Source organism: Neoarius graeffei, chromosome 4 (assembly GCF_027579695.1).
Source record: "Neoarius graeffei isolate fNeoGra1 chromosome 4, fNeoGra1.pri, whole genome shotgun sequence".
Taxonomy (NCBI): domain Eukaryota; kingdom Metazoa; phylum Chordata; class Actinopteri; order Siluriformes; family Ariidae; genus Neoarius; species Neoarius graeffei.
The window spans coordinates 71,690,489-71,751,436 of record NC_083572.1 but is presented as its reverse complement, the minus strand read 5'-3'; the positions used below and the strand labels follow the sequence as shown (position 1 = coordinate 71,751,436).

The 60,948-nt window shown below is 40.7% G+C and overlaps 2 protein-coding genes across 5 annotated transcripts; one reads left to right on the top strand and one right to left on the bottom strand.

Annotated features, from left to right (window-relative positions):
* The first annotated feature begins 711 nt into the window (after positions 1 to 711).
* Positions 712 to 26,361, top strand: patz1 (POZ/BTB and AT hook containing zinc finger 1). Of its 4 annotated transcripts, none has more exons than XM_060919603.1 (6): positions 712 to 2,211; positions 2,368 to 2,431; positions 2,565 to 2,736; positions 12,002 to 12,163; positions 17,213 to 17,392; positions 24,733 to 26,361. In XM_060919603.1, the coding sequence occupies exons 1-6, from the start codon at positions 1,088 to 1,090 to the stop codon at positions 25,188 to 25,190; spliced, it is 2,160 nt and encodes a 719-aa protein (XP_060775586.1). In that variant the 5' UTR covers positions 712 to 1,087; the 3' UTR covers positions 25,191 to 26,361. The 4 variants fall into 4 exon arrangements, with proteins under 4 accessions (XP_060775586.1, XP_060775585.1, XP_060775587.1 ...); XM_060919602.1 differs by having other exon boundaries at positions 24,697 to 26,361; XM_060919604.1 differs by lacking the exon at positions 12,002 to 12,163 and having other exon boundaries at positions 24,697 to 26,361.
* Positions 26,362 to 36,689: 10,328 nt separating this feature from the next.
* Positions 36,690 to 53,175, bottom strand: slc2a11a (solute carrier family 2 member 11a). Its single transcript, XM_060918313.1, has 12 exons — positions 53,131 to 53,175; positions 49,534 to 49,632; positions 49,225 to 49,385; positions 47,247 to 47,371; positions 47,021 to 47,150; positions 45,645 to 45,793; positions 44,879 to 45,066; positions 44,299 to 44,409; positions 43,901 to 44,002; positions 42,758 to 42,833; positions 41,017 to 41,144; positions 36,690 to 36,908 (listed from the first exon to the last, which is right to left on the bottom strand). Exons 1-12 carry the CDS (start codon positions 53,173 to 53,175, stop codon positions 36,690 to 36,692), a joined length of 1,533 nt encoding a protein of 510 aa, XP_060774296.1.
* Between the last annotated feature and the right edge of the window lie 7,773 nt (positions 53,176 to 60,948).

Here is a 60,948-nt window from a genome sequence, read left to right as displayed (position 1 = left end):
AGAATAGAGGAGCCACAACAATCGGGGATCTTTTTAATGGGCCCCGACTTGTTACAAGTATGAATAGGTGGGCTTTACAGTAGAAATGGTTAAGAACCCCTGCCTTAGTCCATTGTGTCTGGAAAACACTATACAGTAACCACGGTTTTTAGTCAGCAGCTGTTAAAGTGCACCCTTCTCAGACAAAGCTCGTTAAGAGTAAAACATATCCCCCAACTTAATGAGCTCTCATCTCATCTCATCTCATCATCTCTAGCCGCTTTATCCTGTTCTACAGGGTCGCAGGCAAGTTGAATTGGTTGGAAAGAAGCAAGAGGTGATGTACTGAAAACCATCATGTTTGCTTGTGCAGTGACAACACAGATATTTTTCCTAGTTTATATTATACATAACACATTAATGTATCTACCCCAACCCCTCTTTCTCTCACACACACCCTCCGTTTATGGTAGTGTGCGCGTGTCAAGAGGAAAGGGACAGGGCCGAGGTGGGCAAGGTGGGCGGGGCGTGTGGGTTTCTCTCCGCTCCCTTACTACGCATTTATTTGTATTTCTACAATATTGCTGTGTGCAGCGGGAACAAAGCGCTGGGATCTGATCTGATCTGGTCACTGTCGGCTTTTCGTGTTGAAATCGTCTCCGTTTGGGGGAGGGGAATCAGAGGGGGAGGGGGCTCGCTGGAAAACAAGGATGTGAATTCATGACGGGGAGGAGGGGGTTACAAACCAGGAAGACGAACAATATGCAGAATTCACGAGCATGAAAACTGCAATCCGTGAATCCAGTTGACATGTGAGTGCGGTTTAGACGCGTCCAGCCTGAGAGTCAGGAACAACAAGCGATCCGGCTTCTCCAAATATATGAAATAAAGCACGCGCGACCCCCCCTCCTTCCAAAACAAAGGTCAAAGTTCACAGGAAGCTGGGGGGCTGCCATTTTCCCCCTGCTAACATGTTAGATGCTAAAACGAAGAGTAGTGGTCGTTGTTGAGAGCGTGTTTTGTTTATTTTCGTACCGCAGGGATTCTTTTTTTCCTTTCTGTTTATGTTTGTTCGCCTCTCCGTCACATGCGCTAGTCGTCGTGGTTAATGGAAGGCGGCATGGAGAGAACAGAACAGCCGTGGAATTCTTCCTACACGTACCAGGTGAGCGAGCACAGCGCCGAGATGCTACACAACCTCAACAGCCAGAGAAAAGATGGAGGCAGGTTCTGCGACGTGATCCTGCGTGTCGGAGAGGAAAGCTTCCCGGCGCACAAGGCGGTGCTGGCGGCGTGCAGTGAGTACTTCGAGTCGGTGTTTAGCTGTCAGGGCGACGGCGAGGGCAAAGAGCTCGAGATGCACACGATCAGCCCTAAAGTTTTCCGAGACATCCTGGACTTCGCGTACACGTCGAAGATCGTGGTGCGCTTGGAGTGCTTCCCGGAGCTCATGACGGCCGCTAAGTTCTTGCTCATGCGCTCGGTCATTGAGATCTGCCAGGAGGTGATTAAACAGTCCAACGTGCAGATCTTGGTGCCGCCGTCCCGCGGTGGAGAGCTCAGCTACCTGTCAAACGCCATACACGCCGACGTGCCAAACGGCGCCGTGTTTATTAATAGGCACAGCCTCGAGAGTGACGGCACAATAAGCGCTCCTCCTCTGAACAGCAGCTCGCACCCGATCGGCCTCCCGGTCTCTCCTTCAGCCTTAACGACCAACCTGGTAAACGGCGAGGCCTCGCCAAACTCCAAGCGAGCCAGAGGACGGCCCAAGAAGGAAGATCAGCCAGCGCCCGGTGTGTACAATAACGGCACGACTGACGCCAGTGAAAGTCCTTTTCCTGGTGGTATTTGCGGTAAAATGCTGAGCGATTCGGTGCAACTGAGGAACCACGAGGCCCAGCATGGATCCGGTAGCGTAGGGAGAGAGCTGGTGTCCGTGGATATGACTGTAGCGGCTCCTCAGACTCAGAACTGCGTGCAGACGGACGGGAACCGCAAACGAGAGAGGACAAGACGACACGTGGGCTGCGATCTGTGCGGGAAGGTGTTCAGAGACGTGTATCACCTCAATCGACATAAGTTGTCTCACTCCGGGGAAAAGCCATACGCGTGTCCTGTGTGCGGCCTGCGGTTCAAGCGCAAAGACCGGATGTCTTACCATGTGCGCTCTCACGATGGAGCCGTGGGCAAACCGTACGTGTGCCAGAACTGCGGAAAAGGCTTCTCCAGGTGAGTTGTCCCGAGCTTCATTTGCATGGTTGATATTTGGGCAGATGAGACTTCGAGCCACACCCCTTGTCAGAAAACTCTCAGCTGCACAGTACAGGTTAATTAATATGTGTAGGTGGAAGAAAACATCAGAACCTGTTTGTATGTTCTTTACAGGCCAGATCACCTAAATGGACACATCAAGCAGGTGCACACAACAGAGAGACCTCATAAATGTCAGGTGAGGAAGAGAAAGAGCGCCACTTCCTGAGTTTTCAAATATGAACATGTTGAAGCATCTTCTGTACCTGTTCAAAGTCATCATCCAGTCCTTCTCGGTGTCACCGGTCTGGTTTCCCTTGTTGTTTTTGCAGATTTGTAATGCATCGTTTGCAACACGAGATCGTCTGAGATCTCACCTGGCCTGCCATGAGGATAAAATCCCATGCCAAGTGTGCGGCAAGTTCTTAAGGGCTGCTTATATGACAGACCACCTGAAAAAACACAGTGAAGGACCTCACAACTACTGCAGCATATGCAATAAAGGTAATGTTCATACGGACACCTAATATAGTGCATCGCTCGCATGTTACAGATGATTTCTTCGATTCACTGCTCTCTAGAAATGCACTTCTGTGGTCAAGTAAAAAATATGTAAATCCAGTGTTAACGGAGAGCTAGAGACTGGTTGAATTTTTGGGTTACTAACGACAAAATAACGAGGAAAAATGTTAATATTTTACTAGGCCTCGGACTCCATATGGTATTTGGTGGGTGTTGGCAAACAGCAGCCCACAGGCCAGATCCAACTTGTCCAAATAGAAAATATGGAAGTCAGCATGTTAAACTGCATCCTAGATTTCTGACCATTTTCAAGTGCTAAAGTTGAGCTATATACAAATTTGGTGCAAAAACTTTATAAAGTACAGAAAGCCCATAGCACTTTTTTATTTCTTTTTTTTTGAGGTTTTAGGCACATCAGAACGGTCCCTTCGGATACACAATGGAGAAAGTTCCTTTTGTTGCAGTAGCGTGGTAGACATGTTGTTATATAACAAGTGCTTTTGGCAGATTACAGATTGTCAGGAGTATTCTGGGAGTAGATGGTATAATGTCCTACTGTTTTACTTTTTACTATCAATCTCTGTTACTACTAATCATTCCAGCTCAGAGGTGGAAGAAAATGGCACCCCGTTCCATTTTGTGACACAGAAAATCGAGGCAGAAAAAAAGCACAGCGTTCCCACCTTGTACAGACTATGTAGAAGGAGCTTTTGTTAGTTGATTTATCAGATCACTACTTTTGCTAATAACCACTTCTAGGACACTTGGCAAATTCAGCCAACTAGATAACTGACCAGCTTCCTCCAATACACGCTCCCAACATACAACCCCGATTCCAAAAAAGTTGGGACAAAGTACAAATTGTAAATAAAACCGGAATGCAATGATGTGGAAGTTTCAAAATTCCATGTTTTATTCAGAGTAGAACATGGATGACATATCAAATGTTTAAACTGAGAAAATGTATCATTTAAAGAGAAAAATTAGGTGATTTTTTTTTTAAATTTCATGACAACAACACATCTCAGAGTTGGGACAAGGCCATGTTTACCACTGTGAGACATCCCCTTTTCTCTTTACAACAGTCTGTAAACGTCTGGGGACTGAGGAGACAAGTTGCTCAAGTTTAGGGATAGGAATGTTAACCCATTCTTGTGTAATGTAGGATTCTAGTTGCTCAACTGTCTTGGGTCTTTTTTTGTCGTATCTTCTATTTTATGATGCGCCAAATGTTTTCTATGGGTGAAAGATCTGGACTGCAGGCTGGCCAGTTCAGTACCCGGGCCCTTCTTCTACGCAGCCATGATGCTGTAAGTGGTTTGGCATTGTCATGTTGGAAAATCAGGGAAGACCTTGCAAAGAGACATCATCTGGATGGAAGCATATGTTGCTCTAGAACCTGGATATACCTTTCAGCATTGATAGTGTCTTTCCAGATGTGTAAGCTGCCCATGCCACACGCACTAATGCAACCCCATACCATCAGAGATGCAGGCTTCTGAACTGAGCGCTGATAACAACTTGGGTCGTCCTTCTCCTCTTTAGTCCGAATGACACGGCGTCCCTGATTTCCATAAAGAACTTCACATTTTGATTCGTCTGACCACAGAACAGTTTTCCACTTTGCCACAGTCCATTTTAAATGAGCCTTGGCCCAGAGAAGACGTCTGCGCTTCTGGATCATGTTTAGATACGGCTTCTTCTTTGAACTATAGAGTTTTAGCTGACAACGGCGGATGGCACGGTGAACTGTGTTCACAGATAATGTTCTCTGGAAATACTCCTGAGCCCATTTTGTGATTTCCAATACAGAAGCATGCCTGTATGTGATGCAGTGCCGTCTAAAGGCCCGAAGATCATGGGCACCCGGTATGGTTTTCCGGCCTTGACCCTTACGCACAGAGATTCTTCCAGATTCTCTGAATCTTTTGATGATATTATGCACTGTAGATCAGGGGTATTCAAACTGATCCATAAAGGGCCGTGTGGCTGCAGGTTTTCATTCCAGCCATGCAGCAGCACACCTGATTTGGCTTATTCAATCAGCTGACACACCCACCCTTTAATCAAGGGTGGGTGTGGCTGCAAGTATTTGACTGTGTGAAGACAGTTCAATTGATTGAATGAGCTAAGTCAGGTGTGCTGCTGCATGGCTGGAATGAAAACCTGCAGTCACACGGCCCTTTATGGATCAGTTTGGACACCCCTGCTGTAGATGATGATACGTTCAAACTCTTTGCAATTTTACACTGTCGAACTCCTTTCTGATATTGCTCCACTATTTGTCGGCGCAGAATTAGGGGGATTGGTGATCCTCTTCCCATCTTTACTTCTGAGAGCCGCTGCCACTCCAAGATGCTCTTTTTATACCCAGTCATGTTAATGACCTATTGCTAATTGACCTAATGAGTTGCAATTTGGTCCTCCAGCTGTTCCTTTTTTGTACCTTTAACTTTTCCAGCCTCTTATGGCCCTCTTCCACTACCCTTTTTCAGCTCACTTCAGCCCGACACGGCTCGCGTTTCGACTATCTAAGAACAGCACAACTCAGCTCGCTTCAGCCCTGCTTAGCACCCAAAACTCGCACGGTTTTGGAGTGGGGCTGAAGCGAGCCAAAGCGAGCCGAGTGGAGCTAGGGGTGTGAGGAGACACTCCCCTGTGCACTGATTGGTGAGGAGGAGTGTCCTCACATGCCCACACACGCCCCGCGAGCACGCTGGGATCTGTAAACACCGTAAACCCGGAAGAAGGAGAATTACGAATTACGAGAATTTCTGAAGCCTTATGCGCCTCGCCTCATCTATACGCTCTTGCCAGTATCTGTTGGCGTTGTCGGTGACAACAAGCCACAGCACCAAGACCAGCAACACTAACGACTCCATGTCCTCCATGTTTATTGTTTACTATCCGGGTTTTGAGACTACTGCTTAAAAGCTCACTGATGTCACTGTTTGCGCCGCCTAACGACATCACGTAACGTCCACCCACTTTCGCTAACTCCACCCAACGTGTCCACCCACTTCCAGCCAGCACGGTTCAGCGCGGTTGTAGTCGAAATGCAACTCCAACAGTCCCGCTCAGCTCGACTCAGCCCAACTCAGCACGGCACGGCTCAGCCGCGTTGGTAGTGGAAAAGCGGCATTATTGCCCCCGTCCCAACTTTTTTGAGATGTGTTGCTGTCATGAAATTTCAAATGAGCCAATATTTGGCATGAAATTTCAAAATGTCTCACTTTCGACATTTGATATGTTATCTATGTTCTATTGTGAATACAATATCAGTTTTTGAGATTTTGTAAATTATTGCATTCCGTTTTTATTTACAATTTGTACTTTGTCCCAACCTTTTTGGAATCGGGGTTGTACAAAAAATTTATATGTAAGGCTTGATTGAACAATATATATGTGTAATGTCTTCCAGGAACTTGTAATTGTTTTATACTGTGATCTGGAGTCTCCTTCAGGAGCTGTTGCGTGTAGACCTACGGCGATACTATGTTGTCACCATATTTTGAAACACATTTAGTGAACATGATGATTAAAATTTCTCATCTCATTATCTCTAGCCGCTTTATCCTTCTACCGGGTCGCAGGCAAGCTGGAGCCTATCCCAGCTGACTACGGGCGAAAGGCGGGGTACACCCTGGACAAGTCGCCAGGTCATCACAGGGCTGACACATAGACACAGACAACCATTCACACTCACATTCACACTTACGGTCAATTTAGAGTCACCAGTTAACCTAACCTGCATGTCTTTGGACTGTGGGGGAAACCGGAGCACCCGGAGGAAACCCACGGGGAGAACATGCAAACTCCACACAGAAAGGCCCTTGCCGGCCACGGGGCTCGAACCCAGACCTTCTTGCTGTGAGGCGACAGCGCTAACCACTACACCACCGTGCCGCCCCTGATTAAAATTTGAAATAGATAATTTCTCATGAATGGCAGATATTTGTGTTTGTCACATTTGTTAATACGTGCTTAAATCCATATGTTTCCATTTAAAACCGACACTTAATACTTCTGTGGAGAAAAAAGATTCAGGGAGAGTTGCAGTTAGTGATCAGTGATGTTTATTAGGGAATGTTGGGAATGACCTAACTGGAACATTTTAACCAGAGGGACATGAATGCTTAACTCTTTAGCTAGCCAGTTAAGTAATGAGCAAAACTGTGGAAGTTCTGATGTATTTGGACAGATCTGACTATTGGGAATGATTTGTTCAAATAAACTTTGAGGTTTGTGTTTACCAGCGACGGATGGACTTGCTTGCTTGCGTTATGAGGATTTTACCTATCTGCACTTACTATGAGCTAACATTTAAAAAGCAACATTGTTACGTGCACATTCATAACTACGCTTACTGTTCTGTCAGTAGAGCTATGATATTGCCTTACTCTGAGTCAGTCTGAGGTTTACACTTGTAGGTACCCCCCCCCCCCCCCCCCCAATATGACATCCTTCCTTTCTGTAATACATGCATAATAGCATAGCGTAACAAGGGAAGCGGGGGAAGGGTGTGTGGTTGAGATGGTAGGAGTATATAAAGGTGTTTCCAATTTGCATATTCATGTTTATCCATAAATCCTTGCACTTTGAGAGTACAGTTGTGGAGATATTCTTTTTTTTTTATATTGTCTTTGGCATTGAATTATATGAATTATTATTCAGTTACTTTTTATTACCTTTTAATGGTTTAAAAAGGGTTTTTTTTACAGTAATGCTACATTAAATGCTAATGGGCTGTTACCCATTATTGTTTTAATGGTTCTTTTTGGAAAAGTCAGTTATTTGAATATTCCTTATTTAAAAAAAAAAGAGACTCCTTAAAGAAATTAGGAAAAATGTAATAATTCCACTTGGATTTTTTCCCCTTTCAACACGGCAATAGACAATCTTTACTTTAAACATTTATTACTTTGTCAGTACTTGTGAGAAAAAAGCTGATTCAAGAATTGGTGTATGAAGAAAAGTTTGAAGTGGAGAAACAGGATAAAAGTCAGCTTTAGACAGTGCAGTTACAGCAGTTTAAGATCGTCACACTGTACGAGATGCTCTTGGTGGAATTTTATAACCGACTCAGATCACCTGTTCTCTGTCAGATTATACAGTGAACTGAAGAACTGCTTTTAAAGGTAGACTGCTTTTCAGATTTTTCAGCTTTAGGTCTTGAGAATTTTCCCTGACACCCAATTATTTTTGTTCAGTGGACCGAAAGCTACTGAATTCTGATCAGACTTCTAATTTTTTTTAAAAATAGAACAATTAATGAATATAGGGCCATGCAGCCCTAAATTCTCTATTTTTTTCCTGCTTCACCATGACCCAATTTAAAATACTACATCATGCATCACGTGGTGGGTTTCCCCCATTCGTGCAAGGCATTATGGGATACAAATTTGAAATGGGAGAGAAAAATGGACGAGTGTGTGAATGAAAAGCGAAAGACTGACTACAGTAACGGAAAGGGAGAAGAAAAGACGTTATGTTGCAAATGAAAGGAAACACAGGACCAAACTAATAAATATCGGTGGTCAGCGAGCACCTCGGTGTGATCAGCTGTTCATTTAGCAACAGAATGATGCAACTGTCAGAGAATGGTCAAAGGTAAACCTGTAGATAGCAGTCATGCAACACTGTGGATGCCAACAGCTGTGAGACCCAAAAGAAGGAGGTACACCTGCACATGCGCACATGGACTTCCTCTGTCTGCTTGACTGCGTGAAGCAAGCGATTTCATGCGCATTATTTGCTAGAGAATCCCCTCAAATTAAATAACTTCCCAGCCACAGAATGGCTTTTTTTTTTTTAAAGATATTGCAGAAATAAACATGTATCACAACGACCAAATTTCAGAGGGAACTAAATTTCACCAATTTTATGAAATCGAAAGGCCGTCTAGCTTTTAAAGAAAACCACTGCTTACGTTACATTATCGATCAGTACGATCTGGGCTCATGCACAAAATGTTGTCAAAACATAGACACTTAAGCTGTTTTTACACTGGCAGCAGGAACAAGTTGTGCCCGGAACAAGTTGTGCATGCTTTCCTTCGTGTTTACATGCTCTCTCTCTGTCGGTGGAAACTGGAAATTGGACCGGTAAACATAAAAGTGCATATGCGCAAATCATTGATCAGAAATAAGTCTTTTAGCTTGTTTTTAATTTGATTTATTGTCCTCTCCCTGCTCGTTTCTGTTGAAATGCTCGGTGATTCAGTGGGAAATTGGCTCATTGCAGCCCAATTTCTCAAAATCCAACTGGCTATCTACATCTCTCCACAGCTGGATGAGGGTAAGAACTACTTTAGTTCAGTTATCGCTGCGATTGGCTTGGGAATTGCTTGACTCCATCATTTAAAGGTCCCATGGCATGAAATTTTCACTTTCTGAGGTTTTTTAACATTAAAATGAGTTCCTCTGACCTTCTTAAGTCACCCCAGTGGCTAGAAATTTCATAATGTGTAAACCAAACTATGCCCAACATTTGAGAATGGCGCGTCAAAACGGCGCGTTGATGAGCTCTTCCCTTTACTACGTCAGCAAGGGAGATGATCCCCACGCCCCCCCTCTGGATTCCCACCCACTGTATGGATTGCCCCGCCCAGTTGTAGTGAGGAGACCATAGAGGACACAACAACATGGCATCACCTAAGCGAGCGAAACATGGAAATTGCGCTGTACATGGATGTGACAACACAGAAAAGAGTCTGTTTTTACTGCCGACGGGAGAGCCCCTGAAGACGCAGTGGCTTAATTTTATTTACTTCAATAATACGCCGTCGAGTCTACCTAAGACGGTGTATGTTTGTCGGAAGCATTTTCCTGAGGAATGTTTCCACAACTTGGGACAGTACAGGGCAGGTTTTGCACATCAACTGTCACTGAAGCCTGGGTCCGTACCAAGCATCCCTGCCGCATCAGCCACAAACAGCGAACAAGTAAGTGTATAACTGGTCGTTTTGCTGTGTTTTAAAATCGGTGCGTTAGCCTAGCAATGGCTACATTAGCTGTGCAGCTAACCGCTTCCTGCAGTTAGCCAGGTAATCTGCGCTACAAAACTAAAGAGCATGCAGCATGCTCTGTTAAACTGAGTTTAGTCTGGAAATTGACTGTAACTTATGAGCTTATGTTTGACTATTGCTCCGCAATGCATGTCTTCTGTTGGATAAGCGATATGTTGCTGTAGTTGCTGCTTCTATCCTCTTTGGTTATGGAGTGCGTGTTCAAGCCTAGGGTATTATACGTTCGTAAACTACCACTCCGAACACTCTCACTCTCTGTTCTCTGCGTCACGTTGAGTTTACGAAAGGAGTCCGAGGGAGAACGGGGTTTTGTCTTAGCAGCGTGGCTACAGGCGCTGATAGCAGCGAGTATGTGTGTGCGCGCAGCTTGGTCAAGCCCCTCCCCCTCCCCCCAAGGCCCGCCCCCACCCTCTACCCTTCCCCGCCTCCTGCTTCTCATTAGCAAAACGACGCACTGGGAAAAGTGCTGAAATAGGGCTTTCTCCCAGGAGGCTATATTTACGTGCCGAGGGTTCATTTCAAGAAAGGCTGCGGATATAACATCCGGGAACCTCCACGAGCCCGTTTAAAGCATCAACAAGCCACCATGCCATGGGACCTTTAAAGGTGGAGAAATCTGACAAGGGAAAGCAGTCAAGAACAACTGTCCATTGAATTTGCTGTGAAGCGGTCTTGTTCGTATGATAAATGACCCGGATGAACATGATCATACACGCGTAAGCCCTCCTACTTGCCGCAGATTGTGTTTAGACGGTAAGTACGAACAAGTTGCACCCGGAACAAGATGTTCCAGAACAAGTTGTACCACCTTGTAAAGTAGAGGAAGTTGCACACACTGGTGTCAAATTGTTCTGGAACAAGTCGTGTTTAGACAGGCAGTTGCGCCGGGGTAACTTGTTCCGGTGCGAGGGTGTTTAGTAAAAGCAGGTTTAGAATAGGTTTAGAATAGGTTTAGAAGCTCAATTCTTCATAGTGAGCTTGAGGCAATAAAGATTTTTTTTTCTGTTTGTTAGCAAGTTCTTGTTTCACCATTGCCACAACTGTATTTGTAGCTCTCTTGTGCGTTTTGTCATACAGTGGCATCCTCTTATTTATGACACTTAAGCATCATATCAGTGGTCACACTGAGATTTGGTAAAAAAAAAAAAATCTGACACTACCAGACTTAAGTTGTAGACTGTCTTTGGATGCGATGACACTAAATCGGCTGCTGTCGTGTATGTGTAGTGTTGTGCGTTCTAAGACTGGCGACAAAAAAAAAAATCTTTATGCTGTATGATTTTTGCCTGCAGCAGCAAATTCAGATAGAAACTCCTACAGTGTAAAGCCAGCTTAAACCCCTGAGCCTGTTGTTCTCACAAACAAATTATGAGAGGATAATGATGTGGTAAGCAGTAGTTAGTGTCACAGAACCTGCATCCTGTGCTGGACTGCTAACTCGTTGAGCTAATGTTGATTAACAAAGTTGTTTTGATGGGCTGAGCTACTGTGACGAATGTGAACACTGCAAAAAATTGAAAACTGAATATGAGGAGAAAATTACTTAACACTCATGAAATTATCTTGCTGCATGGACAGATATTTTTACTTGACAAGACATCTTGGAATAAGTTGGTTGCAATCTAGAACTAGGTTTAATAATCTCAGAATTGGTGTCTTGTATTCTTCTAATAAGAAATGCTAGATCGTTTCAAATATTTTCAAGATATTTTCACTTGCTAAGACACCATTTTTTTGCAGTGAAGTTGCTCAGGATCAGTTACTTTATTGGTTAGCTATGTGCTAATATTACCTAAAATAAACTACAGTCCGTCATTGCTGTTAGTGTTTTCTTACTATGGTAGCATATTGCAGCGGAGCATCTTATCTAACAATTTATTATTTAAGGTGGGTTTTCAGGAGTACTTTAGGAAAATGGACAGCTCTGCCGTGTCCCCCACAGTGAATTGATCTAAAAAAAAAAAAAAACCTGGCCTGTTGCCAGACTTGATTGCCAGCACCTGCTATATGGATCGCCAGTTCATTCGAGGCCCCGAACATGAACCGTTTAGACTAGAAAGTCTTTGGGTTCAAGGCCTTGCAAGGTTTTTTTTTTTTTCCTTCCTTAATGATGCTAAGAAAACAGGAGATTCTCATCTTATTGTTAAACAAGTCTCTGCTTGTTCTATTTTTCCCTTCTGTTTCTTCTGTTTTGCTTTTTGCTCCTCTTGACGGTCTCAGGTTTTTCCACTGCGTCCTACCTAAAGGTACATGTAAAAACACACCACGGCTCGTCCATGCTCCCTCCCTCCACAGCTCAGCAGTTCCTAGAGCCTCGTGACAACGGGCTGCAGATGCACAACGGTGCCCCCTACCACTCAGGACGCCAATGTACAGTGGAAGGCAAGCACGCCTCTGTGTCCCTGCCACTTGCTTGCTCACTCGCTCGCTCTTTTCACTCTGCTGCTAAATACTGCATCGGCTTGTGTAAACGCACTCACTCGCTCCCTCGGCCCATACTGTTGCACTGATTTATCACTCCAGCTGATTTCCATCATTCTTCTCTCCCATATTATGAGTAGATTTTTCTGAAAAATCAGTCATATTCTTATTTGTTGTGCTTCCTGTAACATATGGTTATAATTACTCACATGCTTTTATTTCAGTGGAATGATGGAAATGGGGTTACTGCTCACATAGTGCTATTCAACCTGAATCAGGCATTTTGGTGGTGCTGATTTTTAAAGTTGTTCTGAATCTGTTTAATTCAGTTGAAATAGGGATTTTAAAAAAAACCCTAATGTTGAAAGCAATCATATGAGAGATTTTCCTTCATGCCTGATTCATAATCCATCACATGGAATGAAATTTTCCTTATGATTTGGATCACGTCGTTCTACAATTCAGATGAATCCAGTCAGTTTTCCACTAGAAGTCTGGCTGGAGCAGATGAAAAGTCTGTGGTATAGGCTTGGAGTTTAAAGTGTAATTTGGTAGGACTCATGATAAAATCTGGCTGATTAGTATGATGGCTGCTGCATGTATGTACAATTTGCTTGTGCTGTATCAGGTGCACATTTCAAGTAAGGCTGCACTGTTCTGTGGTTGGTTGATTGGCCAAAGTATAAAAAAAAAATGATCACACTTGCAGCCCTACCAGCTTTGTCTAGTATGGAAGGATGTCTGGTGTGCTACAAGTTAGCATGGCAAAGTAATCATATCTGTTGCTTTTTGTAATTTCCATCACATGCTGGCTAAGCAAGCGTTTCTTGACTATCAGTGCATGTTGTCCTATGGTATATGTGCAAAGTGTTTGGGAATCACTAGACTTGTTTTTTTTTTCTTCCCTCTCCCCAAGGAATTATTGCCATGGAAATTAGCAGCCTCTTGTTGGGGTGTGTTGAGAGGATGGTTAGATGAGCTCAGTGGGTTCCCTCCCCTTTTTTTTTTTTTTCTTGTTTTTTTTTCTTCCTCCCTCATCAGTGATGCGCTTTGTGCCCTAATTACTACAATTTCCTATTTGGATGTTTTTGTCCAATGTGTAGTGGTGGTAGTTTTACTTCAGTGTTTTATTATTCACTGACCAAATGAACAAAAATTGTCACCAATCTTTATACTGTGACTAAAAGAAGTTATAGCAATAATAATAATCTACCCTTCTCAAACATATGAAAAAAAAAATGTACACTTTTTCTTAAAGAATAAAAATTAGACAAATTCAGAGCTGCTTGATTTAAAAGTAAAATTGGTTTCTCTTCATTTTTGCCTACTTAAACCGCATGGTCAACAGTTTGTGGACACCTGACCATGACACCCATACTGTATGTGGGTCTTCTCCAGGCTGTTGCCAAAAAGTTGGAAGTACACAATTGTATAAAATGTATGCTGTAGCTTTACAGTTTTTCTTCACTGGAATTATATGGCCAAACATGTTCCAACATGACAATACCCCTGGACACAAAGTGAGGTCCATAAAGAGATGATTTGTCAAGGTTGGAGTGAAAGAACTCAAGTGGCCTTGACGGAGCCCTCACCTCAACCACGCTGAACACTTGAGGATGAACTGGAACACTGACCGTACACCAGGCCTCATCAGGCACTGATGTTAAATCAGTGCCTGACCTCACTAATTCTCTTGTGGTTGAATAGGCAAATCTCCACGTTCCAAAGTCTGTGCACACTGCAAAAAATGATATATTGTTAAGAGAAAATATCTTTAAAATGAGTGAATTTATCTAACATTTCTTATTAGAAGATTATTTGGACTCCCATATAAGATTATGTAGCTTACTTTTAGATGCTTTTCTTCATTTCCAGCTTGAAATTTTCTTATTCTATTGGCAGATAATTTTGCTAATTTTAAGTGTTTAATTCTAGAAAGAAGCAAAATTATTTTCCAATAGAATAAGACAATTTAAAGCTTGAAATGAGCAAAAGCATCTAAAAGTAAGCTAAATAAACTGGTATTTGTGTTCTAATAATCTTCTAATCAGAAATATTGGATAAATTCACCTAATAGTAAAGATATTTTCTCTTAACAATATCATTTTTTGCAGTGCAGAAGAGTGCAAGTTATTAAAACCACAAAAAGGGGACTAAATCTGGAATAGAAAGTTCAAAAAACAGAAATGGGTGTGATGTCAGGTGTCCACAAACTTTTGGTGATGGTGAAATTTGATAAGGTCATGCAATTAAGACATGCTTGGACACAGGAAGATGTGCAGTAGATGAATGGTGATGAATGTTACAAGACTGCAGACCGGTTTTCTTTGCAAATGTATGCCACCTCTTCATTTATGAACAAGGATGCTGTTGTACTCAGCACTTTTTGGTAGCATCAGCAGTAGTTTTGCAAATTTTTTTTTTTTTAATTATTATTTTTTATTTTTAGTTTGTCTTGTCCGGCTAATCAGACTAACTTGACATAACTAGCATTCTCACTTACCAGAGCAACAAAACTAATCGTTTAATATGCTGCATACATTTCTAGGAAGTATAGTCGGTGTAATAAATGCACTCATTAGAGCAATACTATTAAACTGACCCCCTTCTTCAGGGCTCGACATTAACTTTTAAACCCACTTGCCCTGGGCGGCAAGTGGGGGTAAATTTCCACCTGCCCCCTATTTTGCAAGTACAACTTTTTATTTATTTATTTTAGGAAAACCATAAAATAGTTGTGAATTGCAACATAAAATGAAGATCACACACTGAGTTGAAGTTTGGTTATTGGTTAAGTTTATTATTAAGTTTGGTTATTGGTGACTTTTTACTTGTAACGGACAATAACAATTTTATCCAAAATAGTTTTTCCTGCCTTGGTCGATTTATTGCCATTTTACATGCATGTAGCTGTTGGAAAGTTCAGTGTGTTTGTGTAGAACTCTCTCAGACTGTAGGTTCATTACTCGATAATGTAGAAATCATAAAATAGAAATCTATAACAAAGTTTGTATGAAGAAAACAATAGGGTACCAATACTTTTGAACAGTACTGTGTTTGAGAATATTTATATATCTGGGTTTTTGTTTGTTTGTTTTTTGGGTGTTATCCACCTCTAGGTTAAAAAAACAAACAAACAAAAAAAAAAACGCGCTGTGTCATGACAGACAGGTTTAAATTTGTTTAGTGTGTAGGTTGAGTGTTTTTTATACAGATCTGGCAACCCATAACTGATTCAGCGCAGCCGGTCTGTCGGGATGCAATGCAGGTTTTTGTTTTTTTTTAATAAACCTAGAGGTGGATGATAACAAAAAAAAAATCTGATATATAAATATTTTGCACAGGACTGTGTTCCTCTGATAACAGAAACAAAGCTCCATCTCTCTCTGCTCTTAATCTGTTCTGTTCTTTCAGGATTTATCGCGCATTTCACTCCTTGTTGTTTTTTTGTTTGTTTGTTTTTTATGTCCGAGTTGTTTGAAACCAATCTGGGTTTTCTGTGTCGAATAAGGAAGCAGCTTCACCTGGAAGAAAATCAAACACTTTCATAAAGGAGCTAACTTGAATGCGAGCATAAAAAAAAGGATTCTTAAGCAAACTCTTCCATACTCACTTCCGACTTTGTTTTTGTAAAATACATTTAAAATATAATCGTGAATTTTTCTGGAGTTTTCAGGCTGAGCTCTTCTCTTCATATTCTTTAACCACTCACTTCCTCATTGTTCTTGAAGCATTTACTTCTATTTAACATTTTTCTTGATAGCAGGGAGACGGTAATGCCTTTTATCTATTTCTCTGTTTGAACAAGCAAAAATTAACCATATTGAAGACAGATTAAGCCTTGCTTGCATGAAAGACAGTGTCTGTCTGACCCCAGCTGTAGTTATCACGTGATGCATGACGTCATGCGCAAGGGGTCTAACAGTATGCGTACCATACAACAGCGGGGGTATATAAAATAACTTGCAAAGCAGTGAATGAAACCGAGACTAAGAAAACAGCCAAGACGTAATGGTAGATACATAGTGAGGGACGCTTTTAGGAACTGAAATAAAAGATCAAAAACCTTAATTTTTGTGATGCTAGTTCGTAATATATGCTTATTCCAACTTGCCCGGTCGGGCATGTCAGGGACATATCCCAGTTGCCCGAATGCAGGTTTCACCTGCCCCTGGCAATCGGGCAGTCCTAAACGTCGAGCCCTGTTCTTTATAAAAGATCTACTCCATTTCATATTTTCACACGAGCATATTTTGACCATTGCAGAACTTTCATTTAACTAATGCACATCAGAGAAGGAGAAAGGCTTTTGTGAGGCTGTAATGGCAGTGTGCATTTGTGAAATGATCTGGTGTTCCACTTGTTAAAAACAACAAGAAAAAGACTAAAAATGTAGGTTCAGGTTTAGTTGACTAATTCAAGACTAAAAACAGCAGTAATGATATTCCCAAAATATGACACACATCTATTATGAATTTTTGGCAAAAGATGAAAACCAAGCCTAAATTAGCTGTTAAAATGAACTGTTTTATTCCAGAGACCTTTTGCTCAAATAAAATATAATTAGTCTTATATATTAAGTTATTTTTATTTATAATTTCATGATGCAGTTTTTTTCTTTTTCTGATTATGTATATTTTTGTGACAACAGTCTGTTTCAGGAGTTAATCTTTAGAGACCATGTAGTGTCCATAAGAAAGGAAATTAAAAAAAGTCTAAACTGAGTGATTACTGCAGTAATCATTTGATTAGTTATCGATAAGCTCCAACAAGAAGTCTGCAGGCTTGGCAAGTAAATCAAGGGGGGGGAAAAAAAAGATTAATTCAGTAGAAACACCCAGATGGTGCATCAATCAAGCCACAGTCTGTAAATGAACCCATTTGAAATTGATGTCAGTCTGACTGTATTGACAGTAAGTGTCCACCCTGGAATCTGTGTCTCTCCTTCTGTTTGTACCCCTCATGTCTTTCTACTCTCCTCCTTCATTGGGGTGGTCTGTGATGGTATAGACCTTTGCACCAGTCGCCGGATTCTGATGCCCTTTCCTGAGGCAGAGGGGTGTTTTCGGGGGTTTTCAGGGCCTGCAATTCTCGCTCAACCAGGCCCTCCTGCCCTTGGTGTGCAGCCTGAGCTGTGGGAGCGGCACTGTGGCGGAGCACCAGGCCTCCCATTGCACGCACCTCTCGCAGGTCAGTATGGGCCAGCCAGAGAGGAGCGTAGAGCGAGCCTAATTCAGCTCACACAACACAGGACAAGAACTGCTACGCCTCACAGCTCAGTAAATGGCAGGTTCTTTGCACTTTTCAAAAACGGTTGTTCTTACAAACACACAACCAGACAGGCAGAGATGGACACAGAGACAGAAGGACGTGCAAGGAGAGAGCGAGAAACGGCCACACACTTGGAGAGAGACAGATGGGCATGTGGACAGGGAGACAGAAGAATGTATGGATAGAGACAGATGGATGTACTGACACACAGACATTGATGCCGAGAGATAGATGGATACAAGGAGACAGACATGCGGACAGAGCGACGGACAGGAAGACTGATAGATAAGGGCACTGACAGACATGCTGATGGAGAGACGGACTTTATAAAGTCATTATGTGGAATGACCTGACATGGTGTTCATAGGTGCAGTGCAGGTGCATTAATATATCACTGGAGCTGCTTCTCTGCTTAGCTGATGTGGCAGACCGAGAGTGTGAGTTGTCCATTATGGCTACTAGTTTGAGTATTCTTTGTTCTGCCACAGTTTGCAAAGAGTCCAGATTGATTCATAAGACAGACCCAACATTTTCAGTCACTGTTTTATAAACAAGACACTAATGCCATTGCACCAGCATACAACATGGAAAAATAGCCCCCCAAACATAACTACGTCATCACTTGTTTACTGCAATGCATTGTGGGGATAGCCGGGGTTGGTAGTTGAGTGATATGACTGATGTCAGATTAATTTTACGTGAGCGGAGCAATTTTTGCTGTGCTCTGTCGTAGAAGACAATGAAATTAGTGATTTAAAGAGGTGGATATCATGTCAAAGGTTTACAGCAGGAAAATCAGAATCCAAATCAAGCTTGGTGAGAAGGTAAGAGTCTAGATCGAGTTTACCACGCTGTACAACAACAACATCAAATCTCAGAATGTCTTATTTCTGAGGACATGTATTGGATCATGAACCAATTTTATCTAGATCGAGTTTACCACGCTGTACAACAACATCAAATCTCAGAATGTTTTATTTCTGAGGACATGTATTGGATCATGAACCAATCTTAGACTTCAGTCTAAATTTGTTTATTTTAATCTTCAGTTATTCCTTACTGTTTTCTAAGAAGCTTTGTTCTAATGAAATCTTAGTCTTGTACTTAGTCTTGATCGAGCACAATGAAAGTTACAGATGCAGTAAGGGAAACTATTATGAGAATCTACTTTTTGATTTAAGTCTAAGATTGCTTTGTGATCCCGGGCCCAGATGAACAGCATCAAAACATTTATACGCTGCAAAAAATTGAAAACTGAGACCCCGTCCACACGTAGCCGGGTATCTGCTAAATCAAAGATATTTTTCTACATTTTGGCCTGTCATCCACATGAAAACGCATCAAAAACGAATATTTAAAAAAACTCCGGGCAAAGTGAAGATTTTTGAAAACTCCGTGTATGCCTTTTCGTGTAGACAGAGATAACCGGAGTTTTGCGTTTTAGAACGTCACAATCTGCGCCAAAAAATGACAACAAATCTGCCCTGACGTCAAACGTGCGACCTTTGTTTACTGCAGAAGCCAGATTAAGCATGGACAAAGAGTAATGGATCGGAGTAGTGCCTTGAAAGCGTTAATTATTGTGCAGGTGCTATTTACATGTTTAATTTTTGAAGCCCAACTACTGACAAGATTCCCAATCAACGTTTTCTTGCGTCTTTTGAAGTTTATACTCCAAAATTGTGTTTAGAAGCAATTCTGTCTCCGAGTCTGTCCAGACGAACGAGCTTGGCGCCATGTTTTATGTTTAGGCGGAAGTGACGCCAACAGAGGGCTATTCTGATGTGATTAGGGGGTAGGATTTGGGGAAATAATGCCATCTACAGGTTTGGAATGCTTATGAATGTGATTGAAAACGCAGATGTTCGGTTATGTGTGGAAGGGATTTTTTTCGAAGACGAGGTGGTGTGGATAAAACGGAGGGGGGGAAAATGTTCGGTTTTAAAAATACCCGGCTACGTGTGTACATGGCCTGAATTTGAGGAGCAAATTACTTAATACTAGTGAAATTATCTTGCTGCATGGACAGAGATTTTTACTTGATAAGACATCTTCGAATAAGTTGGTTGCAATCTAGAACTAGGTTTAATAATCTCAGAATCGGTGTCTTGTATTCTTCTAATAGGAAATGCTAGATTGTTTCAACTATTTTCAAGATATTTTCACTTGCTAAGATATAATTTTTTTGCAGTGTAAATGAGTGATTAGTTAAATAAAACTTGATATCAGGAAACATTTAAAAAAAAAAAAACTTTGGAAACCTGCTGATCTGCAGTGTCATGTTCAGTATAAATGCCACTAGTGAACTGAACATTATACATACCCGAAAGAGAACCCTTCGTGGTTTGGGAGTTTTATCGGTCTGACAGGCTTGTTCGGCTGCCGAGTGCTTCGGAACGTTGAGAGGCAAAGGCTGAAGAATGCTTCTTTGTTTTACAGGCTTTAGATTATCGCTAGTTTCAGATGATGAACAGTGTTGATTGTGTCAATCTTCTATAACCGAAGGCCATTCCGCAGACCATGGAAATATTGCTGGGTCACAGTTTAAGTACATCTTTTCCCACCAGAGAAATGTAAGCTACAAATACTTGTCCATTTCGATTCAGTTCGAAGGTTTTCACTGTGGATTAAACTTATCCATTTCTTTCTTCTCGACTGGCAGCTGATAAAAGCTCAAATTAGGTGTTCTCTTTGTTGTGGAGACACAGTAAGGCACGCAGCAATTCGCTTTAGGCACGGTTAAAACTGGTTAGAACAATGCAGTGTTTAACAAAGGTGAAAGTAAACAATAGCTGACCCTGGGTATCGCCCATAATGCATTGCGGTAAACAAGCGACGTAGTTATGGGTTAGGGTCATTCACTAGCTATGCATTTACACTGGTAGAACACCACTTCACTCAAGAAGTAGAGCTGGAACATTAATCTTATACAGTAGTGCTTGAAAGCTTGTGAACTTTTTTTTTTAATTCTTGCGTTTCTGCATGAATATGACTTGAAACATCAGCTTTTCATACAAGTCCTAAAAGTGGATAAAGAGAATCCAATTAGACAAATGAGACAAAAATATTCTACTTGGGCATGTATTTATGAAGAAAAACAATCCAATATTACATACAGTGGGTACGGAAAGTATTCAGACCCCTTTTAAATTTTTCACTCTGTTTCATTGCAGCCATTTGCTAAAATCAAAAAAAGTTCATTTTATTTCTCATTAATGTACACTCAGCACCCCATCTTGACAGAAAAAAACAGAAATGTAGAAACTTTTTTGCAAATTTATTAAAAAAGAAAAACTGAAATATCACATGGTCATAAGTATTCAGACCCTTTGCTGTGACACTCCTATTTAATTCACATGCTGTCCATTTCTTCTGATCCTCCTTGAGATGGTTCTACTCCTTCATTGGAGTCCAGCTGTGTTTAATTAAACTGATTGGACTTGATTAGGAAAGGCACACACCTGTCTATATAAGGCCTTACAGCTCACAGTGCATGTCAGAGCAAATGAGAATCATGAGGTCGAAGGAACTGCCCAAGGAGCTGCCCAAGGAGCTCAGAGACAGAACTGTGGCAAGGCACAGGCCTGGCCAAGGTTACAAAAGAATTTCTGCAGCACTCAAGGTTCCTAAGAGCACAGTGGCCTCCATAATCCTTAAATGGAAGAAGTTTGGGACGACCAGAACTCTTCCTAGACCTGGCTGTCTAGCCAAACTGAACAATCGTGGGAGAAGAGCCTTGGTGAGAGAGATAAAGAAGAACCAAAAGATCACTGTGGCTGAGCTCCAGAGATGCAGTAGGGAGATGGGAGAAAGTTCCACAAAGTCAACCATCACTGCAGCCCTCCACCAGTCGGGGCTTTATGGCAGAGTAGCCTGACAGAAGCCTCTCCTCAGTGCAAGACGTATGAAAGCCCGCATAGAGTTTGCCAAAAAACACATGAAGGACTCCCAAACTATGAGAAATAAGATTCTCTGGTCTGATGAGACGAAGATTTAACTTTTTGGCGTTAATTCTAAGTGGTATGTGTGGAGAAAACCCAGGCACTGCTCATCACCTGCCCAATACAATCCCAACAGTGAAACATGGTGGTGGCAGCATCATGCTATGGGGGTGTTTTTCAGCTGCAGGGACAGGACAACTGGTTGCAACTGAAGGAAAGATGAATGCGGCCAAGTACAGAGATATCCTGGAAGAAAACCTCTTCCAGAGTGCTCAGGACCTCAGACTGGGCCGAAGGTTCACCTTCCAACAAGACAATGACCCTAAGCACACAGCTAAAATAACAAAGGAGTGGCTTCGGAACAACTCTGACCATTCTTGACTGGCCCAGCCAGAGCCCTGACCTAAACCCAATTGAGCATCTCTGGAGAGACCTGAAAATGGCTGTCCACCAACGTTCACCATCCAACCTGATGGAACTGGAGAGGATCTGCAAGGAAGAATGGCAGAGGATCCCCAAATCCAGGTGTGAAAAACTTGTTGCATCATTCCCAAGAAGACTCATGGCTGTACTAGCTCAAAAGGGTGCTTCTGCTCAATACTGAGCAAAGGGTCTGAATACTTATGACCATGTGATATTTCAGTTTTTCTTTTTTAATAAATTTGCAAAAATTTCTACATTTCTGGTTTTTTCTGTCAAGATAGGGTGCCGAGTGTACATTAATGAGAAATGAAATGAACTTTTTTGATTCTAAACTAAATGTGCAGCAGCTAAACATTTCCGGTAACTGTTGATCAGTCCTGCACATTGGCTTGGAGGAATTTTAGCCCATTCCTCTCTACAGAGCTTGTGCAACATTTCCATTGGATTAAGGACAATACTTGGACTTGGCCATTTGAAAACGTTAACTTTTTTTTTTCTCTCTTCTTTAACCATTCTTTGGTAGAATGACTTGTGTGCTTAGGGTTGTTGTCTTGTTGCATGACCCACTTTCTCTTGAGGTTCAGTTCATGGAGAGATGCCCTGACATTTTCCTTTAGAATTCATTGGAATAGTTCAGAATTCATTGTTCCAACGATGATGGCAAGCCATCCAGGCCCACATGCAGCAAAAAGGGCCCAAATCATGATGCTACCACCACCATGTTTCACAGATAAGGTTCTTATGCTGGAATGCAGCGTTTTCCTTTCTCTAAACATAATGCTTCTCGTGTAAACCAAAACGTTCTGTTTTGGTCTCCAACATCCACAAAACATTTTCCAAGAACCACTGTTGTTCAGTGTTCTCCTGATGGTGAAATCCTTAACATTAGCCAGTGTGAGAGAGGCCTTTAGTTGCTTTGAAGTTACCCTGGGTTCTATTGATTGGCCACTCCTGGGGAGGGTGTGATCTTGAGTTTCCCCTCCATCTGTCAGACTATGAATTGGTGGAGTCCAAACCCTGTAGAAATGGTTTTGTAACCTTTACCAGCCTTATCACCATCAGCATCCCTCCCCCTCAGGAATATCCTTTGTTCGTGCAAAGATAGACTTCCACAAATGCATGTTGTGAAGCTCAGGCTTTGTTTAAAGAACAGGGATCCATCAGAATAGGGTGCCCACTTGCACCAGATTTTCATCTCCTTGATTGAAAACATCTGACACTAATTTCACCCTCAAATTAAGTGCTAATCCTAGAGTTTCACATACTTTTGCCACTGATTGATATGAAACATGATTATTCACCTCAGTAAATAAATTACCAAGTTAATATTTGTCTTATTTTTATTTGGGTTCTCTTTATCTACTTTTAGGACTTGTGTGAAAATGTTTTCAGTCATATTTATGCAGAAATATATAAAATTCATAGTGTTCACAAACTTTCAAACATCACTGTATGTGAGGAGGAAAGTGCAATATAACTTGCATTCTGTAAATATAGCTGATTTCATTCCAAATGGCCAAGTGTGCAAAAGTGTGATGCTGCATTGGCTGTAGTGTTCTATCTCTCCTGTGTTGTGAACTATACAGATCACCCATAACATTAAAACCACTGACAGGTGAAGTGAATAATATTGATTATCTCATTGCGGTGGCACCTGTAAAGGGGTGGGATACATTAGGCACCAAGAGAACAGTCAGTTCTTGAAGTTGATATGTTGGAAGTAGGAAAAATGGGCAAGTGTAAGGATCTGAGTGACTTTGACGAGGGCCAAATTGTGATGGCGAGATGACTGGGTCTGAGCATCTCCAAAATGGCACATCTTATGGGGTGTTCCTGGTATGCAGTGGTTAGTACCTACCAAAAATGGTCCAAGGAGGAACAAATGGTGAAATGGCGACAGGGTCATGGCTGTTGAAGGCTTACTGATTTGCATGGGACACAAAGGCTAGCCCATATGGTCCAATCCCACAGAAGAGCTACTGTAGCACGAACTGCTGAAAAAGATTAATGCTGACATCTTTCTGTTTTAGCCAGCATTAACTTTTGCAGCAGTTTGCGCTACAGTAGCTCTTTTGTGGGATTGGACCATATGGGCTAGCCTTTGTGTCCCGTGCAAATCAGTGAGCCTTCAACACTTATGACGGTTCACTGGTTGTCCTTCCTTGGACCACTTTTGGTAGGTATTAACCACTGTATACCGGGAACACCCCACAAGATGTGCCATTTTGGAGATGCTCAGACCCAGTCATCTAGCAGTCACAATTTGGCCCTTGTCAACGTCGCTCAGATCCTTACGCTTGCCCATTTTTCCTGCTTCCAACACCTCAACTTCAAGAACTGACTGTTCTCTTGCTGCCTAATATATCCCATCCCTTGACAGGTGCCATTGCAATGAAATAATCAAATGTATTCACTTCACCTGTTAGTGGTCATAATGTTATGGCTGATCGGTGTATGTGAGACACTGTTTTGGATATTTGACAGAATAAAGGAAAGAATTATGTGATGGGCTTCATGATGTTTTTATCAAAACATGGGCCAACTGGTCATTGTCTAGACCTCATTGTTTTTAGGCCAGAAATCAGTCACTTTGACCAAAGGCAAATTGTGCATTGACACAGATGTAAAGGCAAGATCTCAACTAGATATAGGCATGTAGTTTTGTAACTGTTAGAGCTTTTCAATCTTAGTTCATTTACTAGTGCTGGCCAAAAATTCTTCCCACTTTTTTTTTTTTTTTTGGACATGCAACTGTTTTTATTAAATTCATTTTTCCCATGTTTTTCTGCTCTTAGTAAATATCATAGAGTCTGGCAACATTGTCTCTTTATCTGTCCTCATTCTTCATGTTTATTACAGTCTTCCTGCCTACATCTCACTCTGTGTTTCCTTCAGACGGGCAGGAAAATGCTGCGAAATGCCCCCATCAGGATTCTGAGGGGTCGGACGCTGCATTCGGGGACCTTTCTAATGGAACGGAGCTCAAACTGGAGCATAAGGCTGAAGACAAGGAGCTTGAGGTGACCTCGCTGATCTTCAATGGTGAGGTTGATGGCGCAGCAAACACGCCGTGCAGCTCCAAACAGAAGACGGACACGGAGAAGAAATTTGCTTGTGGCTTATGTGGCCAGACCTTCCGCACTAAATCCTACCTCAACAAGCACCAGCACCGGGTGCACAAGAAACCTAGTGGAACAGGATCCAGTCTCGTAGATCTGGGTTCTCCATTCTCGCCACAGCAAAACATGTCGCTGCTTGAGTCATTTGGTTTCCAGATTGTCCAGTCAGCTTTTGCCTCATCACTTGTGGACTCTGAGGTAGGGAGCAATGCTGTAGGGTTAGGGGACAAATGAACCCTTGGAGAAAAGGAGGCATTTGCTATTACCAGATGTGCACAGCTTTGAGGGGAACTGCAGTTCTACCTTTTCTCATCAATGCCATTGTAAACTGTTGTCTTTTGTGTTGCTTACTGTCAACCTTTAGTTAGTTGATTTAATGTTTGACATGCAAGTTTGCCAGTACGTTTTCCGTTTTTGTTGACATGAAGCAACCGAGCACTCAAAGTCAGTGTGTGTATTAATGAATCATCCCACAGAGCCAGTGAAACCCAGGTTGAACTCCTTCGGCTCATTTTGTGTAGATACATGTAACAAAATCCTGGGCACAAACATTACTGGATGCCCTAGGTTCTGAAGTTACTGGGTTTCATGTGACGTCACAGCCGCCTCATTAGTTATTCAAAACTTTAGCTGGTGGTCTACCAAAGCTCAGCTGACAAAGTGTTTGTATGGAGAAGGTACATTGCTCGCATGAAAAATGATTTACATTTGGGTTGTTTTAGGTAGTTTGAATCGATCAAACTGTGAAACTGATAAGTTTCTTCAGGGTTCCCCGTGAACTAATTAAAGAAAAAGTGAACGAACACAGGATTTCACAAAAAGCCGTCAAGAAAGGTGGCTTTTGAACCTCTCACTGAAATCGAAGAGAGCCGAGTCAAAGCGTGCGCGAGTTTGCAGTGATCACTTCATGAAAGGTTTGTATATCCCTCTCAGTTATGTCCTTAGTGTTTTCCAAGTACTTTTCTTGCTGTGTCGTTACTTTTTTTTTTTGTTTGTTTGTTTGTTTTAAGTCACGAAGCGCTAAAGTCCCCAGCTGTTTCTTTGTTTATTCCTCATACAATGCACCGTGATCACTTCTCCGTCTTGTTTACGTAAGATCCAGGTCTTTAAAAGGGTTTCTGATGATCTTTGTGAATGATTTACCTGAGAGATAAGAGTGAACACACATGAGAATCAAGCGAACTGTTTGTTTAAACTTCAACTTGCAGTGCTTCATTGTAAAGACACAAATGAAAAGCTAAAAAAAACCCCCATACTTACACAGGTAAAAACAATACAGGATTCATTTGGCAGCGACTTGATACCGAGGTCCTTTACCCAGCCACATACAAAAAAGTTGTAGGCCTCCATACTCTTCCACGCTTTCATCTGTTTTGCGGTGTACAGTGCCTTGAAAAAGTATTCATACCCCTTGAACTTTTTCACATTTTTCCACCTTACAACCACGAACTTAAGTTTTTTATTGAGATTTTATGTGATAGACCAACACAGAGTAGCACATAATTGTGAAGTGAAACGAAAATGATAAATGGTCTTCAAAATTTTAAACAAAAATCTGAAAAATGTGATGTGCATTAGTATTCAGCCCCCCTGCGTCAATACTTTGTAGAGCCACCTTTTGCTGCAATTACAGCTGCAAGTCTTTTGTGGTATGTCTCTACCAGCTTTACACATCTAGACACTGAAATTTTTGCCCATTCTTCTTTGCAAAATAGCTCAAGCTCAGCCAGATTGGATGGAGAGCGTCTGTGAACAGCAATTTTCAAGTCTTGCCACAGATGCTCAATGGGATTTAGGTCTGGACTTTGACTGGGCCGTTCTAACACATGAATATTCTTTGATCTAAACCATTCCATTGTAGCTCTGGCTGTATGTTTAGGGTCATTGTCTTGCTGGAAGGTGAATCTCCTTCCCAGTCTCAAGTCTTTTGCAGCCTCCAACAGGTTTTCTTCCAGGATTGCCCTGTATTTAGCTCCATCCATCTTCCCATCAACTCTGACCAGCTTCCCTGTCCCTGCTGAAGACCCATAGCATGATGCTGCCACCACCATGTTTCACAGTGGGGATGGTGTGTGCAGGGTGATGAGCAGTGTTAGTTTTCTGCCACATATAGCGCTTTGCATTTAGGCCAAAAAGTTCAACTTTGGTCTCATCTGACCAAAGCACCTTCTTCCACATGTTTGCTGTGTCCCCTACATGGCTTCTGGCAAACTGCAAATGGGACTTCTTATGCCTGTCTTTCAACAATGGCTTTCTTCTTGCCACTCTTCCAAAAAGGCCAGATTTGTGGAGTGTACGACTTATAGATGGGCAATTCCATGTAAATATCAACCTCACCATGCAAAAATAAAGCAACATGTAATACATCAAAACCACTCCCAGAGATATCACCTAGGCCTGTATTTTACAGATGTGAATAAGTTGAACCAATTTGTAACCAACCTAATATGTCACTGTCAGTCTTTCTTTCTTACAATGTAAAACCCAAGCTAAAATCAACTTTGATCATGTACAATTCTATATTATTGCCACAAGCCACATAAATGTATGCTAAAATCCACAAAACAGCAAAACAATAGCCATCCTAAATATTATTTAAGAACTTTGATAGTTTTAGCTGATATTTAGAGAGTTTTTCAAAGGGTTATGGTGGTTAAATTGCTGATTTTCTAAACATATGCCATGTCTATTTCAGACGCGTCACATCCATAACGGAATTTCGTCACATCCATAACGCTGACTTTTCCTTCCGAAACTCTGCATGAAATACAAAATATTTTGAACAAAGATTTTTTAATATTCACCTTGGACCCCTCTATCAAATGGATATCTCCATTTCGACATTAGGTTTACAATTTCACAGAGTTTGATAAAAATGTACAGTCACCCAAGAAAAGTGATACTTTTTCTGTCACATCCATAACGCATCTTTTATTGGCATTTTCTGGCATGCCCTAGATGTACTATGGGAATTGTTCTTGTTCTATCACTTCTCCAGTATGGTACAGCCTTAAAATATGCAACACCTGTTTAAATACTGGGAGACAATAAAACATGCACTGGGTCATTTGTTGCCATTTTGAGTTCAAGTGTCCCGTCCATAACGCTGGAATTGCTCAGTTGTCCTGTGCACAGATTCTCCCACCTGAGCTGTGGATTTCTGCAGCTCCTCCAGAGTGATCATGGGCCTCTTGGCTGCTTCTCTGACCAGTGCTCTCCTTGCTCGCTCTGTCAGTTTAGGTGGACGGCCATGTCTTGGTAGGTTTGCAGTTGTGCCATACTTTTTCCATTTTTGAATGATGGATTGAACAGTGCTTCTTGAGATGTTCAGAGCTTGGGATATTTTTTTATAACCTAACCCTGCTTTAAACTTCTCCAGAACTTTATCCCTGACCTGTCTGGTGAGTTCTTTGGTCTTCATGATGCTGTTTGTTCTTCAGTGTTCTCTAACAAACCACTGAGGCCTTCACAGAACAAGTGTATTTATGCTGAGAGTAAATTACACACAGTAGGACTCTATTAACTAATTAGATGACTTCTGAAGGCAATTGATTGCACTGGATTGTATTTAGAGGTATCAGAGTACAGGGGCCTGAATACTAATGCACACCACATTTTTCAGATTTGTATTTAAAATTTTGAAGACCATTTATCATTTTTGTTTCACTTCACAATTATGTGCTACTCTGTGTTGGTCTATCACATAAAATCTCAATAAAAAACTTTTAAGTTCGTGGTTGTAAGGTGGAAAAATGTGAAAAAGTTCAAGGGGTATGAATACTTTTTCAAGGCACTGTAGAAGGACGTCTGCAACACCAGATAGTTCAAGATGTCGGGGAACTCGACTGAACGGTAGTTTTCAAGATCGTATGACAAATCCTTCTTTCCCAGACTGTAGGGGTTGATTCCATTGCACATAGCAATCTTCTGAATATATCTAAAGCGAGCAGTGGCTTCTAGATTACGAGCATACTCTAAGTTATCGCTAGTTGTTTGCACTCTGGCAGCTGTTTGGACCACCAGCTATTTCATTTCCGGTAAAACCGCTAAGAAAAGTCACATGACTGAAACCCAGCAATTGTTTTAATTTAAATGACTAATTTAAATCTTGTTCCCAAATTCATGGTTGTTAACCCTTTTTTGAATCATCAATATTTGCAAGATGGATTGTATGGAGTCATGCAAACGGCATACGAGCTGAATATTTAACAGGGACCAATTTCAGGTATGACTGTAAGATAGTACAAGAGTTGAAGAGTATATTTTATTAACTTATTGATTTTGGTGTCCCTTTATGAAATAGTTTATATAAAGTCGTTGGTAAACTTTAGATCTGTGCTGTGCTATTTTGTCTTTGAATTATACATTTTAGAGGAGGCCGAGAAGTTTGTTCTGGTGTGTGTGCGGGTGTGTGCTTGTGTGTGCTCACACAACACTGTCTCTTTAAGAGAATGTAATGTAATCAGAGGGCTTTTTAAGGTTTTTTAATATATCAGGCCTTTTTTCTATGAGGGTCCAAACATTCCTGCTTAACTTAAGAATTCCTATTCATGATGTGTATATAATGTTCACATATGTAAGAAGTAAGTGTGTGTGTGTGTGTGTGTGTGTATATAAAAACTTTTGTATATGGCCAATATTAAGTTTGTTCATTTTATGTATTGGGGCTCTGTGTATTTAACTTCCTTTGGTCATTAAGATTGAATCGAAGCTTGAGTGGAGAAATGCGTTTTGAGACAGAGCTTAGGTTGTATTCAGTTGGTTTGAATAAATTTACACTTGTATTTCTTATTTCGTTGTAGTGGGGTGTGATCATATAAGGGTTGTGTGGTTTTTATTTATTTTTTATTTTTTTGTGGCATGAATATTCAGTGTTGGATCTTTAATTCCTGTTTTCCTTTTTTTTTTTAAATTACTTTAGATCCTTTAGACTAACATTTTATAAGTACTCTGAGCAAATGTGACTGGGCAGTGATTGATATCAAAAAGGTGTTTTAATCGATATGCCTGTGAGAGGTCTTCTTTATGTGCTTAAAATCTTAAGAAAAATTAGAACTTTTAAGGGTTGTCTGTGGCAAGACTTTAAATGTCTACAATAGAACATGTCCTATATCAGACCAGGTTCAAAGTCGAACATTTTGTGGAAGCTAAGATCTTATTATACAATGAACTCTTGGAAAAACCTGTTTTGCTAAGCGTGTATGAGAGCTCTGATGTATTTACATGTTGGAGTAAAGGTTTCAAAGGTCATGCGAGTATGATTTTTGCAATTTATTCTATTTTCAGTTTATTTATTATTGTTTTGCAAGATCTAATGTGTGAAGGCTTTTTTTTTTTTTCTCCCCACATCAGCCCACATTAGTTTGGAAGTGTGTAAGATTTTTCATGTTCAGTCTGTTGTATTTATACATATCACTTCATTCATTTCATTCTAATTTGTTTAAAATGCATCCTTACTGAGGCCTCAAGTGTGAAGAGAGAAAGTATGCAACTACGCAGGATTCCCTTCATTGTTTGACTCTCTAGCTGACTCATCAAATCAACCTGATCATTACTGTCAACTTGGTTTCATGTCACTGTCTGGAATTACACTCGAATCTGTGTGTTTCTCCTTTATTTATGTGAAAGATTAACGTGGTCGTTTGGGAAGGTTCTGTGATTTAAAATACTGATGTGCTGTCTCTTATGTTTTAGTGGCACACTGTATCACTGGAAATGTTTGTTTTAACATTTGTTTTATTTGTATTCTGCTTATGTTCTCATTTAAATTGTATGTTGCAAAGTGCCTTCCCAGTACTGATTGTGAATGGGTAGGAAAATCTGTCATTTAAAAGGACCATCTTAAGAATAACAATGTACATAAAGTGATTTGCATTGACACTTTTGTATAAGGACATGCACATAGAAAGAAAATGTACATTTGTATGTTTGTTTTGTTATTCTCTCTGTTCTTTGACAAAAGTTTCTTTGCAATTTTGGTCAAGAATTTCATTGATTTTTGGATATAGGCATACTTTTCTATTGATGGTTTTTGTACACTGTTTTGTGTCTCTGTTTATTTGCTACAGAGAAGTATAAAATAAAATTGTATTTGGGATGATGCTTTGTGATACAATCCATTTTTTTTGTGTGATGTCCTTATGCAATGTGTATTACTGATGTCTGTAAAAGTAGCTAAACAAACTACATAAGATGTGTTTGCTTTTCCTTCCTTCCTTTCCTCTATCCATCCATCCATACCAGTGCGGTTCAATTCTCAAATCCGAATTTTGCATTAATTTTCATCATGGCATGGCTATGACCGTTCTAGTACTAAAAAAGAAAACAAAACCATGACAGAAGTTGAACTTTAAGCATGTATACCGCAAGTGACCACTTATTCTGTGGGGGAAGTGTTCAATGGCTCGTGATGGATGGCAAAACCTTCTCTTCAATCTAACCATCTTACACTGGCAGTCTTATTGATTGATTTGATTGCAATCTCACATACTTGGACAGCTTAAAGAATTTATTAATTTTTCTTTTTCATATATACACTCAAACCAGTAATACTAGAGTAGTTATGTTCTACCATCAATGTTTTAGGACCCACAAAGGTAGATGACCTTTACTTGCTGTGTGGCATCATACCCCCTAGCATTAGAAGGACTGTTGCATCCCAGAAAGAAAAATTGAAACAGGAAAGTGACCCTCTCCACCCTCTTTTCAACCATGTGCCAGTGGGAAAGCGACTGAAATCAAGGCATGGCTTCATACGTTCTGTTGAGCCACTGAACAACAGCCCTCACAACCAGCGACTGTCCCTATGGACCAAACATCTTGTCCAAGCACCACACAGGGTGTCCATCAGCCCTAAGGAAATCCTTCCCCCTGGTTTCAGTGAAGCATGGCCCTTCTGGTCATGTCTTAACCGTATGAGAACTGCTGTAGGCCACTGCAAAACTGGTCTAGTGACATGGGGGTATAGAGAGAATGACGACACCAGCTGCCTGTATGGAGAGGAGCAGACTATGCAACATCTACTAGTTTGCCCACATCTACCAGATCCCTGTACCCAAGAAGACCTGGAAGCATTGTCCCCCTGTGCGAAACAATGCGTCCAACACTGGATAGGGAAGGTTGTTGCATAGTGACTCGAGAAGAATGTTTTAGGACACACTGATGGTAATAACAGCCAAGATTGAAGCAATCAGGCAGCAACAACTGTATACAGGAGATACAAAAGTGATCTCTGAATCTTGGTGCCCTAAGTGGCTAAGAGATATGATAACTAGTCTGGGATGAATGTACAGTACCAGCCAAAAGTTTGGACACCCCTACTCATTCATGGGTTTTTCTTTATTTTGACTGTTTTCTCCATTGTACAACAATACTGCAGACATCAAAACTATTAAATAGGACATGGAATTGTGTGGTTTAAAAAAAGTGTTTAAATGTTTCATATTTCAGATTCTTCAAGTCACCACTGTTTACCTTGATGACACTTTGTAAACTATTGGCATTATTTTAACCAGGTTCATGAGGTAGTCACCGGGAATGTTTTTCAATTAACAGGTGTGTCTCGTCAAAAGTTAATTAGTGCAATTTCTTGCCGCCTTGATGCATTTGAGATCAAACAGTAAATAATAAAAATACAGTAAATAGCTCTATTCAACAACTGTAGTAATCCATATTGTGACAAGGACTGCTGAACTAACTGACCATCGTTACTTCAAGATATGAAGATCAGTTGGTCCAGAAAATTGCAAGAACTTTGAATGTAACTTCAAGTGCAGTTGCAACAACCATCAAATGCTATGATGAAACTGGCTCTCATGGGGACTGTCCCAGGAAATGAAGCCCAAGACTTACCTCTGCTGCAAAGGATAAGTGTATTAGAGTTACCAGCCTCAGAAATCAATTAACAGCACCTCAGATTAGAGTCTACATGAATAATTCAGAGAGTTCAAGTAGCAGACACATCAACATCAACTGTTTGGTGGAGACTGCATTAATCAGGTCTTCATGGTTGAATTGCTGCAAAGAAACCACTACTAAGGGAAGCCAATAAGACAAAGAGGATTGCTAAGAAACACAACAAATGAACATTAGACCAGTGGAAGTCTGTACTTTGTTCTGATGAGTCCAAGTTTGAGATTTTTCGTTCCAACCACCATGTCTTTGTGAGATGCAGAAAAGGGGGAACGGATGGTATCTGCATGTGTGGTTCCCGCTGTGAAGCATGGAGGAGGAGGTGTGATGGTTGGGGGCACTTTGCTAGCGACACTGTTGGCAATTTATTCAAAATTGAAGGCACACTTAACCAGCATCACTACCACAGCATTCTGCAAGGACATGCCATCTCATCTGTTTTACACTTAGTGGGACCATCATTTATTTTCTATGGGACGATCGTCTAAAACACACCTCCAGACTCTGTAAATGCTATTTAACCAAGAAGGAGAGTAAAGAAGTGCTGTATTGAATTGGACCACAGAGTGAAAAAAAACTGCAGCCAACAAGTGCTCAACATGTGTGGGAACTCCTTCAGGACTGTTGGAAAACCATTCCAGGTGACTACCTCCTGAAGCTGGTTAAGAGAATGCCAAGAGTCTGCAAAGCTGTCATCAATGCAAAAAGTGGCGACTTTGAAGAATCCAAAATATAAAACAATTTGCTTTACTGACACTGTTTTTGCTTACTACATAATGCCATCAGAATTATTCCTAAATGTCGAAAATAATAAAAATAAAGAAAAAACACTGAATTAGAAAGTGTGTCCAAACTTTTGACTGGTAGTGTAGAAGTAGTAATTGAATGAGAAAGAGAAAAAAATGTACATGTGGAAAAAATGGAAGCTCTGCTTCACCAAGTGCAAGTAACCATTTAGTATGCACTCTTCCAAAACAATCAAATGTCAGTCAGGATGTTTAGTTGCACCCATTTTTACAGTCCTGGATTTCATCACACTAATCAGGTTACTAACACATGTATACAGTTAAACAGATCTCTTTCAGTTTAAAAAAAAAGGGCAATACTCCACCTTCCTACAGGAAACTCTTTGGTTCCTAAACTTAAGCTTAATACAAAAAGTGGGAAGTAACATATTGCCCTTTTTCTATGTCAGTATCCCATATGTTGTTAACTACAATGTTGTGCAAAATAGGTTCAAGAATCCCACTGTGTTATACTCTATGTGGATACCATCCATTATCCATAACCACTTATCCTGTACAGGGTCGCAGGCAAGCTGGAGCCTATCCCAGCTGACTATGGGCGAGAGGGGGGGTACACCCTGGACAAGTCACCAAGTTAATCGCAGGGCTGACACATAGAGACAAACAACCATTCACACTCACACCTAAGGTCAATTTAGAGCCACCAATTAACCTAACCTGCATGTCTTTGGACTGTGGGGGGAACCCATGCAGACACGGGGAGAACATGCAAACTCCACACAGAAAGGCCCCAGTCGGCTGCTGGGCTCGAACCCAGAACCTTCTTGCTGTGAGGCGACAGTGCTAACCACTACAACACTGTGTTGCCTGTGGATACTTTTGAGCACTTTATCTGGAACACTATACTGAGTAAGGCCTCTTTTTGCTCTCAAAACAACCTCAATTCTTCATGGCATGAATTCCACAAGATGTTGGAAACATTCCTCTAAGATTCTGGTCCATGTTGACATGATTGCATCATGCAATTCATGTAGATTTTTTTTTAGGTGTGGCTCAGGTGGATAAGGCACCATACCATAAATCCGGGGACCCGGGTTCAATTCTGGCCCGAGGTCATTTCCTGATCTCTCTCCTGCTCATTTCCTGTCTCTACACTGTCCTATCCAATAAAGGTGAAAAAAGCCCAAAAAGATATCTTTAAAAAAAGATTTTTCAGGTGCACTTTCATGCTGGGCGGCACGGTGGTGTAGTGGTTAGCGCTGTCGCCTCACAGCAAGAAGGTCCTGGGTTAGAGCCCCGTGGCCGGCGAGGGCCTTTCTGTGTGGAGTTTGTATGTTCTCCCCGTGTCTGCGTGGGTTTCCTCCGGGTGCTCCGGTTTCCCCCACAGTCCAAAGACATGCAGGTTAGGTTAACTGGTGACTCTAAATTGACCGTAGGTGTGAATGTGAGTGTGAATGGTTGTCTGTGTCTATGTGTCAGCCCTGTGATGACCTGGCGACTTGTCCAGGGTGTACCCCGCCTTTCGCCCGTAGTCAGCTGGGATAGGCTCCAGCTTGCCTGCGACCCTGTAGAACAGGATAAAGCGGCTAGAGATAATGAGATGAGATGAGACTTTCATGCTGCAAATCTGTTCTGTACTCACTGAACACTTTATTAGGAACAGCTGTACAGCTACCCATTCATGCATTTTTCTCATCAGTCAACTGTATAGCAGTAGTGCAATACATACAATCATGCAGATACAGACTAGCAGCCTCAGGTAATATTCACATCAACCATGAGACTGGGGGAAAAGTGTGAGCTCAGTGATTTTGAACGTGGCATGATTGTTGCTGCCAGACTGGCTGGTGTGATAATTCCTATAACTGCTAATCTACTGGTATTTTCACGCATAACAGTCTTTAGAGTTAATTAGAATGGTGCAATAAAGAAAGAAACATCCAGAGAGAAGCAGTTCTGTGGACGGAAACACCTTGTTGATGAGAGAAGTCAACAGAGATTGGCCAGACTGGTTTGAACTGACAGAAAGGTAATAGTTACTCAGATACCATTTCTGTACAACTGTGGTGAGTAGAAATGCATCTCAGAATGCACAACACATCAAACCTTGAGGTGGATGGACTACATTATAACAGCAGAAGACCACATTGGCTTCCACTCCTGTCAGAAAAGAACAGAAATCTGAGACTATCATGGGTACAGGCTCACCCAAACTGGACAACTGAATATTAGGAAAAAAAATCATGTTTTTCTAGTCTTAAACTGTTTAGTTTTGGTGTGTCTGTGCTTTCCTGCTCATCATATTTGTAAAGAGTGCTTATGTGAGTTACTATAGATTTCCTCTCAGCTCAGACCATTCTGGTCATTCTCCCCTGATCTCTCTCATCAGCAGTGTTTTAGCCTGCAGACCCTCAACTCACAGGATGTGTTCCCCCCACCATTCTGTGTGAACTCCAGAGATTTTTGTGTGTGATTTTTGATGTGAACATGAACTGAAGCTCTTGACCTGTGCATGATTTTATGCATTGTGCTGCTGTGACATGATTGACTGATTGGATAACTGCTTAAATGAATAGGCATGCAGGTGTTCCTATTAAAGTGAGTATATATCTGTACATTCATCTAAAAAAGAACTCATTTCAGATTGACAGTAGTAACGTGGTATAAGTGTTCAAAATGCAAATTCTACTTGGTATGGAGAATATCATATAAAGCCATCATCATTTATTATGGATAAAGAGTACACCAGCAGTATCTTGTTTGTGCTAGTTAAGAATTTTTTTTTTTGTGAAACAATTTACAAGTGAGAAAATAGCTTTAAAATAAAATATTATTTTAAAATGCTCATTGGTATAATTATTATAAAGTGAAAATAGGTTTAAAAATGATAACCATACCCTATCTGCTGTTTCTATTTGTATACCTATAAGACAAAAATAAATTAAATTTGTGAAGAAATGGTCTCACAATAAAATGTCGATGTGGTTATATCTGGGTTAACCTTTTGAACTTTTACTCTTCAACAGAGAGCTCCAGCATTAAGTTTCCAGGAATTCCAAAAATATAAATAAGGAGCTTAGAGGGCAGTTGAGTGGCAGATTTCGCCTGGTTGGTAATGACCAGCTTTGCACTTTGGATCCGATTTCTCTTTCTTGTGGAAGTTAAGCCTGTGGAACTCGCTTGTGATCATGGATAGTGTTTTTCCTTTGGTCTCAGGCAAAACCAGTCCAATATAGAGAGCAGTGAGAATACAGACAACACCAAATGGCACAAAGCAGAACTGACCTAGTCCACTCTGTCAGCAACACACACAGAAAAAAAATATATTAGGGATCATCTTATTAATTATATGGTTCATCAATAGATGTTAAGCTAATATTAAAGGCTTTGGGTAGAAATATGAAATCTACAAAAATGTTACTCTACTATACAGTGGTGCTTGAAAGTTTGTAAACCCTTTAGAATTTTCTATTATTTCTGCATAAATATGACCTAAAACATCATCAGATTTTCACACAAGTCCTAAAAGTAGATAAAGAGAACCCAGTTAAACAAACGACAAAAAAAATTATACTTGGTCATTTATTTATTGAGGAATTACATATCTGTGAGTGGCAAAAGTATGTGAACCTCTAGGATTAGCAGTTAATTTGAAGGTGAAATGAAGGTGAAGTGTAGAGACAGGAAATGAGCGGGAGAGAGAGAGAGACGGGGAGGGATCAGGAAATGACCTCGTGCCAGAATCGAACCCGGGTCCCCGGATTTATGGTATGGTGCCTTATCCACCTGAGCCACGACGCCCCCCTTACGCACAGAGATTCTTCCAGATTCTCTGAATCTTTTGATAATATTATGCACTGTAGATGATGATATGTTCAAATCAAATCAAGTTTATTTGTACAGCGCTTTTAACAATAAACATTGTCGCAAAGCAGCTTTACAGAATTTGAACGACTTAAAACATGAGCTAATTTTATCCCTAATCTATCCCCAATGAGCAAGCCTTCAAACTCTTTGCAATTTTACACTGTCGAACTCCTTTCTGATATTGCTCCACTATTTGTCGGCGCAGAATTAGGGGGATTGGTGATCCTCTTCCCATCTTTACTTCTGAGAGCCGCTGCCACTCCAAGATGCTCTTTTTATACCCAGTCATGTTAATGACCTATTGCCAATTGACCTAATGAGTTGCAATTTGGTCCTCCAGCTGTTCCTTTTTTGTACCTTTAACTTTTCCAGCCTCTTATTGCCCCTGTCCCAACTTTTTTGAGATGTGTTGCTGTCATGAAATTTCAAATGAGCCAATATTTGGCATGAAATTTCAAAATGTCTCACTTTCGACATTTGATATGTTGCCTATGTTCTATTGTGAATACAATATCAGTTTTTGAGATTTGTAAATTATTGCATTCCGTTTTTATTTACAATTTGTACTTTGTCCCAACTTTTTTGGAATCGGGGTTGTACTTAAAGAACAGGGATCTATCAAAGTCTGATCTTCACAACACGTTTGTGGAAGTGTATCATAGCACGAACAAAGGGGATCTCTGAGGACCTCAGAAAAAGCGTTGTTGATACTCATCAGGCTGGAAAAGGTTACAAAACCATCTCTAAAGAGTTTGGACTCCACCAATCCACAGTCAGACAGATTGTGTACAAATGGAGGAAATTCAAGACTATTATTACCCTCCCCAAAAGTGGCCGACCAACAAAGATCACTCCAAGAGCAAGGCGTGTAATAGTTGGTGAGGTCACAAAGGACCCCAGGGTAACTTCTAAGCAACTGAAGGCCTCTCTCACATTGGCTAATGTTAATGTTCATGAGTCCACCATCAGGAGAACACTGAACAACAATGGTGGTGTGCATGGCAGGGTTGAAAGGAGAAAGCCACTGCTCTCCAAAAAGAACATTGCTGCTCATCTGCAATTTGCTAAAGATCACGTGGACAAGCCAGAAGGCTTTTGGAAAAATGTTCTGTGGACGGATGATACCAAAATAGAACTTTTTGGTTTAAATGAGAAGCGTTATGTTTGGAGAAAGGAAAACACTGCATTCCAGCACAAGAACCTTATCCCATTTGTGAAACGTGGTGGTGGTAGTATCATGGTTCGGGCCTGTTTTGCTGCATCTGGGCCTGGACGGCTTGCCATCATTGATGGAACAATGAATTCTGAATTATACCAGTGTCTTCTAAAGGAAAATGTCAGGACATCTGTCCATGAACTGAATCTCAAGAGAAGGTGGGTCATGCAGCAAGACAACGACCCTAAGCACACAAGTCATTCTACCAAAGAATGGTTAAAGAAGAATAAAGTTAATGCTTTGGAATGGCCAAGTCTAAGTCCTGACCTTAATCCAATCGAAATGTTGTGGAAGGACCTGAAGTGAGCAGTTCATGTGAGGAAACCCACCAACATCCCAGAGTTGAAGCTGTTCTGTACGGAGGAATGGGCTAAAATTCCTCCAAGCCGGTGTGCAGGACTGATCAACAGTTATTGGAAATGTTTAGTTGCAGTTATTGCTGCACAAGGGGGTCACACCACATACTGAAAGCAAAGGTTCACATACTTTTGCCACTCACAGATATACAATACTGGATCATTTTCCTTCATAAATAAATGACCAAGTATAATATTTTTGTCTCAATTGTTTAACTGGGTTCTCTTTATCTAATTTTAGGACTTGTGTGAAAATCTGATGATGTTTTAGGTCATATTTATGCAGAAATATAGAAAATTCTAAAGGGTTCACAAACCTTCAAGCACCACTATAAACTTTTACACAAAGAGTGTCTGTCTAGAAGCAGTATGTCAAGGTGTTTGTCACTTCCATATCTGTACCTACTACTTCTACAACCCTGATTCCAAAAAAGTTGGGACAAAGTACAAATTGTAAATAAAAACGGAATGCAATAATTTACAACTCTCAAAAACTGATATTGTATTCACAATAGAACATTGACAACATATCAAATGTCGAAAGTGAGACATTTTGAAATTTCATGCCAAATATTGGCTTATTTGAAATTTCATGACAGCAACACATCTCAAAAAAGTTGCGGCAGGGGCAATAAGAGGCTGGAAAAGTTAGAGTTTGAACATATCATCATCTACAGTGCATAATATTATCAAAAGATTCAGAGAATCTGGAAGAATCTCTGTGCGTAAGGGTCAAGGCCGGAAAACCATACTGGGTGCCCGTGATCTTCGGGCCCTTAGACGGCACTGCATCACATACAGGCATGCTTCTGTATTGGAAATCACAAAATGGGCTCAGGAATATTTCCAGAGAACATTATCTGTGAACACAATTCACCGTGCCATCCGCCATTGCCAGCTAAAACTCTATAGTTCAAAGAAGAAGCCGTATCTAAACATGATCCAGAAGCGCAGACGTCTTCTCTGGGCCAAGGCTCATTTAAAATGGACTGTGGCAAAGTGGAAAACTGTTCTGTGGTCAGACGAATCAAAATGTGAAGTTCTTTATGGAAATCAGGGACGCCGTGTCATTCGGACTAAAGAGGAGAAGGACGACCCAAGTTGTTATCAGCGCTCAGTTCAGAAGCCTGCATCTCTGATGGTATGGGGTTGCATTAGTGCGTGTGGCATGGGCAGCTTACACATCTGGAAAGACACCATCAATGCTGAAAGGTATATCCAGGTTCTAGAGCAACATATGCTCCCATCTAGACGACATCTCTTTCAGGGAAGACCTTGCATTTTCCAACACGACAATGCCAAACCACATACTGCATCAATTACAGCATCATGGCTGCGTAGAAGAAGAGTCCGGGTACTGAACTGGCCAGCCTGCAGTCCAGATCTTTCACCCATAGAAAACATTTGGCGCATCATAAAACGGAAGATACGACAAAAAAGACCCAAGACAGTTGAGCAACTAGACTCCTACATTAGACAAGAATGGGTTAACATTCCTATCCCTAAACTTGAGCAACTTGTCTCCTCAGTCCCCAGACGTTTACAGACTGTTGTAAAGAGAAAAGGGGATGTCTCACAGTGGTAAACATGGCCTTGTCCCAACTTTTTTGAGATGTGTTGTTGTCATGAAATTTAAAATCACCTAATTTTTCTCTTTAAATGATACATTTTCTCAGTTTAAACATTTGACTTGTCATCTATGTTCTATTCTGAATAAAATGTGGAATTTTGAAACTTCCACATCATTGCATTCCGTTTTTATTTACAATTTGTACTTTGTCCCAACTTTTTTGGAATCAGGGTTGTACTTCTTCAACTCAAGAACAATTTGTTTAAAGTATAATAGAGGCCATTTGTATTTTTCTTCTAGTGGAAAATTCAAGTTAAATTTAACACTTGGTCCACTCTCCTAGACCTCATTCTACTACATGTTCAACTGTGTATTTGTGAATTCATGCACTCACCACAACAAATGGGAATATCATTCCAATAAGGAAGAGATTAAGCCACATTAGAGAACCAGCAATCATGTAGGCAGCAGGGCGAGCTGCCTGATTAAAAATCTCAGTAGGGAGAATTCCAGTCACTCCCGCTGTGGAGAAAAGTAATATAAAAAACATCTGATTGTTGTAAGTTTCTGCAACTGGATAGACAATAGAAGTGTCAATGTATAATTTACTCGATCTGTTTAATTTCTGGGGTTGAAGACTGCATACAATAAAAACTGTTTTAGTATATTAAATCTTTGCAGCCTCAGAAAATCTTATACAAAATGAAATGTTGACATTGTCTTACTAACCCCATTTCCAGAAAAGGTGGGATATTTTCCAAAATGCAATAAAAACAAAAATCTGTGATTTGTTAATTCACGTGAGCCTTTATTTAACTGACAAAAGTACAAAGAAAAGATTTTCAATAGTTTTACTGACCAACTCAGCTGTATTTTGGAAATCAAAACAGAGTTAGAATTTGATGCCTGAAACACACTCAAAAAAAGATGGGACAGAGACAAAATAAGGCTGAAAAGTTTATAGGATATTCAAGTAACACCATTTTGGAAGATTCCACAATAAGCAGATTAATTGGTAACATGATTGAGTATAAAAGGAGCATGCACTAAAGGCTCAGTCTTTGCAAATCTCAATGTACTTTTCTGCATTAATGCTGCCATCACAGAAGTGTACGTCACGCTTGCCAAGGGCACTGACACAATGCCATACCATGGCAGACCCTGACTTTTGGACTTGTTGCTGGTAACAGTCTGGATGGTCCTTTTCATCTTTGGTCTGGAACACATGGTGTTCATTTCTTACAAACAGACTTGGAATACTGATTCATCTGACCACAATACACATTTCCACTGTGTGATGGTCCATCCCAGATGCCTCCAAGTCCAGAGAAGTCGATAGTGCTTCTGGACACAGTTTACATAAGGCTTCCTTTTTGCACAGTAAAGTTTTAACTGACATTTGTGGCTGTAACTCTATATTGTAGTGCTTGACAAAGGTTTGCCAAAGTAATCCCGAGCCCATGTGGTTATATCAGCTATAGATGAATGTCGGTTCTTGATACAGTGCCATCTGAGGGATTGGAGATCACAGGTATTCAGCTTAGACCTTGCCCTTTATGCACTGAAATTAATCCAGATTCTTTGAATCATTCAATGATATTATACAATATTCTTTGAGGAACATTGTTTTTAAACATTTCTTTTTTTTTGACAAACTGGAGATCATCAGCCCTTCTTTGCTCCTCAAAGACTAGGCCTTTCCTGGACATTGATTTTGTACCAAATCATGATTAAAATCACATGTTAGTACAACCTGTTTGGAATCACATGCTTATTTAATTGTTTTGCCTCATTACTACCCCTAAATTGCCCCTGTCCCAACTTTTTTGGCATGTGTTGCAGACCTGAAATGCAGGAATGGATGTATATTAACAAATGAAATGAAGTTGACCAGACAAAACATGAAATATCTCGAATTCATATTGTCTGCAATTAAGTCAAAGTAAATTTATTTTAAATGCAAATGTTATTTGCATTTTCCATACCATCCCAACTTTTCATGATTTGGGGTTGTGTGCGATAGGAATAAAAACCCAATTGTGACCAAAAACTGATTTTTCTTGTTTTGGTTCTTTGCTGTAATGGATTTTCCGAGACCAGTCCAGTGAACGGAGCAGTGGTGCAGTTTGACTCACCTGGCCCGATCCCAAAACTGAGGATATAGGTGAACACACAGCCCATGCTCAGGTAAGGCATCCAGTGTGCTACATGCTGGAAGACAATGGCATCAAAATACTGTGAGCTGGTGATACAATGCCTCCGGCTCTCTAGAATCTCACTCTGTTGTACATGAAATTGTATCTAATACAAGTACTGCATTTTCTCTTGCTTTCTTCGTGTAAGTTGATTTTAACTACACACCTTTAAATTGTGTGTTATAACCATGTCTTAGATCAATCACTTACGCCTTCAAATCCAAGGAAATCTAAAGTCCTTGGTTGAGTTCAAGTCAAGTCCTGGATTTTGTGGTGAAGGTTCTACTACAGAAGACTTAATTTGAATTAAACAAGTGGACTGTGGCTATCTTAATGAATTGCAGTAGTCTGTAATTAAGTAGTCTGTAAATAAGTCGTTCAAATTCTGTAAAGCTGCTTTGCGACAATGTTTATTGTTAAAAGTGCTGTACAAATAAACTTGATTGATTGATTGATTGTAACAGTGTTCCATCCATCCATTATCTGTCGCCGCTTATCCTGTCCTACAGGGTCGCAGGCAAGCTGGAGCCTATCCCAGCTGACTATGAGCGAGAGGCAGGGGACACCCTGGACAAGTCGCCAAGTTAATTGCAGGGCTGACACATAGAGACAAACAACCATTCACACCTACGGTCAATTTAGAGCCACCAATTAGCCTAACCTGCATGTCTTTGGACTGTGGGGGAAACCGGAGCACCCGGAGGAAACCCACGCGGACATGGGGAGAACATGCAAACTCCACACAGAAAGGCCCCTGTCAACCACTGGGCTCAAACCCAGGACCTTCTTGCTGTGAGGCGACAGTGCTAACCACTACACCACCGTGCTGCGCCCTGTAACAGTGTTGAGTTACATTATTTTAATGCTGAGGAAATAACTTTGAAGAATGAAAAATTCAGGAATTTTTTTAGTCAGGGTTGAGTATCAAGTCATATATACATGAATCCAATTCAAGCTGCATGTGATGAAAATCTTGACAGAATTCCACTGTGTGTGTGTGTGTGTGTGTGTGTGTGTGTGTACACGTATAGGGGAGTGCTTGTTAACCATGTGCAGTATTTATAAAATCTAAATAATGCATACCTGATATGAAAGAGCCACAGTGAACACTATAGTCCAGCCAGTCATGAGCACAAAACCTCCCATTAAAAGCAGCCTTCTGCCCTGTCGTTCTATTAACAGGTTCTGAACGTGAACATTAACACAGAGAGAGAGAGAGAGAGAGAGAGAAGGGAAGTACCACTGTGATCTTTTTTCTGAATCCATCATGAAAATTCTAAACTTAAATGAAATATTACATTCATTTCATTCATTACAAGTGGTGATTTTTTAACCCATACTAGCCTTTAAAACCACAAAACGTGTCTAGCTCTGAATAATCTGTATACATTTGTAATTCATTAATTTACACATGCCAGACCTTTCTTCCCAAATGCCATTTATATAATGTGAGAGTGGATCAGCTCCTGGTGAATACTTACACACACAATACAAGCAGTGAATTCACATGTGCCAGTGCCAATGGTCGCATATTGGATGTGTTCAACTGGTATTCCCGCCTCTTGAAATATGTAAGAAGCATAAAAGTAAATCTGTGTGATGAGAGAATAAATATTTGTTGAAACACATAGCTTCATGGACAAAATTTAAAATTTTGAGAGAAATAGACTTAGGGAGCAAGGGAATTTGACTTATTCTCTCAGCACTGCTCAATGAGTCACACGTTGCTTTTGTTGTGGCCTGTGATCAGTTAATTTTCAGTTACTTGTCTCTGTCCTTACCAGTCACTGATGCACTGAATTACTCTGTTTATTTCAGATAATGCACTGTCAGCAAGACATCAGTTTTTGTTCCTGGTGTTACACCAATTTACACTACAATTCAATTACAAGTGAGATGATAAACTTGTGTAATGGCTTGACATCCCATCCCATCTATTCCTGTTTCATTCCCAGTGTTCCCAGGACAGAGTCTGGTTCCACTATAACCCTGACCAGGAAAAAGCAATCACTGAAGATGAATGAATGAGTCAGAATTGGTCTGAGGAACAGCCTCACTCACTGAGTCATTACCGCACAGTTGCATGGCGCTGCTTATGATGGCAACTGAGATGAGTTGCCAGCGAACACTATGGTCACCAAAGAGCTCCCAGGGCCGCTGAGCTCGCCTGCCCTCAAATTCAGCCTTCTCTTGCAGCATCTCATCCAACTCCTCTTTCTGCACCTCACAGCCTCGCAGCCGCTGCAGTGCTGCCGAACACGAACAGCATAGAGAGAGACATCACTTACACATAGCTGAAAAACACTTCTCTGGACATGTAAAAAAGTTTCAGGACATGAACTACATGAACTTGATGCGAAGCTAAAAATTCAAGCATATACAGCTCTTCTTTTCAGCATCCACACCAAGGGGAAATGGGTGAATGTTGACAGTACAGTTCACTTTTATAATCCATTACAAAATCATTTTTTCATACATTTACAGAGCCCGGTGCAGCCAAAGAGTCTAACAGTTAAGGTTTTATGTAACAAATACTGTACATATACAGTGCGTCCAAGGAGGTCCTCATTTTCAGGACATCAATGTATCATTCATTAACATTCTTCTATATGGCCTCATGAAACTAATCAGTTCCAGCCTATGGAACTCAAACTATCCATATCCCATATCACCTCTTCAGCCTTAATACATAAAACCTCACATAGGTATCTGTGATAGAACCATATCCTGTGATGCTGAGAAATTATAGTACACTTTTCTACTTTTCTATTATAAAGTATAATATAATAGTATAATAAAATAAGTATGAAAATATAGTTTGTGTTACCCTTTAAGCAGGCGTCCTGGTCACCACGATCAATGAGAAGGTATCGAGGGCTCTCTGGGAACCAGGGTAGTGTGAGGAGCTGAATGAAACCTGGCACAGCATTACTGGCTAACAAGTACTGCCAACATGGTTCACAACCCAACACCTCCCTGTGCACATGCACGCGCGTGCACACACACACACACACACACACACACACACACACACACACACACACACACACACACACAGCCTACCATACATTAAAATGAGTCGCAAGATTATAAACCTGTAATTCATTTTTTATGGATACTGCTTTCAAAATTATGTCCTTTGAGGACTTGATACAGAGCACTTAGTGTATGGTATCTAAATTGAGTGTCTGGGTATTAAAAAGGTCACTAATTTACCATAACTACGCTAAAGAAAGATTAACTGGAAACAATCCATATTGTAGCCCATATGAAACCAATATCGTATGCTCTCACATCACAAGTTGCTTTGCCTGTAATAGGTTTATACATTGTGTGATAATATTGGTATTGAATCAGTATCTGAAGTGTTTTATATCAGTCTAGCTGGACCCAAATATAAGCTGCAAACTTTAAAAGGTAGACTGTCTTTCAGATTTTTCAAGTTTAGGTCATAAAAAGAATTTTCCCAGACACCCAATTATTTTTGTTTAGTGGACCGAAAGCTACTGAATTCGAATCAGACTTCCAATTTTATTAGTTTTTTTTTAAATAGCACAATTACGTGGCCCTAAATTCTCCACTATTTTTTCCTGCTTCACCATGACCCAATTCAAGATACTACGTCATGCATCACGTGGTGGGCTTTCCCCGTTCACACAAGGCATTGTGGGATACAAATTTGAAACAAGAGAGGAAAATGGAAGACGTGAATGAAACGTGAAAGACCGACTACAGTAACGGAAAACGGGAAGAAAAGATGTTATGTTGCGAAGGAAAGGAAATGCAGGACCAAACTAATAAATATCGGTGGTCAGCGAGCACCTCGGTGTGAATAGCTGTTCGTTTAGTGACAGAATGATATAACTGTCGGTGCACTGTCAAGGTAAACCTGTAGATGGCAGTAATGCAACACTGGATGCCAGTTCCCATAAAACCCAAAAGAAGAAGAAGCAGGTAAACCTGCGCATGTGCACAAAGACTACCTCTGTCTGCGTAAAGCGAGCGATTTCATGCATATTATTTGCTAGGGAATCCCCTCAAATTAAACAATTTCCCAGCCACAGAATGGTCTGGGTTTTTTGAGATATTGCAGAAATAAACATATATCATAATGACCATATTTTAGAGAAAACTAAATTTCACCGATTTTATGAAATCAAAAGGCCGTCTTGCTTTAATTATATAACTCTTTTCTGAACTCACCTCAAACCAATCACTTGTCCGAGCACCAACCCAAAAGAGGTGAAGACAGAAGAGGACAGGGCCACAGCACCACGTAAACGTTTCGGGGCACTTTCTCCAAAATACATCGGCTGCACATTCATACTGATCCCTGCAACCAGAATAATTGCTTTATAATGTTTTACAGTTTTGGTAGTCATTCAGATCTGAGCATAATGAAAGCATGGTTAGTATGTCGCCTACACACCCACATTGATGCCAACCAAATATCTGGAGATGATGATCATCTCAAAAGACTGAGCTTTCCGGCTTGTCACAGCCAGCAGTGCACTGGACATTAGAAAGATATTGTTCAGGAGCATAGTTTTCTTCCTTGAAGGCAATACAGTAATAAAAATACATAAATGTCTTATCATATAAAGCACATTAACAATAAAGGTAATAATTTTCTTAGCTAAGTAACAAAGATGTACTATATGGCTAAAATATGTGGACATGGACGGTTACACCCATATTTGGGCCTTCCCCAAACTGTTGCCACAAAGTTGGAAGCACACAATTGTCTAGAATACCTTTTTAAGCTCTACTTTTAAGATTTCCCTTCACTGGAACTAGGAGGCCCAAACCTGGTCCTGCATGACAGTGCCCTTATGCACAAAGTGACGTCTATAAAGACATGGTTTGCCAAGGTTGGTGTGAAAAAACCTGAATGGCCTGCACAGAGCCCTAACCTCAACCACACTGAGCATCTTTGAAATTAATTGAAAGATTTCTCCGCAACATCCATTCTCAAACTCACTAATGCTCTTGTGGATGAAAGGGCACAAATCCTCACAGCCACTTTCCAAAATGTACTGGAAAGCCTTCCCAGAAGAGTGGAGACTGTTTTTAGATTCAGAATCACTTTATTGGTCAGGTACACTGCATGTACTGGGGATTCAGCTTGGCAGAATTGTCAATGGGCAACATATAACAATGTAGGTAATGTGAACAGTGCAAGTACACACAGTGTGAAACAGTGCAAAATGCAAACAGTGCAACAATCAAGACACATTACAAGAAATATAACTATACAACTATATCAAAACCGTGGGCCTTGGCCACTAGGGGGCCCTCAATGAGCATATATTTATAAATTAGGCTATTACACTTAGGCCCTGTCCACACGGCACCGGCGTTTTGGGTGCCCAAAACACAATCTTTTTGAGAACGGGTTCCAGAGTGGAAAGATCTGGCAACATTGCCGTTGCGAAGTCGTCTGGATGAGTAGAACGGATTTGTTTACGATGACATCACAACCACATGACTGTGAGTGCTTCATGCTGGGTAGAAGTGTAACGAACTCGATGCGAGTTGTCAACAAATCCTATAACTTGGTTCATGAAACGTGCTTACAAAATATTTTCACTGTGAATATTTATTGTGTAATGGTGCAAAGTGAGAGAGAGAGAGAGAAAATAGCCCTTAGGGCAGAGTCAATCCCGCCAGCAAAAATAGGGAAAAAAAGGAGCGATCTCACCTCTTCAGATGTTGGTTTAAGTCCTACAATACATTCCTGAAAAAGGGCGTAGAACAACAAATTAATCCATCAACGTGTAGCATTCAATTTATTCCGGACCATTAAAGACGCCGCCTTCCGCGTAGAATCATACGTCATCCTCGCCGCCATATTGGATGGGTCAAAGCGGAGAATAAAGATGCCTCATTCATGTGCTGCGTTTAACTGTACCAACAGGTTTACCGTCCAAACGAGATCACATGGGATTACCTTTCACAGTTGAGACTGGAAAAATACTTTTCATTGTATTTGGTCATTATAACATAATTTTACGAACAGATTTTCCTGACTTTGTGGCTAATATGAAGTCTCACGCATAATAGTTTATGTGCATGTGTCCTTACTTCTTCTATTGTTCTGGTGTCTCCGAAGGGACCGTCTTACAGCGCCCCTAGAGGTGTGGCATGTGTATTGCATTGTTTTCAGCAAGCGTTGCGTTGCCATATGGACCTGATATTTTACTGATCGTTGCCCATTTGGACGCGATATTTTTTTAAATAACATCTCGTTGCCGTTGTCGTGTGGATGTAGCCTTAGACACAACACGATACATAGAACCTGAATCCAGTTCAATATCAGCAATGTATTTTCAAAAATCATCACAGTAAATGCCATACAACTCTGCAAGTATTATGCATACAGAATAATGAATCTTGGAAAGTCATACCTCCCAAAGTGGATGGACATAGGCCCAGCCAACAGAGCTCCTGCGAGGCCACCCAGTGAAAAGATTGACACTATAAGTGTCCAGATCAGTGTAATCTGATACACCTCTAACTGTATCCCCCAGCGCTTCTGAACTGTCTCATTAACAAAGTTCTGAATGTACTGCAGGGACACAGAATACACACTAGTAATGAACAGCCAGGAACCTTTTCAGATTCAGAGGTAATGACACTCATGTACACATAAAGATGTGCAAAACAAATCACATGTAAACAGAGGTAAATGCATTCTTTCTCTCATGCTTACTTACAACAGTGGGTGCATTCATGATAGCGAGGTTGTATCCATATTGTAATGTTCCCCCAACTGCAGCAGAAGTTATCATTAAGACCAGAGTGCGAACATTGCCCTGCAAAAACAGCACAAACTGAAGGGGCACCACAATGCTTCGCAAAGCACAACCAAAATGTATGGTTTTGCAAAAGTAATTAAGAATTAACATTGAAATCAGCCCATATAATACAAAGTACAGAATTTATGTTAAAATGAAGGCTTAAATCTGAGGGAAGAAAATGGGTAAGAAACAGGCCAAAGAGTGCAGATCATTTGCACGGGACATGGCATTTTACAATCCTCATGCAGTCACACACTGGCTTGTAGTCCATCCAAAGCTGAATTTACGTTTACTCCCATCTTATTCACTACAGAGTAACCTCACAAAAGATGCAAAACATTTATAAGAATCATCCAGTTGATCAGATACCACTCCTGGATTCAGGATTCCTGACCTTAGCCTACCTGCTGAAGATCACCATTAGGGATTCAAGCAAGTATTTTTCTCTTTGTATCGCAAGACGGTAGATAAGATGTGATGCTGATTATAATATGTGACTAAATGAAGAAGATGGAATAACAAGCTTTTTACTGTACCTATTTCATAGTAACACACATAGCTTTCTGACAGTATTAGAATTTATTTTTGTTTAAAGATCTTTTCATTGCTAATTTAAAAATAGTAATTACTTATTCCAGTTGCATGTATCATGCTCTGTTGCATCAAGTAAAGATGCGCCATTTATTCTGTTTGCAAGTAAAAATTTGTACAAAAAGTTAGTCTAGTAGCACCAAAGTATGCTAGTTTATTTATGGACAAATTTGAGTTGGACCATTTTCTTTTCTAATAGCATATTTGCCCCAGGTGGTGTAGTGGTTAGCACTGTCACCTCACAGCAAGCAGGTTCTGGGTTCGAGCCCAGTGGCTGACATGTTATTCCTGTGTTTGCATGGGTTTCCTCTAGGTGTTCTGGTTTCCCCCACAGTTCAAAGACATGCAGGTTAGGTTAATTGGTGGCTCTAAAGTGAGTGTGAATGGTTATTTATCTTATGTGTCAGCCCTGCAATGACCTGGCAACTTGTTCAGGATGTACCCCACGTCTCGCCCATAGTCAGCTGGGATAGGCTCCAGCTTGCCTGTGACCCTGCACAGGATAAGCGGTTATGGATGATGGATGGAATATTTGCCCCACATATTAAATGTTTGAGGAGTTATATTGATGACTGCTTTATGATTTGAACAGGAAATTGTAATTAAATGAATTTGTCAAATTCTTAAATTCAAGCATGACCAGTACACAATTTACAGTGGATAAGAATAAAAAACAAAACACATTCACCTTTTAGATGTTGTTTTAGCCAAAGACAATTAGTCTATGCACAGTGTCCTCCACAATTATTGGCACCCCTTGTAAAGATTCATAAAAAGTTTTGTAAAAGAGTGAGTAAAACCAATTACAATTTAAATGGGAAACATGCTTCAGTTACATTGTGTTCACTATAATTTCCAGGGGTGCCAATAATTATGGCACACTTATTTTGTTGAAAATAATTATTTCTATATCAGGGATTTGTTTTTCTTTGAATATTTTTTTCAAGCAAAGGTTGGATTTTTCTCATTTTTTCAGTGTGAGATGAAGCGACTTCACCAAAAGGTGGATTTTTTCTAACCCTTTTTACTAATCATTACAAGGGGTGCCAATAATTGTGGAAGGCACTGTGTATCCACCACTGTATATCATAAACTGACAGCTAAGAATATAATGTTAGCAGTAGATGTCTACTATCATGCTCCCCTTAAGAAGACTAAATCAATTTCAAAGATTAAACCATATTTGTAATACAAAGGATGAATTTTCTATTCAGGCAGGATGTCTTTTACATTTTTTTCAAACAAAAGGGTAATGAATCCTAATGAATGGCATAAAAAGTATGAAAAAGTAAAAAAAAATCTCATGACAATAAACTCTTCCTTAACATACTGTATATCAAAAAGAAAAAAAAAGTTTGTTAACTGTACATTGACATTCAGTGATAGTTGTGACTCAATTAAATCAATTATACAGAAACTCTGACACATACAATCAACTGATGACACTTTAAACCAAGCATTTCATTATCCACCTCTTTTCACCGACAAGCAAGCACATTGCTTGTTGGATAAACTAGTAAGAGCTGATGTAAGATCCAAAAAAGTTGATACCTTCCACAATGCCTTTGTTCCATGATTTATGTTGAAAAAACTTCATGTGAGTTAAAATATAGGAATTAGTGAACATAAATCTGTTATACATGCTATAAACCAAATGTAACTTAACCCACAGGCAGAAATTTTCATTATCATAGTATCAGCCAACTAGAATGTGTACATATAAACATTAATGCTTATAATAATGCTTTTTTTGGTCAATTGCATGTTTTATGTGAGTCATTGTATATAACAGGTATTTCAGATTTTAAATCTCAAGAGACTAAACTGGTTAGATAAAGGTTAAAAAAATACAGTATATGGAATTCCCTGGGAAACAGGAGGTTGGAAAATGCCATCTATTTGTCCTTGTGTTATATTTATTTTGACTTTGTTGCAATAAAAAATGATAATGGAATGAAGAGCAGTATTTAAGATGATTTATCATGTCATGATTCTTGTTAAAGTAAATAATTGAACGGAGATAAATGCAGACTTTGTTCTTTAAGTTATTTATACAGGAACAAGTTTACACACCTATAGAATAGAAAACAGTCAACACATGAGAGGACAGTGTTTAACCTATTCTTATATTGCTTACAGGAACCAAGGAACACCCACCAATCAATACATGCAAAACAAAACAAACTAAATGAAGAACCCTTTTTAAGCCCTATGGGTAATAGAGATTTTTTTTTTAAATTTTGCACTTATGGAAGTGCAAAATGAAAAAGAAAATTTGGAAGAAAATTTGTGCTGTTTTCTTCTGATTATTTTATAGTTACAGTGCATTCTGGACATGAACTCAATGATTGTGCCAGTGTGGGTGGATGTGATAAGACTTTCAAAAAATGACCCAATGAATAATGTTTATTAGAGATGAACAACAACAACAACCAAAAAAAAAAAAAATCCTAACAGTTTTGCAAAGAAGCAATCCCCCACTGAATAATCCTCAGTGTTGAATTAGTACATACAAGGACCATATAAATCCTGTTGGACCTAAAAGGAAGAAAAGTTTCACAGAAACCTGCAGATTTTAATTCAGTGGCTACTGCAGGTGTGAATTCCACACATTAAGAGTTAGTACTTGAACATTAGTAGTTGAAATTCAATACTGTAGATGTTCAGTACTGCAGCTGCACTAACACTGTAAGGGTTATTTTAACATTACAGTGTTCATTCAACATTGCAGATTAAATACTGTATGTGTTTTTTCAACACTAAGACTAAGATGTTAATTCAACACTTAATTGAACATTGAATTATTTCAATTGCCATGGTAGACAATACTGTAAGTGTTACTTCAACACTGCATAATTAAACACGAGAAATGGATTTAGCTTGTACTTATGTTCTTAAGATCTTACCTTTAAATCTACCTACCTTCTTCTGCTCAGACGTGGCATCTCTCTGCTCATGTGAGGTCATGATGCTAGTTGTTCCTACTTAATTGCACATATAACAAAAGTGAGGCAGCGTCTCTCTCTCTCTTCTGTGTGTGTGTGTGTGTGTGTGTGTGTGTGAGAGAGAGAGAGAGAGAGAGAGAGAGAGAGAGAGAGAGAGAGGGGAGCAGTTTTGGATGGTGTGATATAATAAGTAGCCTAACAGTTTAACATCTACTCCATTGCTGTGGTGTCTCGCCTCTGTCCATCTAGACTAGAAAGGTGACAGCATGTGCCAGATGTGTGCTGGTGGCGATGGAAGACTCATTTCTTCTCAGATATCAAAGACTTGTGATGCCAAAACATGTTCACACACACACACACACACACACACACACACACTTCTGTCTTTGTGGGGACACTCATTGACAATGTATTCCCCAGCCTCTTACCCTAACCTTAACAATCATAAATAAATGCCTAACTCCAACCCTTATCTTAACCTAAACCTAATTCTTTTAACCTGAACCCCAAAACTATGTTTTACCCCTCAAATAGCCCTTTGAAGAAGTGAGGAACCTCTGCTGGAACATCATAGGGGCCCCAAATAACCCAAACAGAAGGGTGACAAATTGGCATAAACCAAATGGAGTGGAAAAGGCCATTTTTTCACAGGATAATGGTGTCAAAGGGATCTGCCAATATCCCTTTGCCAGATTCAGTGTCAAATAAAAGCGAGCCGTGCCTAACCGATCAAACAGTTCATCAATGTGAGGCATCAGGTACTCTTCGAATTTCGACACCCTGTTGACTTTTCTAAAATCTACACAGAATCAGCTTGACCCGTAGGTTTTTGGGACCAAAACCACCAGGCTGCTCCAATCACTGTGTGACTTCTTGATTATTTCCATGTCAAGCATAGTCTTGAGTTCATCCTAAACTATATTTTTCTTGTGTTCGGGTAGGCGATAGGGGTGGCTGTGCTCCAGCACCCCTGAGGGCATCTCGATGTGGTGTTCTATGAGATGTATACAACAGGGGAGAGGCAAGAACACATCAGAAAATTCTGTTGGCAACTTGGCAACCTCTGAGAGTTGGGCTGGTGAAAGGTGGTCTCCACAATGGACTGGGGTGGACTGGGTGGTTACTTTTGGACTTACCTCCGGTCCCAGCTCCTCCCTCTCATACCATAATTTAAGCAGTTTAATTTAAGTTGATATCTCTGCTGCGCCCTGCCTCTATCTGTTCGTTTCACCTTATAGTTGACGTCCCCGATTTGCTGTGTGACATCAAAGGGCCCTTGCCACTTGGTGAGTAATTTTGAGCTTGACGTGAGTAATAGAATGAGCACTTTATTTCCAGTGTGAATTCCCCTTTGGTGCGCACCCCTGTTATACCACTGAGATTGATGTTCTTGTGCCTGTTGCAAGTTCTTCTGGGTTATGTGACTGAGTGTGTGAAGTTTTGCCCACAGGTGAAGAATGTACTGGATTTCATTTTTACTATTAAAAGGTCCCTCCTCCCAATTTTCCCTGAAGATATCTAGGATGTTATGAGGTTTGCGACTATATAATTCGAATGGGGAGAACCCCATGGAGGCTTGTGGGACCTCTCATACTGCAAATTAACAGGCTCAAGCATTTGTCTCAATTTTGACTGTCTTCCCACACATTACAGATGCTCTTATCCAGAGCAATGCATAACAGGACCCTGGCATACCCACAGCAATGGGCAGCCCAGGGAGCAGTTGGGGGTTAGGTGCCTTGCTCAAGGGCACTTCAGCCATTCTTGCTAGTCCAGGGAATTGAACCAGTGACCTTTTAGTCCCAGAACTGCTTCTCTAACCATTAGGCCATAGTATCCCCATCACACAAACTTACAAGTCATGTTCTTAAGTGTTTGGTTAAGTCATTCAACTAAGCCATTTGTCTTTGGGTGATAAACTCTGGTACAAATTAATTTAACCCCCAGTAATTTGTAGGGTACGCAAAGTGTACATGACATAAACGTAGGGCCCTGATCAGTCAGGATTTCTTTTCGAATCCTGACTCTGGAGATAATCTTAAGCAGTGCCTCTGTGAGTGGAAATGTTGCACAGTGGCAGGTAAATAATCCATTATCTGTAACCACTTATCCTGTGCAGGGTCATGAGGAAGCTGGACCCTATCCCAGCTGACTATGGGCAAGAGGCAGGATACACCCTAGACAAGTCACCAGCTCATTGCAGGGCTGACACATAGAGACAAACAACCATTCACAATTATGGACAATTTAGAGCCACCAATTAGCCTAACCTGCATGTCTCTGGACTGTGGGGGAAACCTACACAGACACGGGGAGAGCACACAAACTCCAGAAAGGAGTTTGGATAGAAAGGCCCCCGTCAGCCACTGGGCTCAAATCCAGAACCTTCTTGCTTTGAGGCGACAGTGCTAACCACTACACCACTGTACCACCCCAGGTAAATCATCCATCCATCCATCCATCCATCCATCCATCCATCCATCATCTGTAGCCACTTATCCTGTTCTACAGGATCGCAGGAGCCTGTCCCAGCTGACTATGGGTGAGAGGCGGGGGTACACCCTGGACAAGTCACCAGGTCATCGCAGGGCTGACACAGAGACAACCATTCACACCTACAGTCAATTTAGAGCCACCAATTAACCTAACCTGCATGTCTTTGGACTGTGGGGGAAACTGGAGCATCTCGAGGAAACCTATACAGACACGGGGAGAACAGGCAAACTCCAGAAAGGAGTTAGGACAGAAAGGCCCCTGTCGGCCACTGGGCTCGAACACAGAACTTTCTTGCTTTGAGGCGACAGTACTAACCACTACACCACTGTGCTACCCCAAGTAAAGCATGTAAATTTAAAATTAGCCAGCCTGTGCAAAAATGTTTGTTTCTTATTAATAAAATTACTTTCTTAATTTCACAACCTAATAGAATAATGCTAAATCAGAGGTTTCTGGTTATGCCAGACCTGCACCTCTAGACCTGATGTCCAGAGAGCTGGACACGAAACTTGATAAGCATTGCTCTACAAGTGTTGAAGCTCTAAAAAATAATTTGAAATAGCTCTATCAGTGCCCTGTGATGATCTGGCGACTTGTTCAGGGTGTACCCTGCCTTTCGCCCGTAGTCAGCTGGGATAGGCTCCAGCTCGCCTGCGACCCTGTAGAACAGGATAAAGTGGCTAGAGATGATGAGATGAGATGAGCTCTATCAGTCTATACTGTTGGGGGTACATTCAGTCATTTCAAAATCTGAGATCTACAAAGATCAAAATTCAAAACATAGAAAAGTTTCTTCCTCACATGAAATGTGAGAATAACAATTTGAAAACTACTCCTTTCTAATGATTCAATGATGAATGTTTCTATGGTATATTAAAAATTGCAAAGCCACTGTAGGGAATTGAGTATTTACAATTTGGTATTACTGAAACTTTGGTACCCTCTACAGTCCACAAGAAATATTGCCCATATTCATTAGTTAATACCAAAGTGCTTATTTACTTTATTACTATAGATATGAAAACAGCTCAATTAAATGTTATTAATTATAGTTAAATATCTTGAGATAGACAGAAAAGTATTTTGTAAACGTAAATATTTTTATTGAACGATCATATTATTAGAGTCCTTTAATGCCTTTAGGGTTCAATTCAGTAGGCTAGTTGACATTTGGGCGCCCTGCAGAGTCCACTTTTACTTCAATTGGACAACAGATATGAAAACAAAGCAATCATGGGTTAAACAAGGTTTTGTAATAAATCAAACATTATGGCATGACATTACTTGGACCATAGCAAATTTCCATGTATCTTACTTAAATTTAGGGTCTCAACTGGTTTCTTTTGAAGGCCTTCAGTCTGTGGCTTGCTTTATATGCTTGTTGACTACAAAGATCAAAGGCAGAGTGCATGTTCACTCACCGGTTTTGCCAGCAGAGGCTTATGCAAAATATGTTTGCAGGTTGGCTAATTTTAAATGATTTACCAGCAGCAAAACTTTCCCCAAATAATAGATACTGAACAGGGAATTCAAGCCACATCCCCCACTTGATAAACCCGTGCCTTCATCACTACACCACACCACACCACTATATAATACAATTGCAGATCCACAACTTTTTAATTTCCTTTGATATCTTGTACATGCTCATACCCATTGGGTAATACCACAGTGTTTATTTACTTGTTTTTCCATGACATTGTCCAAAATTTCTAACACACACCTCACCTTATGCTTCACATCAATACGGGTATAACACAGTGAATAACAATTAAATAGTCTATAGTTCATGAAGTATTGTAGTTAGTAGTTGTCTGTTTGCTATGACGCTTTGCACGCTTTCTTTCGTAGTTCTCTTTTCTTCTGATGTCAGTCCTGCAACAGATGTTAAAGCTCAGAAGTCTCCACTTGCTGCGGTCGTTAACCATAGAACTCCAGTCTTCCAAAGCCTCCTCACACTTGAGAGCACTCTTGCCTGTGTCCTTGTAGCAAAGCAGTGGTCGGCTCACTTTTCTGGCTCCAATCAGCTAACTCACCCTATAATAGAGCTTTGACTGGGCGATCATCATCCAAACGGCAAACGTGCCCCATCCAGCGAAGGCAATTTCTGACCAGTTTGATCTCAGGCCCTGTCCACACAGCAACGGATTCAGGTGAATCTGATAAAATTGTTTATTGTTTCGGCCTGGCGTCCACACGGCACCGGCGTTTTGGGTGCCCCAAAACGAAATCTTTTGAGAACGGGTTCCAGAGTGGAAAAAATCTGGCAACGGCGCCGTTGCGAAGTCGTCTGGATGAGTAGAACGGATTTGTTTACGATGATGTCACAACCACATGACTGTGAGTGCTTGGGTAGAAGTGTAACGAACTCGATGCGAGTTGTCAACATATCCTATAACCTGGTTCATGAAACGCGCTTACAAAATATTTTCACTGTGAATATTTATTGTGTAATGGTGCAAAGTGAGAGAGAGAGAGAGAGAGAGAGAGAGTGAGAGAATAGCCCTTAGGGCAGAGTCTTTAGTCCAAACACTGCGGAAGCAGTATAACCAAAACCGCGCACCGTCTGTGTGCTTTCCAAAAACAAAAACAATCCCGCCAGCAAAAATAAGGACAAAAAAGGAGCGATCTCACCTCTTCAGATGTTGATTTAAGTCCGACAATACATTCCTCAAAAAGGGCGTAGAAGAACAAAGTAATCCATCAACGTGTAGCATTCAATTTATTCCGGACCATTAAAGAATTCTGGAGGATATCAGAATGTTGGCGTACTGGCTTCCATCTACCCCCGTTCATTCCTCTTTCCGCGTCTCCATTCAAAAAACGAGCACGTGATTTAAAGGGACTATATCCATAGGATAGGGAGTGAGAAGGTGTGTGCATGTGACAGTGACAGGGTGAGTGACAGGGAAGAACCTAGTCTCATGCTCGCCCTGAATTTCTCTTAAAGTGAAGGCAGAAGAACGTTCAGCGCCTGGCCAGGCTTTCTATGTATTAATTTACATAGACGTTTTAATATGAAATATAAATAAGTGTCTTAGACAATAGATACTATTTTACGCTACTGATTAATAATCAAAACTTTATGTGGCTGATGCTACAGAAGAAGGGGTTTATGCACATGCGTCCTACTTCTTCTATTGTTCTGGTGTCTCCGATGGGACCGTCTTACAGCGCACGTAGAGGTGTGGCATGTGTATTGCATTGTTTTCAGCAAGTGTTGCGATGCCATATGTACCTGATATTTTACTGATCCGTTGCCCATGTGGATGCGATATTTAAAAAAAAAATCTTGTTGCCGTTGTCGTGTGGATGTAGCCTCAATGTCTTCTATATTTGCTTTATCTAGGACCTTCTAGTTTGAAACAAAGTGGTCCCATTTAATTCGCAGAATGAACCTTAGATGACACTGTTGTATGGTTCTTAACTGATTTACATGTTTTTGATGAAGGGTCCATGTTTCGTCGCCATACAGAAGAAGAGAGATGATGCGTTGATCGTAAACTTTGATCTTCATAGTTGTAGTCAGATCTCTGCAATCAAACGCTCTTTGCCGTAATTGTCCAACAGCACAAGAAGCACTTTGTACTCATGCATTGATCTCTTTGTTCATCATACAATCTCTGGAAACATGACTGCCGAAGTACTTGAAGCGATCAACTCTTGCCAGCTTAACATCAACTACAAAAAAGTCAAGTAGGGTTCCAATACTCATGGTTTCAGTTTTGCAGGTGTTGATGCGGAGTCCCATTTTCTTAGATATTTCATTGTAGGCTGTAAGAAGGCATTGAAGGCCCTCTGCACTATTGCTAAAGAGAGCTATATCGTCTGCATACTGGGCCTCTTGAATGTACATATACTGGACTTTTGTCTTAGCCTTTAATCTTCGCAGATTGAAGAGATCACCACCGTACTTTTACGCTGCAGTTGGGGGTGATGGACTTAAAAGAGAGTTGGAGAAGTATAGCTGCCATAAAGGGTTGGAGCAAGTTTGCAGCCTTGTTTTACACCACAGTTATAGTTGAAAGCTTGCGAGAGTTCTCCATCAACAGTGACTTTTGCTTTTACATTCAAGTATAGTGCTTTAATAACTCTTGTAAGTTTTGTCAGACTGCCAAGCCTTTCCCAGATGACAAAGAGCAGCTCACGATTAACACAATCAAAGGCTTTTGTGAAATCAACAAAAGCTATGTGAAGATCTCTCTGGTTTTCTCGACTTTTTTCCATAATTTGACGTAGCGTAAAAATACCATCAATTGTACTTCTACCTCTACAGTACCCAGACTGAGATTGTGCGTAAACACGTTCAGCAAGGACTTGAAGCCTCTGAAGGATAATATCTGCAAAAGCTTTCCCAACAAAACAGAGAAGAGAAATTCCTCAGTAAATGCTGCACTAGCTGCGATCTCCTTTTTTAAAAAAGATGGTAATGTTTGTATCGATGAGTTCTGATGGAAGGTCTTCAGTTGACCATAGATGATTGAAAAAGCACAGCAAAGATGACTTCAAATAGGTGCCACCATAAACAAGTAGTTCTGGAATTATTCCATCAGGTCCAGGGCTTTTCCCAAGCTTTATATTATTCAGCGCAGTAGTAAGTTCATCTATAGTGATGGGGCTGTCCAGTTCCTCTATTACTGGTAATTGTATGATGTCGCTGACTACGTCCATGTCGATGATGGAAGATTGGCTGAGCAGTTGACTGAAATATTCGGCCCATCGACACCTGGTATCATGGGGTGATGACAATAATTCCCCATTTTGAGATCTGATTTGATGCGTGCTTTTGGACCTTGGGCCATAGACAGCGTTAAGTGTAGCATAAAACTGTCAATGGTTTTTCTCTTTGCTGTACTTTTCTGCTTCTGATGCCTTATTCTGGAACTACTCATTTTTGAGCTTTCTTATCTGTTCTCTGAGGGAATGTCTGTCTCGGTTGTTTCATTTCCTTGAGAAGACGCTGTATAACCTCATCTTGGTCATCAAACCAATCATGATGTTTCTTTTTCTTCTTTCCAAATATATCTTGTCACCTCAAGCAGTGTATTCTTCAGATCTGTCCAGTTCACATCACAGTTTGACAGTTCCTTTTGTAGAAAGAGATCTAGAGTTTCTTTCCTGTCTTTGGTCATGGTGGTGTCTAACTTCCTAGGGGGCTTTGTGTCTTGCCTCTTTTTCTTCCTAACAGAGATTTTACACTTGCATATAAGTAGTCTGTTATCAGTGAAGCAGTTGGCTGTAAGACTGACCTTGGCTACTTTAACAAGAGACTTGGCTTTATCATTGGCAAGTATGTGAT

Coding starts and splice junctions, on each gene's coding strand:
- patz1 (XM_060919602.1), top strand. CDS start 1,088: ATGGAAGGCGGCATGGAGAGAACAGAACAGCCGTGGAATTCTTCCTAC. Junction 2,432..2,564: donor AGAGACCTCATAAATGTCAG/GTGAGGAAGAGA, acceptor TTGTTTTTGCAG/ATTTGTAATGCATCGTTTGC. Junction 2,737..12,001: donor CTGCAGCATATGCAATAAAG/GTAATGTTCATA, acceptor TGACGGTCTCAG/GTTTTTCCACTGCGTCCTAC.
- slc2a11a (XM_060918313.1), bottom strand. CDS start 53,175: ATGACCTCACATGAGCAGAGAGATGCCACGTCTGAGCAGAAGAAG. Junction 49,386..49,533: donor TCATGAATGCACCCACTGTT/GTAAGTAAGCAT, acceptor GTGTCCCTGCAG/TACATTCAGAACTTTGTTAA. Junction 47,372..49,224: donor ATGTCCATCCACTTTGGGAG/GTATGACTTTCC, acceptor ATTGCCTTCAAG/GAAGAAAACTATGCTCCTGA.